This window comes from Coffea arabica, chromosome 10c, assembly GCF_036785885.1.
Source record: "Coffea arabica cultivar ET-39 chromosome 10c, Coffea Arabica ET-39 HiFi, whole genome shotgun sequence".
NCBI classification, from domain to species: Eukaryota; Viridiplantae; Streptophyta; class Magnoliopsida; order Gentianales; family Rubiaceae; genus Coffea; species Coffea arabica.
The window spans coordinates 44,549,966-44,622,054 of record NC_092329.1 but is presented as its reverse complement, the minus strand read 5'-3'; the positions used below and the strand labels follow the sequence as shown (position 1 = coordinate 44,622,054).

General features: G+C 35.5%; 3 protein-coding genes across 18 annotated transcripts in view; all 3 read right to left on the bottom strand.

The window, feature by feature from the left end:
• Positions 1 to 10,256: 10,256 nt before the first annotated feature.
• LOC113713609 (uncharacterized) lies at positions 10,257 to 12,225 on the bottom strand. The gene is made up of 2 exons (XM_027237367.2): positions 11,419 to 12,225; positions 10,257 to 10,916 (listed from the first exon to the last, which is right to left on the bottom strand). Exons 1-2 carry the CDS (start codon positions 12,128 to 12,130, stop codon positions 10,285 to 10,287), a joined length of 1,344 nt encoding a protein of 447 aa, XP_027093168.1. The 5' UTR covers positions 12,131 to 12,225; the 3' UTR covers positions 10,257 to 10,284.
• Positions 12,226 to 16,529: 4,304 nt separating this feature from the next.
• LOC113714767 (oxysterol-binding protein-related protein 1C) lies at positions 16,530 to 33,931 on the bottom strand. Of its 2 annotated transcripts, none has more exons than XM_027238827.2 (10): positions 32,825 to 33,931; positions 31,858 to 32,214; positions 27,938 to 28,031; positions 23,217 to 23,674; positions 22,141 to 22,296; positions 19,765 to 19,932; positions 19,543 to 19,683; positions 18,671 to 18,901; positions 18,112 to 18,225; positions 16,530 to 16,861 (listed from the first exon to the last, which is right to left on the bottom strand). In XM_027238827.2, the coding sequence occupies exons 1-10, from the start codon at positions 33,428 to 33,430 to the stop codon at positions 16,694 to 16,696; spliced, it is 2,493 nt and encodes an 830-aa protein (XP_027094628.1). In that variant the 5' UTR covers positions 33,431 to 33,931; the 3' UTR covers positions 16,530 to 16,693. The 2 variants fall into 2 exon arrangements, with proteins under 2 accessions (XP_027094628.1, XP_027094629.1); XM_027238828.2 differs by having other exon boundaries at positions 23,226 to 23,674; positions 32,825 to 33,930.
• Positions 33,932 to 67,432: 33,501 nt separating this feature from the next.
• The window catches only part of LOC113714579 (biotin--protein ligase 2), a 12,381-nt gene continuing 7,724 nt past the window's right edge, over positions 67,433 to 72,089 (bottom strand). For 5 of the 15 annotated variants that reach the window (XR_003453734.2, XR_003453740.2, XR_003453739.2 and 2 more), the window contains 4 exons: positions 71,689 to 71,761; positions 71,186 to 71,394; positions 70,207 to 70,283; positions 67,433 to 67,621 (listed from right to left, as the gene is read on the bottom strand). Coding sequence is in view for 3 of the 15 variants with exons in the window: in XM_027238489.2 (XP_027094290.1) it covers positions 67,579 to 67,621; positions 70,207 to 70,283; positions 71,689 to 71,761 (193 nt within the window). In the remaining 12 variants the exon portion in view is untranslated. Of the gene's footprint in view, positions 69,096 to 70,206; positions 70,304 to 70,464; positions 70,550 to 71,185; positions 71,395 to 71,688; positions 71,762 to 72,089 lie in introns of all 15 variants that reach the window. The other 10 variants (XM_027238489.2, XM_027238492.2, XR_011822403.1 and 7 more) reach the window with 9 other exon arrangements.

The following is a 72,089-nucleotide window of genomic DNA, read 5'->3' as shown; positions in this document are numbered from 1 at the left end:
ACGGACATTCACCATGAGCCGTTTCACTGCTTTTAGGTTTTGATTATATAATCACTTATTAGCTTAGCACCACAGCAACGAAAATTACAATGAAGTTTCTTTTGTATGAACAAACATTCACTAATCGGTAAAATACTTCACTTGTAACTAATAAGTAACGGATTTGGCTCATAAAAAGGGAATAAGTAAAGAACCGGTGTAGATCCTTTTTTTTTTTTTTTTAAATATTGCTTTCTTTCCAATTTTTTTATCAACATTAATAGCCAGTTGGTAGAGGGTCATGCAGCCCAAATAGACCCAGTGACCTTGACCCAGCATTGCAAGCAAAACAAGAAACACATGATCGGGTCCACAAAGATCAGAACCTCAACAAGTAAATGGGTCCGTCCGTCTGGGCCTGCTAAGGTCCCCTACATCCATGTTGCCCCTGTCACAACTTTATCCTCATGCAACGTAGCTTTCTTCAGCAATCATTAGAACACATTTCTCACTTCTTTTCATTTCAGGCATGGTTTCCTTTTACTACTTTTGATGCACAGAACTGAAAAGTACAATCATTCTAATAAATAGGTTAACATGCAATTTGCCGGTATAGTTTATCTCGTATTAATCCTTACTAAGCTAACAATTTGATTGAACTATACGTTCAATCTATGTGAAAACATCAGGTTAGAGGCCTAGATACCGTAATGGCTTAGCATTTTTTACCTGATCATAGGATGTTAATGATATTTGACAACATGATAATTATACTCTAAAACTCCGTGTAGACGATTTTGGTTAATTTTTCCTGCATTGAGAGTGTTAAATTTTACACTAACAGGTTTAGACGTACAATTATATAGCATGCACCTAGCTGGCTCGCAAATGGGGAAAAATTACTTGGCTAATATGAAAAATATGACTTTTTGTAATATGTGATAATCATAACGAAAAAAAAAAAAAAAAAAAAAGAGGATGTACCCATTGTATAATTCGAAGGTTATCATTCACCATTGAACTGTGTATATTTAGCATTAAAATTTAAATTTTTTCAAACAAGATAACACGAGGCTCATGAAGAACCCAAAAAAGATTAATTCAAGAGCTCGTGTTTCTCTTTAATGGTTGATCTTCAGTTGTCGTTGCTGGAACGTGATGCATATATTTAGAAAGCAAATTCCATAGGGATAGTTCTGGGAAAATTTTTATCTTTTCATTTTTTTTTTTTTTGTGTGTGTGTCTACTTCAGTTATTTAAAAGGCTACGTTGTGTTCCAATTGATAATAGAGGAATTAACGATTGAGATAAGATTTTCCAAAGGGCTACTTTGTCATTATATGGAGGTCTCTCCTTTTGAGTTATTTTATATTCTTTTGAATTTCTGAGAAGAAAAAGTTTAACCTTTCAACATATAACCAACCAACAAGTTGTTAATCAGAAAAAAAGTTAACCAATAACTACCTCTCCAATAAAAAATTATTATATGTATAGAATTAATCTTATATATTCTGACAATATATATACTATCACAGTTGGATGCTTGACAGCTACACATAATTTTAATTTAAATTTAAAATTCAGATTAATTGTCAAGTATCCAATAATAATAGTGTATATATATTGTCAGTATACGTGAGATTAATTCATATTTACAATTTAAACATACAAAGGGCTCTTAAAGTATTGCCACCTGTCAGGCCCAATCCATGAGCCTGACAAATGAGGTGTGGCAGAAAATAATAATTTTTTTTTTGTTAAAGTTCATTTTAAAATAAAAGATAAGTCCCCCCCCCCCCCCCCTCCCCCCCAAAAGCAAAAACAAAAAAGTGGTACACCCGTCAGGTGTGCCAAGACAACTAATTTGTTATTACACGCAAATGCGTTGTAATGGATGTCAAAATAGTTATTTTCAGCCCAGCCAGTATATCTCAGAGTATTAAATTCTTCATGACTTAATGACATGGTTGTAACTAGCTTACTAATAATTTGGTAAAAGAATTATCTGTTGATTGGAGGAAGTTTTCTTTACTTGTTAAGATAGTAGTTCTGCTGCTAAGTTTTTGACAAGACACCGATCCAATCAAAAGTAGATTATATTAGAGAGGAAAGGGTAGCCTATTTGCATAATTAGGTACTTTTTGTGTCATCGACTTCAATCTTAATCGACCTCATTTTGCATTACCCTAATAATACAAAAAAAATTCTATATCATACACAGTATATTAGGAGGTTTTGAATTCTGGACGTTTAATTTACAAGTTCTTCACCTTACCATGCGACCCAACTCTTCTTCCAAATAATCTATTGATTAATTATACCATTTTAACCTCTACTTGATTTAATTAATAGTACTTAACGGCTCAAGTATATACGGCAATCTATTCTGGTATATACAGAAATTTTAGACCTTCCAGGACTTTTCAAAGGAGAATTAAGTGTTGATACAATAGGATTACCCTCAATTAGATATTGTAAACATAGATTTTTTTTAATTATGTTTTTTCATGTACTTTATAAGTAAGGTTTATGTTTCCCTTTGTTTTATTTGATATTAATAAAATTTAGAAGTGACGTCCCTCCCCTATGTATAAGATTTGCCAAAAAAAAAAAATTTCTTAATTAATACCTAACAACATTCGCTCTCTCACACACAGAGAAAGGGTAAATATAATAACGCTCAACCAAGACTATATATTATATAATGCAGTTTAAGTTTGACAAAAAAAAAAAAAAAAAAAAAAACCAAGACTATATGATGATTTTCATCCTTGAACAACTTCAAAAGCATCCAGCCTTTACTGGGTACGGGTCAAAGAAAAAAAAAAAAGAATGTAAGAAAAAGGAAGAAATAGGCCTCTCCCTTGTTCATGAATGTCTATGTTAGATCCACCACCTATTCTTTCAGATAATTTGGTTTCGTCCATTGTTATGAGAATGATGCAAGATAAGCAATAATTGTATCTAAACATGTTCTTTTTCGTCTAGGTTTTTCAAATTGCCCAATTGGAGAATGGTGGGAATTAGAATGGAGGGATGGCAATTTAACCATTTAGTAAAATGTTTTTGTCGTTGTATCAACAGATAACTATCATAATTGGCAAAAAAGAAACAATTATAATCGGAAAATAGAAATTTAAAAATTTTTCCAGATTAACAATAATCACTTAAAAGGATTATAAACAGATTCAAAAAAAAAAAAAAAAGATTTTGCATGTGCTTTCGTACATGCTTTCTTATAGCCGTCATATATTCGTATGAATTTATTTCTTGCACCTTCTAGTAAATATTTCTGAAATACAGGCATTTTTATAGAAAAGAGGATTTTTGTTAATTAATAAGAAACTCTTGACCGCTAAAAAATTTCTTTTAATTATCCACTGCATTATTCACAAGTGCCATTGACAGAAGAAAGAAGAGAAATGTGGTGGATAAGTAAAAAGCAAATGCATATTGGAGGTTAATGAGTCATAACTAAGGTCAGGGGAAATTAGCCAAAAAGGGCACACAGAGAATTGTATTTGATAAAGAAGAATAAATTAGGTCTATTTATTAGAAACACAAAACATGCAAATTACATAAGCATAAGCTAATGACTTTGGCACTCCATATATATATATATATATATATATCACAGGGCTTCAAGTGGGGTTGCACTTGATGATGTGGCACTTCATTCCTATCTTTTTTTTTTATCAGTTGTCATCCCTATTCCTACTCCTACTCTAACTACAGGGAGGCTCAACTGAGCCTACGGAGAACCCATGGAGATAGAATCACCACCGGATTAGACAGGTGCGTAGTGCACCCGTCTGGATTTGAAGGGTCACCCCACCAAAGCCTTAAGGGCTTGGTGGTGGCCACCAGTCCAAGAGCCGGTGGTTGGCACTTCATTCTTATCTTTTTTTTTTTTTCTTTTTTTTTTTTTTTTAGTTCAAGGGAGATTCCAAATCTTACCATGAGAAAGGAACAGTGCCCGCAATTTAAATCTATTACTAGAGCATAATGTTAAAATTATAAACTCTAGCACCTTCGATTACCTAAATTTTGAAAATCTAGGCAAAGTTAAATAACCAATACTTAACTATTAAATTGAATAGATCGATCTGTTTTCTTTTCTGAAAAATTTTTTTTTTGAATGAATCGATCTAGGCCCCTAATTAATACAACGACTAGATTGCTATCTAGATTCCTTTCCTAGGAACAATTTATTAAACATTTTATCTAAAATCAAGAACGTTTTCAGAGTTTGCAAACTTCTATAATAAACAGAGGTGTGGTGACTTTAAGTTTCTCAGGTTTCAATACCAATGGACAAATAGTCCCATGCTATGTTGCCTTAACTTTAATCAAACGGGTCATAATGTCCAAATCATGAGCAATATATGCCGCCATTAGTTGCACTAAAACACGAGTGCAAACAAAAATGGAATCCACTTTATAAGATTGGAATGAAACCCAACACAGAGATCAAGAACTCATGCGCGACCATCAATCCAGGCTACAAAACAAAATCACAGAGCATAAAACGTACAGCACTTAGTAGGTTGAAAGCAATAGAAAGTCAGGAATTTTCTGAAGCCATGTACGGTTGAGTAAGTTGAAGAACGTCAGAGATGTAGATGCACTACGCTAAGGTGTAAAAAGTGCTATGTCGACATAATACATGTAAAATTGTTGAGGTTATTTGAGTTGGTCAAAGTTTGAATAACTTGTGAAATAGTATTTAGATTTAATCTTTCTTTTATTAACTATTAAGAGTTGTACATTGGATCTGCGTGGTACTGATTAAAAACATACGGTTTTATTAGAATTTAATGTAAAAATATCAATTATAAAAAGGAAACATGGTAATTGATACCGTTGAAAATTATCTAATTGACCAAATTGCAATTTTAGTGCCATATGTTTGGGAATTTCAGTCCTTAAAGTTTAGACAAAAGCAAATCTAGTCCTAAATATTTCAATTTTCAAGTAAATTTAATCCAATTGACTGGTTTTGACAAATTGTTAGCGGAATTCGATCACGTCAACAGCAGATGTTGGCAGCAAAATTTTTTTTGAAAATTAAAAAAAAAAAAAAAGAAAAGATGTTGGTGGCCATAATCTGTAACTAAGAGGCACTAATTAGTCGCATGCACAGTAATCATGTAGCTAGAGTAATGACAATTACTATGCACACGATTAATTAGTGCCCTTTAATTACTGTGCAGATGTTGAAACGTGTTGTTGACGTGGCTGAATTTCGCTAATAATTTGGCAAAACCATTCAATTGGACTAAATGTGCTTAAAATTAAAACATTTAGGACTAAATTTGCTTTTTCCAAACTTTAAGAACTAAAACTGCAGATGTCCCAAACATTTAGACTAAAACTGCAATTTTCTCTTATTTAATAACTAACATGAATCATAGGGATAAGGCTCAGATATATATATATATATATATATATATATATATTAAATTGGGCATGGGATACTGATAAGTTTTTAGATGAGCATTCTTTTTTCATTTTGGCCTGATTGATGAAAACTTTAAAAAGTGACATTTGTGCACTATAAATGAACTTTCTATTTTAATTATTTTCCTTCTAAAAAAGAAAAAAAAAAGGGCATAAGGTGACATCATATCAATAGAAAGAGGAAATTAAGTGTTACATAATTAAAGTGTTAACTGGAACAGGCATAGTTTATACCATATATAAGTTTCTCTTATTCCCTCCTTAAGAAGAATAGGACATGTCATGTAATTTTGTACTGTCTGTGAAAGGAAAGGTATGGATGAGCATGGAGAGGGGAAGCCAGAGAAAGGTACAAATTTTGTCCCTTGTTTATACTTTTGTTTTTTTCGTTCAGTCCTTGTTTTGCACTTCATATTGCTCACTAGAATTTATTATTGAAATGGTTACATGATATAAGTACAAGATTGACCGTCGAAATTGATTGGTTAATTGATAAAGAAAATATACACATAACCTAAATAAAAAAAAAAAAGAAAATGTACTCTAAAGTTTAAACTGATCCTTAAGGTTGGACCAGTGATAATAATCACATTTTTCCACTTTATATGTCTGCACTCACCAATTAACATTTCACTAAGTACTCCTAATCAATAAAAAAAAAAATGCAAATGGTGCCCTAGTTACTCTTGGACACATGCTTTCCAATTAAATGCTTCTCATTAAAAAGGACATATAGATTGCACCAAATCTTGAATTTCCTTTACTTACAACTATATTTAATAGGATTTTTGTAACAAATGTCTAACGAACATTTTTCACTACATCTAATATGCACCCAATGTAGCATATATATATATACACACACACACGCACACATTTATTGTATCATGTATTTAGACATTTTTTTAAAATTAACAATATTCTTACCAACAAATTAACTCGTAGGATCCCTCTTAATGAGTGCGGTGGACACTCGTTAGTCAAATCCTATTTACTAATAATCAAAGGCTGCACATGCATCATGTGCTATTGAAGTCTTGGTAGTGTGTTATTTCTCATCAAACTCACACTATATAGGAGATGGCAAGAAAAAAGAGTAGTTTTTAAGGTTTTTTTAGGAAGTCATTACTAAAACAAATTTTGGATAAATGTGTATGTAAAATAAAATTGTAGTTGAATAATGGTTTTGGAAGACTCCATCCAAATGCAGCACCTAGCATGTGCAATCTAGCTATCAATGTAGCACCACAATAGTTGTTCGATTTAGCCCAACCCTGTCTCAGAAGAAGGCCTCAACACCACATGGTTTGTTTGTTGACGACAATTATTGATTCTTTAGATTATTTCAGATTTTAATTTGGTTGGTTAATGAATGATACTTGTCTATTCTAGGGGGAGGGAGAAAGGACTCGACGTGAGTAGAAACACCATCGAAATTGATCAATGAAAAAACCGTCACATATTGTGATAAATTTTTGTGGGAGGCAAGGTTCGAACCCTTGACCTCCCGCACCACCAAGCCTAAGAAGGCTTGGGATGACCAGTTTGGTCCAGTGGCGGTTAATGAATGATACGGCTGGCCCAATCTTCAGCCAGTTGTACGAATTTAACAATAAAAGAGAGAGAGAGAGAGAGAGAAAGCCAAAAAAAAAAAAAAAAGTACAGTCCTTAATAAATTAATGTGTGTATTGGCAAAAAAATAAAGTATAATTTATTTTGAAAAGCGAGACCCTTAGGCCTCTATCCATGGCTCTTCATTTGAGGGATTTATTGTGGCTGAACCAATCTTTTACATAGGGTAGAACTAAAAAAGAAGCATAGTACACTTTTGCATGTAAATAATATAATTACACACATTTGTAGATGAAGACTCCTCTTCGAATTGAAACTTAAAAACAAAAAAATTGGGTTAATTGACATCCCATCAAAGTTTTTAAACTTATAGTTAGTGTCATCCCTTTTATTTTCTGATAGGTAATATCAAATTCTCCAATTTTCAGTAAAAGCAGAACAGAGGTTGAATATAACATTCGTAAATTATGCAGAGAGAGCTGCAATTGACATTTTTCCAAATAAAAAATAAAAAATAAAAAGGGGTTAATGGCAAAGAAGTGAAAAGTATGGGCAGTTTCAAATGCTGTGGGGGTAGCTGCATCTGTCATTGGCAAACCTCATCAGACAATTAGTGCAATAGATCCAAGCGGGGCAAGGGGCTACCTTTCAAATACAAGGTATGAATTGTGTGTTTTACTATTTTAAACCATTTTGTAAAATATGTAAATGCTATGAAAATATCTTGTGAATTCATACTTGACGTTATAATTGATGTACATCCTGTTAATTGGACCTGATATTTTTCAAAAATTTAAAATTTAGACCAAAATTAGCCATCAAAAGTTTGGGGCAACTGTACTCATTCACCCAGAAAAAAGGAATTACATAGGCAATATATACAAAAGATACGTACATATAATACACACATGTGCGTTTCAAGTAACTGATTTCTAGGGGGAAAACTATAAATTATTTGGTGTAAAAATCAATAGATTGAGGGTTAAATACTAAAAAGTCTCATGAGTTTAGTGAATATTCAATTTACCTCTTTGTGATTTAGAAATCTATAACTTAGCCCCTTGTGATTTGAAGAATTTTGAAATTTAGAGGGAAAATGTTAAAACTAACTATGTTTATGAATAACGCGCATCGCTTATGTGTTGTGATTGTAAAATGTTATGTATAACACTAAATTATGACTTGGTACGCCTATTATACTGCTCATACTAAAAACTCCCCTATGGTTTAGCAATGTTCAACTAACCCCTCTAGTTTCAGAACCTATAATGTAACCCGTCATTGTTAGTAAGTTTTTCAATTTACAATAGAAATCATCAAAACTAAACATGTGTTTGATAAGACTTTGTCAGGAAAAAAGTATTTGTAACACACAAATATGACTTGATTTGTGCATATATCCATTAACATTTAGAGGAAAAAAAAAAAAAGACAAAGTGTAGTCTATCATTGGTCAAAACTTGAAAAAGAGAAAGCGATAAATTTGGAGAGACATATGTTTGTTTGGATAACTCATGGATTGGCTAAAATTTTTCATTAGCATTATAAATATGTTTTCTAATCTCCTTTTTATATTATATAAATCTAAATGACAAAAAGCGCTATAGTGTTACTGCAAAAAAATTCAAATAACCTTTTTCTCCAAGCATTTTGATTTTGCTTGTTCCTTTTGCGTGTGTGTGAATTGGAAAAAGAAATAAAAAATTAAATTTTTAAAATTGATATTGTAAGTTAGTTTATAGTGATTTAACAATCTATTTTGTTATTATAGTGAAAGGAAAAACACACAAAATGTTTTCTAGGTCTCTGGGAAATATTCTTCAAGTAATTGAGGGGGGGGGGCTTGAATTGGGGATTTGAAATAGTAGTTCAGACTTTGTGGTTGTCAAAGGAAGTCTTTGGACAGGAGATTATTTGCCCAAATATATTTGCTTACATCACCATTACAATTTCTAATACACCTTTTTATCTTCCCAATTATCTTTTTATTTCACATATATCACACCATAAAAAGTGCTACAGTAAAAATATCTCAAATAATTTTCAAAAAATTAGTGTGAATTTCAAAAGATTATAAACTATGAGGCGCTAGATTGCATAGGTTTCTCAACCATAAAAATGCAAGTTGAACATTGACTAAATCACACAAAGGTCTTTGGTACTTAACCTGTTTATTGCATGGGTGCAATGGTGACATTTTGCTTGTCAATGTTAAATTTGACAATTTCAGTCACTATCTCAAAAAATTGCAAATTATGAGGGGTTAAATTGCAAGTTTTTGGGCCATAGGAAGTACAGTAACTTGAACATTTGCTAAAGCATATGGTGGCTTTTTTCTTTTTTTTTTATTTAACCCATAGATTAATTGATCGGCCTTTCTTTTTTGTCTTTTAGTGACGGGGTATGAAAATAATCAGTTCATCAACCAGAAAGGGAAACTTTACAAATTCGTCAAAATCTCTTCATTATGACCTGAAACATATTGAACCGTGTAACATCTGATAAAAGTGGACTTATGGCAGGTAAAATTTGTTAATAATGCATGTTAATTGTATGCTATAGCCTATGGGAATTCGTGTAGATATATATTACACTGCTGCATTTAAACACATTGAATATTTCATTCATGTACGCCAAATTTTATACGAGTACAAATATATTATATTATTATACATCAAATCTTATAACAAATTTATCTATGATACTTTTTTTTGTCGCAACGATAATATTTTTATAACCTAATCTATTCTATTCTACGAGAAGAGAGATTCTAAAGAAGCCTGTGTAAGTCTCTTATTCCTATAACATAATCTATCATATTCTACAGAAAGAGAAAGTCTACAGAACCCTGTGTAAGTGGCTAACAGAATCTATCCTATTTAACAGGAAGGAAGAGCCTATTATAGGTATGGAGATCTGATTAAACTAAAGGATATTCTGACACCTTCTTTGGATTTTTTTTCAAAGTAGATGGTGTTTAAACCCCAAACTTGCAGTCCAAAGAGGAATTTAATCCCTTTTTTATGGCCACTGAGCTAAGGTGCAGGGATTCTATTATTGGGCCCTTTTTGGTGGCCACTAAACCAATGCGCAAGGGTTCTACTGTACTTAACTGAACCAAACTCTAATCGTACTTGTCCAAACTGCTTTAAAAAGAAATTTATACAACGCCCTTATCAATTGCATTTTCACATTATACGATAAATCCTAGGTTAGAGTTGCATATTACAATTCCCACAAGAAAATTAGCAAAAACAACTAAATAAAAGCATACTAAAATCCTCTGTAAATTACAACAAAACAAGGCAATATAGCCTTAGGATTAAAAACATACAATTCATCTAAATTAGAATAAACTCCAGCAGCTCCAGCCACAGAATCATACTCCTCAAGACTTCCCTCCAAGTTCCTCTTTACTCTTCCAGCAATGACCCTACAAACCAGCATTGCTCTCTTGTCATCCTCTAGCACAACCCTTGCATTGTCATGGGCTTTTCCGCTTGTTGCAGTCGTCAGAATAGCTTTTCCGGTGACCTCTCCGGCCAAAGAAAATTCTCCGGTGACCTTAAAACCATTTTTAATTATACTACAGACATTACAGTTTGGGATTGAGTTGCACAGGTTTGATGAGCCATTTAGTCCTAGTGAGCACATAAAAGTGGTGCAATGGAACCTCAGGAGTTCATTGCCATCTGCAATGCAGCGTGGATGTTTTTTTGTGTGCTTAGTAGCCTTATCCTTGATGGAATCTCTATATTCTTCAAATCTGCTGACTGTTTTGGAAGTATTGTGCACTTTCAGAATCCTGTCTATTTTGCATACTGGGGTCTGTTTCTTTAGCCAGCTTGATTGAAATATGATCTCCACAATGTTCTTGCTTGTGTCTTCAGGTCCCAATTCAGACACTGTTGGATGTTAATTAGCCAAAATATGAGAAGAATGAAGTTAAAAAGCCTAATATCACCTCAATTTTTCGGCCGTCATTTCGCAATTTCCTTTTATAATTAGCGTCTCTCTTGACTTGCAAAAGAAATACCATAAAGTGCTATGTGCAGATGTTAGGAAATGTAGTGGAATTTGAACTTAGAGTGAAAATCAAGATAGGAATTTCAATGTTGAGTAAAGTAATGATAGACAATGTGTGGGGAAAAGAGAAAAAGAGTTGAGTCCTACAGTAATTCTGCCTTCCCTAAAGCTATTATTGTATTAAAAAATTGGAATTGTACAGTCAGCTTGAGACATGGGTCATGAATTACTAGGTGTTGAAATTAACAAATGCAAAAACTTAGGAAAAGTTTGACCAGAAATTGAGATAACAAATGCTACCACTTATTGTTATCATAATCACTGTCTCTGCTAATTAGTTGAGTAATGATGGTAGGATTAAAAAATTGAGTGGAAAATTACCTGCATGCCTCACAGCTTGATGAAGCTCCAAATTTTCAGCTTTCATGAAGATTTCACCAGATTCTGGACATGAACAAATTGTAGATCTTAAAGAAGGGTCTCTAGTCATCCCAAGAACAGGATCAACCACCATTCTACACTCATAGCAGCTGGAAAATTTCCTGAAAGGCATTCCTCTGAAAGATCCAGTAATTAAAGGAGAATTAGTAGTAGAAGCAGCAGACATTGAAGAAGAAGATGATGAAGCAGAAACCGCAGCCCCATTGAGATCATTGAGAGTAACTTTGATTGATCTGCAAGAAACATTTTCAGTGTTGAATGAGCCCCCCATTGATGATGAAGCCCTTTTCTTTAGATCCTCAGGTGACACAGGTTCAGGCCTATGCATGACTTTTGTATTGCTACATAGTGAGCCTGAACACTTTATTTTCTTGCACTTTTTGTGGCTTTCCTCCATATCTGGCACTTGTTTTTCCTGCTTCCCTTGTTCTTCCTTTTGCTGTTTCTTCTCTTCTGAATTCCTCTTCTGCTGCTGCTGCTCCGCCTTTTGTAGTTGCTGCTGCTGCATTTGTGCTTGGAGGTGTTTGCAGGTGAAGAGGCTTCTCACGACAGCCCATGAATGTGGTTTCTCTTTTTGCTCAGGACTTCTCTTCTGATTAATCTCCTTCTTGTTCTCTTTTGTTTGTTTCCTGGTATTTCTGCTTTTAGCCATTATTGAAAAGGAAGTGTAAAGATTGCGATATGGGCTGAAAACTAAGAAATTTGAGTATGATAAATCTTAGTTATATAACTTCGGCAATGAGAAAATATGATGGGAACCTAGAGGTGGAGTGTATTTAATTTGGAAACATAAATAGGTGAGAAGGTGGAGTAAAATGTGGTGTGGTGTCCCCTCTATCCCAGATCTATCCCGGACCCAGAGCTGTCTCTGTACATGGATCCTGGACTGGGTTTTTGTGGGCCTGACCCATTTTATAACTCGTAATATCTACATCAATGTCCACAATGAAATTATAGAAATATATATTTTGATTAATTTTTATATATACTCATAGTGTTTACAATATCATGAATAAATTCTATATATGATGAATTTGAATTTGAAATCAAAATTTTGTATATATGATATGCATTCAAACATAATAGTATACACATTATTATTGTATATAAAATTAGCCCTATATTCTTTTAATAAAATAATTCCAGCATGAAATTTGCATCAAAGATCCCATAAAAAAAATTAGAGATATCTACCGTAAATGTTCTTATTTAGGAAGTGGAATGTAATTGGGGAAAGCATTAAAATCTAGTCGAGATTGTAATCTGTAACTTTCCTATTTTGCCTTTTATGAAGTCTTCGGATCTTGTATTGGATTAAGTTTCACACATGTATAACTCGCTTTCTAGTTAGAAGTGTTGTTGTGAGATGCAACAAAAAGTAGAGACCACGTTATCTGTTTGAAATTGCTACCAATTGAAAATTCTCAAAATATTTGGATTGGTCATTTTTTCAAATACAATACTATAGTAATACACAAATAAAATAACTCAAAAAAATCTCATTCATACAATATATCAAATATTTCAAAAAATATTTATAGCAGAAGTTTTTTTTATATACGTTGCTACAGTAAAATTTTTTAAAAACACTCCAAAAAATAGCTAATCCAAACAGAGCATTAGATGAAGGGAGTATTTGAAAAACACCCTGCCTAATCCATATAGTAATACTACTAAAAAAGTAGTTTTTGGAGCGTATAGATAATATCATTCCAAAATTATCCTTTTATTGTGTTCCCTTAATTGTTTACGACAAACCAATTTGAAATCTCTCAATATTTGAAAATATACCAATTTACTTCTTTAATGGAAGATTATAAGTTTTTATTATCTACCTAGACAAAATAAGTTATCCTTGCATTCGCGTTAGTAAATAAAATCTTGCTTCCATAGCCAACAAGCATGTAAAGGAGTAGAATTCTTTGTTTCAATTTTTCTAATTGTACCTACCTCTTCTAGCAGCTATTAATAAAGAATAAGGGTGGCACTTTAAAAAAAAATTTTTTTTTATTAGGGTTGGGAGATCCTTTAACAAAATTTAGTTTATAATTAGACAAAAGATATTAAAAATTTAAACTTATGAATAATTTACAAAGCACATAAAAATCATTCATAATATTGTATAAATGAAACAACTTCTTTTAGCATCTTGAGAGCATTACAAATTAAATTTTTTAGCCATCTCAAATAATTTATATATACAATTTTAAACACTTTTCCTTTCTTAAATTTCCAAACCATGGATGTGGATAAAAGAATGAAAATGCTAAATAATTTCTTAAATTCACTCAAAATAGCTTAGATAAAAGGAAAGATTTCTTGATTTGGTAACCTAAAAGGCACATAATTAGGATGTCAAAAAAATAAAAGTGGACCCAACTTTAAAGTTTTAAAATAGGAAAAATCGTTCAAAACATCCCTTACATTTTGCAAAATAACTTTTTCCATCCCTCACTTTTAAAAGTGTAATTTTACGTCCTTTATAAATTCATATTGATCAAATTTGGTCCCTACCTAGTTTTCCGACTAGTTTTTAGTCAGAATCCACCACGTACCAAAGTAATCTACGCTTCCACCAAATTGCAACACTTTAGTAGAAAAAATCTACACTTCCACCAAAATAATCGACCCCCTATTAGAGTACCAAAATAATTGAACCCTAAAAATTACAAAAAAAAAATTCTTTTTCTAGTTTGAAAACATTTTAAATAAATTTTTCTTTTTTGTACTTTAAAAAAATTCTTTTTTGTAATAGTGAGGTAACCAATGTGCAATGCTTGAATGGATCTATGTTTTCTTTCTTAAAATGAGTATTTTAATAGTATATTTTGAATTGGTTTTAAAATGTTACAAAATTTGAAGATAAGGGAGCCAAGTGATATTTTTGAAATTTCAAGTGTGCTAGATGACATTGTTAGAAATCTCAAGAGAGGGTTAGATATCCCAATTTAGGGAATAATTACACAAACATACCCTAAGATAACTAACAAGTACTGTCAGATCCCTTGTGGTTTGAGAAATTTCATATGTTTCCCTTATTTGACATTTTAAAGTAACAATATGAAATTGATAGCCAAGCAAAAGTAATGCCTGCACAAAAGTGGTCTTTTTTTTTTTTTCTCAATTTGTTGAATTGGAATTAAGCAATTCTGATATTTTTAGAATCATTCAAGCAAAGGTTTCAAGAAATCAACTAACTTCCTTATTTTGAACGTAGGATGGTAGTTCTGATTTGATGTCTACAAAAAATATCATTCTTTAGTACATTAGATGGATAAACAAAATTGATCACCATGTAGATATTTATTCTCATCAAAACTAAGCAGAATGCATCTACCAGAAAGGGGAAAAAAGCAGCAAAGTGTCACCAATATCATTTTGGTGAAAGAGGATAGTCATTGCTACTAACAAAACCCATTCAATTTTTAACCTTAAAATAGAAATATAATTTGAGTTCCATATTGATTTCAAGAACTTCAATAACTATTTAGAACTATTAAATAGAAATGAATGCCAAAACGTAATGAAGATGATTAAATCATCAAGGAATTTGATATGTTTAACATTTAACCAACATTTTTTGTGGGAAGTTAAATTTGTTGGCCCAACAGCTCAAAAAATATGCATTCCTTCAAAATGATACAATTTAAAATCACCAAACCAAATTATTGTTTTTTTTTTTTTTAACTGGGAGGTCTTAAACCCAAAACCTAAAGGTGTTCAAATTTCAGGAAAATTTTGAAAAACCGACCAATCCAATATATATTGGATTCAGATTTTTCATAAAATCAAAATGTATCCAATTTTAATGTTTGGTAAAATACTTCAAGAACAGATATTTAAAATACACTACTGTACCCATTACCGGCAGAATTTCCAAAATTATATATATATATATATATATAGACACACACACACACATATTAGTTATATCCATACATATTACTAAATACTAATTAGTAACTAATAATTATTGAATTACTAACTAGTGAGTAGTAGCTACATATTACTACCAACAAACTTATTGATTAGTTTAACTATTACTATTGAGTACTAACTACTAATGACTTAATAATTAGTATTTGTTTCTTAAGACTAGTTCGAGTACTTGAGAATTTTAAGATTAGGACTATTAGCAAAGACCGCAAAAATAATTGAAATATTGTTTTGGTGCAATAAATTTGTTAGAAAAAAATTGAAGTATTTTAGCTTATTATTGGCATTTTGAATTTCGGACACCATCGAATTACCGATTCTCCACCTGAAATCCAATTACCAAACTAAAGCTTGGACTGTAATCAAATATTCATCTTGACAAATTGATTGTCAAATTCTCAAAAATTTTTTTTACCGAATTCTCCATTACAAGTCGATGGACAACCCTACATAGGACCTCCTAATTATAATTTCTCCCATCATATGAGAAAATATGAAACTCAAATTCATGATCCACACGATATTAGATCTTTTATAAACATCAACATCAATTACCAGACCATAGTCTCATCAGCAATGCAAGACAATTATTTCTCATGAAAAAACATTTAAAATTTTCCTGGAAATTTGAGAATTTCCCTGCTTATAACTTGTAACGCAAGACTGAATCATTCATGTAAAATCCAGAAGAAGAAGGGGGGGAAAAAATAACAACAACTACCCTTGCATAGACGTGGAGTTTGTCTCCCATTAATTTCCCATCCCGAAAAAATCTGATTTTCAGAAGCAGGTTAGCAAGTCGGTTACGTTTAGCACCACCACGGTTGATGCTCCTGCACGCATTAAGAGGAGTATGCGATAAATTTACCGGCACCATCACTTGTGCCCCACTTTCGGGTTGCTGTAGAAATGTCAAATTCCAAAACTGTTGTTCCATGTGTAAGTACTAAGTACATATGGCAGAACTTTGTGGAATCGTTTCACCAAGAAAATCAAAGCCATTCATATTTACACCACGAAAGATGGGGGAATAAAATTTTTTTTTTTTTAAAAAAAATCATATGCTGAGTCGCCAGGATATGAAGGAAAAGTTAGAAAAGGAATAAATGCTAAAGTAGAGACAAGTCGAAAGAACCTTTTATTCAGGAAGCACTTGATCTACACTAAATGGTTTGTCAATGACGTCCCTGGCCCCGGACAACAATCACCGGCAGCCTAAACCAATATTTCTGTCGTAAATGATGAAAGAAAAAAGGAATCGAAAATTTTTGAAACTTCCTCAGTCTAATATGTGGTCAGACGCAATGTGACCAAAAATATCACGGCATGAATCCCACTTCGCCTCTTCCCTTGCTTCCCAATACCCACCAATGTAGCGGTAAGTATCACATCCTTTGTCATAAGCAAACCACCGTGGTTTCCAACCCCTCTCTTGCATTTTACGGGCCTGTTGAGTATAGATAAGTATATTATTACCACATCAACACACAACCCCTGAAGCCAACATCTTCAACTATAATGAAGCTCGGTTCTTGGCACATCAGAAATAGCCCCGTTTAGATACCTAATTCAGGACAACCTCTAACTAGAAAGCAGTTCGAACATATACGACAATTAGTAAGTCATATGCTACACAAACTTATATTTCAGTTGAGCAACATCTTGTAATATATGACTTTCATTTAATCTCCCAAACACAAATATCAATCCACCGGAGAGCAATAAGAAGCACATAATCCAAATTTTCCTTGAAACGTTGCAAATAGTTGCAACATAGAAGCTCTGATACTCCAAAAACAAATAGTTGCAAGATCCCCATGTTCGTAACTTCAGTCATGCGAATAGCAAGAAAGAAATCGGAACAGCAAACTAATCTTTGAAAGTTCTAGAAAAATGTACCAAAGAGCTTAACTTAAAAGGCAATGCAAGCACAGAGAATTCAAAACCAGACCTTCATGGGAATCATGCAGAATCCAAAAACAGCAGATCTTTACAGAAATCATACAGAATTCAAACATGAGGTCGTGTGCGTGTACAGATCTGTTGGAGTGCATGGGAGAAATTCTGAAAACTAATTGCAAAACTAAAGGATATATTTTCTACATCCTACTTCACAATAGACAAATTTTCTAACAATCAATGAAAGATCCCATGCCACAATAATCCCAACCTATTTTAATGTAAGTCACACATATTTAGGTTGACTTTGTTGTCAGGCCATATTGATTTATCTAGTTATGTTTATCAATAAAAAAAATACCCTAATAATTTTCAAAAAGGGGAAGGAGAACCCGAAATCTACAATGCATGGTAAAGAAAATTCATGCAGACAGATAGGAGGAGGGGAGAGAAAGAGCTAGTGGGACCCGCAGCAGAATTGCGTGCTTTGTGCTCTCAACTTTCTACCTACTGGCATTCCAAAAATTCCAATTTGCCAAAATTCAAATAATAAGTACACCAACCATTCGCCTCCTTGATTCCAACAGCATTGTACCAATAATTGCTGGTAGGTCAAAATTCTACAAAGTGGAGTGTCAAAAGTCTACATATGCTCTCAAAATATACTTACAGGTGGGTCAAAATGTAAAAAATGCACCAACCACTAGCCCTTCTGTCTCCAAATTGTAAGCAAAATTAAGTGCTCCAGCCGCAAAATCATTATAAAATCTATTTTTGTTGCAAAGCCATTACAGTTACCTGTCTTTGTCGCTGCTCCAGTCGCAGCTTTTCTGCATTCGCCTGTTCGTACAGCCCATTTTCCAAGCACCTTTGATCAGGTCTCAACCTTGAATCGGTCGGTGGTAGCCTTTCCTGCAAATGACATTAAGTTGATTGACTGCATGCCAAAAAAAATGCAATGGCCCTCAGCAAATATGCAAAAGTAAACCATCTTTTTTCATGCCAATATGCAGATACATCAATTTGTGGGGGCAGGAATGAGATATTGATAGTAATATAGTAACACAGAAGAAATCAGAATGGATAAAGAGCCACTAAGAACCAAAAACTTAAAAACAATTGAAACATCATAATGACCCATCCACATGTTTAAACAAAAAAATCTGCACCAGAACCTGATCAAGAAATCATTCATAGTGGCAATAACAAATTTTGCTATTCAGAGTCAAAAAGAAGATACACCACAAGCATCCAGTAACTACATGAAAACTTTCCCCAGTATAAAATAGCATCGTTCCAATAGAATAATAAACACTCAAACCAAATGAAGAATAGAAGTGTGTCTCTTTAACTACACCTTCAGTCCCGGGGTAAGTTCGTTCAATGTCATGGCAAAACGGGTAAAATTATATCTTGTTTGGAACTTAGGAGGTTTGCTCCGCTTCCAAAGTAAATGTGCTTCTGACAGAGATTCAGCTCCTTTTCCTCTAGAAGAACACTCTCCATTCACATAATGCATGCTCTCATCCCACTTCCCAAAGAGGGTTGCAACTGTCTTTCCACTCCTATCCTGGACTATTCCTTGTACCTGCAAAAGGCTAAGCATCATTAATGCCATAACATTATAAAAGTGTAAGTCAAATACTCATCAAAAGAAGCCATACAAAGATTCTAAATGCACATTTTCTCTCTATCAACTTTCCTAGCTGTATGACACAATGTATGATGAACCTTCTTCCTATCAGATACTTCCAAAATGACTTGTAATTTTCAAGCGGCAGGCGAAGTAGACATTATTCCCATTCCAAATGCCAAAGACTAGGTAGACGCATGAATCTCTTCAACAGAACATGTTGACATGTCTTCTATTGGCATATGACAAAGCATGCAAGCCAAAAAACACAGGCATGATCCTTCTTTACAGATAGAAAAAAATCAATCCCACCTAGAGAAGGGTCCAGTAGACCTCAGAACAAAGTACTAAAAACCACCATATTCCTGTTTCCACAAGACAAAGGCAGCATGCACCACAAGAGGAAATGATACATTTTCCCCACATTATTATTTTTTTTAACAGTTTAAAGAGAGTCTCAAAATTATGAAAGGATATCATAACTTGAAAGAATTTCTTTCATCAATCGATTTTGCTCTTTGGTTAAAAGAACATGCAAAAATTAGATAAAATGTGTGACTTTCCTATGTTTTGAGAGAAACAGAGGGAGAGTGAACCTGATGAGGATTGCGGTCTATGATAGACTGCTCCTTGAATTTCAGTTTACATGAATAATCACGGTTTCCTTGAATTCGCATGGTACCATAGTGATCACAATATAATTTTCCCAAAATAAGATTGTAAATGGATGTTGTTACCTGTTACACAGAGAGATCCAGATATACATCAAACATGACAAACAAGTAAAATCATCACTAGTCATAACCCAGGAATTGCACCTTACTCCATTGAAATACTTCTCCATCATCAAATTCCAGAGTTAAAACACCAACAGGTTCTAGTTGTATAGAGCGACCCCAGAATTTGCTTTTCAAATTGCTATCACCATAAAACTTCCATCCAGTACCCTCGCAGTGACAAGCTACAATCATAGGATGATGACTGACCTGATTCAAATGAAACCCAACCTCATGATGATAGTACACTAGCAAACTTTTAAAAATCACAATGAAGGCAAAGAGTTAAGTATTTCTACCCAAACTACTACCAAAAGCTAGCAGAGTGGAAAATAGAGAAGAATTCAATGAATGTGCAATCCGATGAAACACATCAGGTAGCATTGTAGTACACAAGACAAACTTCCAAGCAGCAAACAAATACATTCCCATTTGGTATGCACTGTCAGTGCAACCTTATGTAACATAAGTAAGACCTTAAAGAGAACAAGATAAAATCATCTCATCACACACTGGATCCCGCTAAAACACCACATGCTTTAAGTATATAGATAACAGTCAATCATAGAGAAAATGAACAATGATCCCCAAAGTTTGGAATATGGATATTCTGATAAATACAAACTTTACCAGAGTCCCTTAAGCAGTACAAAGAAAGGTAATCCGAAATTCGAAAGAATTTCATAAATTCCTTAGAATGCTTAAAATATATTCAGACATTAATATCAATACATGTATAATTGCACATAATCAGTTTGACCAGAAAGACAAGTTAAAGGATGATATAAAAGATCCCCATTACTGAAACTATTGAATTATAAAATGAACAAGACTAAACACAATGCAGTAAAAAATTTAATGACCATAAATGCATCTGGCAGACTAAAAGTCAAAAGAGGGATCTGAAGTACTGAGTACAAGCAATACCAGCCAGCAAGGAATTAGTAAGAGAGCTGTAGTGCAGAGCTGAGGAAGATGATGAATGAACAGCACATACTATAAGATGATGAATGAAACTCACTGATTGTGACTAACCAACAATAGAGCCCACAAGAACTTAAGCATATATACATAATATATATACACACATACACAACGTGCTTGGTTTTCAGTGGTCTCCACAAACCTGCTCAATCATCCAGCTGGTCACCTTTTGGGCTCCCTTGTCCTTTAGGGCATGGGCTAGGCTATCTAGTGGTCTTTTTTTTTCTGGTAAAAAAGGCTAATCAAGGATGTCCTATGCTCTGACATCCTTGAGGAGATCCCTCATTCTCAGCATGCAATACACTTCCCCTTCGATATGCATTCCTAAGCAAAAGCTGTGAGAGCATAGGAGCTATATGACTACAAGTAAAGCAACATCTCCCTCAAAGTTTAATACAAAGTCTTCTCCATGAGCCCCTAAATACTGTACAGGGCTGGTGGGCCCCATGGAATAACAGATAGGCATGGTTATTGTTCAGATGGAGGACACCCTAGGGTGACAATTGGCCAATATGATGAGCCCCACAGCTTCACCTAGTCCACAAGAAGCCCTAGGTCAGCCTCCGGCCAACAGGTCAAACCCTTGGGGAACCCCCAGCTCCCACTAGCCCAAACAATCACCATTCCACAATGTGGCTAGGGAAGCACCCTTGCTGTCCTTGTCCTACAGGTGCATCCCACAATTACAAGACCTCCTTCCCAGATTGGTGGGTGGGTCTTGCATTGTGGCAGGGCTCAAAAGGTCAGTCTTCCACTAGGATAGTGGAACTTTCTCTGTACCTTCACTTCCTCCACTTATGTGGAGCCCCAAGGTCCCACTTTACTGGCATTTCTTGCAATGCAAAATGAGTCAGTGGGCTAAGGGGATAATGATCCTATCTCTGGCTAGGGCTGGCAAGCACTATAGATTATGAAGTACTACAACAGACTATGCCCCTTTAGCAGGAGCACTTCAACAGCCTGGTGATACTTCATCTTAAATGAAGCTTATGGTGGCCAAATCCATGGATTGTTTGTAAGCACTAAGATGCACACAACCAGCAGGGGTTAGGGATATGTATCGTCCTTTTAGGTTTCACATACCCTGTAAAAGAATGGTACTTCACTTTCCAGCAATCACCTCCATTTTTTTCATGATATGACTTAGTATTCCACACCATAAAGTTCCACATTTATACCTTGTAGTTGGTGCTGTAATGGTAATTATAGCAGGAAGCAATGCTACTACAGACAGCATGGGAGCTTTCTCAATACCACTATACGTTTTAATCAAGCCCTTCTCCCTAGAAGATACTGGAGCATATCCTTGTGTTACTTTAAGTATACCAGAGGGAGTCAGAGAAAATAAAACTGGAGTTTCCAGAAAGAAGAAAACAGGATAAATTACTGAAAATGGAAAAAAATTTGTACATTGCATTAAAGAATAGAATTCACCTTCTCTGAGAAAAACCGGAGCCCTTTGTCAGGATAATCAGCCTCATAAGTCTCCCCTAATAGTGGATTAAATGGTTTGCAACTTCTTCCTTCAGTACACGCATACCCAGATACTGCAAATGCTGCTACATTTAAAATCCTCATAAGGCTATTACCCTATCATGTCATATGTTGGTAACAAGTCAGAAACTAGAAGAACAATGGTAAGTGCATCTCCAAATATGTCGTGAAAAATATAAAGAGAATGCTTGTTATGCCCTATTGCAAACTCTGTCTTGATGCTATGTATTTAATTTGTAAAACACAGATTATACAACAGAGAACCTAAACATGAACCACATAAAAATGACAACAAAGGTTAAGAACAATAAAAGGCTGAATATAAATGAAATACGCTAGACGATTAACTAAACAACCATTCAGATCCAAGGCCTCAGTTACACAATCAAATAGTCCAGCATTAATAATATCCAAAAAAGTATTGTTACACGTACATAACCATGGTTACCGACATCTTCTCTAGCTAGTCAGACTTTCAAGATGACCCTCATAAGGCAACACACAAGAGGATCTGTTCATTACCACAAAAATTCCAATCAAGGACCTTTTCCATGCTTAATACTGTTGTTGGAAACTAGGAAATCATTCTATATGGCCACAAATGATCAAATTTTGGAACCAATATCTCCCAAGTTCTTCAAATATCCATCTCATTTTGCACTTGGGATTGCTAAACTCCTACATGCACTCCCCAGCAACGTGAACACATTAACATGCCTCACAATTAAGATGATTACAGTCTTCAACTGAAGTACCTTAGAGCTGTCATATCAGCTAGTTTGATGACAATTTGCAATTTACAAAATACTCCATTATATGTTAACTTTAGGCAAGCCAAAGCATATCTTGAAAAACACAGATCATACAGAAGAAAAAAAGTCCAAAAATTAATATGATGTACTCAACCAACAAGTCAAGCTCATATCGACTGAGATCAATGGAAACTGAAGGTATTGACTATCAAGCATGAGCACGGGAAGGAAATTTCAAACAGAAAGCACTAATTTTCCTCTTACTATGCATACCCTTTTCCCCCATTCATAAGCACGATCAATTAGATATGAATACTCCAAATCCTCAAAGCACTTTTGCAAAGAAGACAGAGGTTCATTGAAGTAGACAGGAAGACAAACTCTTGTGAGGTCCTTCCCAATGTTGTCTTTAATCATCGACCATAAGCTCACACTTTTCTCGGTTTCAACAGGATCAGGTAATTTTTTGCGACGCTTTATGTAGGGAAAGTTAGCACCAGCGGATTTAATAGCAGGATCGACACCATCATCAGATTCAAAAGCATAAAGTTCATCTTCACCAGATGAGAAAGATGATGTGCGAAAATCAGATCCATTGCTCTTGAAGGAACTTGAAGACAAGAAGTCCCTTGTGTCAAAGAAGGTGTTATCTTCTTCATCTGTATCCTCTTCTGCAGCATCAACTCTTTCAGTATCATCTTCAGATTCACTGGCACTGGCCTCTGGAAAAAAAGCATCATATACTTTTAGCAATTTATGGTTAATAATCCCACTAAGAATAAACTATTACCCTCCAATCTTGACACTGCTTTTAAGAAGTTATACATACAACAGGCCAAAGTAGGCTACAAGGCTATGGCCTTCATGCTGTGTAAGTTGAGAGACAGCGATAAAGTGAGTGTCGAGGAGGTAGTCATACAAGAACACAGAAACAAATTATCCATGTAACAGAAAAAACACATTTGCTAATGCAATTGGTAAATCTTCTGTCTATAAGCAAAAGAACAAATAATAGTCAAATATAAGATTGGCTCAGAATCACTAAAATGACGCTTAACCATACTATGCATACTGTAACAGAAAGAAAGCTGTCAAAACAGGGCTCGATTAAGCACATAAGGAGATTATCCTATCATTTAGTAAAGTTGATCCTAAGTAAAAAGAAAACCTATTATAAAAGAAAAGCCTGAATTCTATTACTTCGTATGTGATTTCAGAAATCTCTGTTCTAGAGAATTCTATTACTCGAACACCATTGATGTCCAATAGCTCTAAAAGTAACCGCTGAATTTGCTAGTACCTCGTCCTTTGAGTATAACAGAGCAAATGATGGTATAGCAATGAACATCAGGATGATTCCAGGAAATATGATCCAAAGAATCATGATAGTAGTTCCATGCACAATCCTATGCGAAATTGACTATGTTTTATACTACAAATGCCATAAAGTGCGAACCAAGATCTATGTTATGAAAACTAAAAGCAAAATGATGGACAAAAACACAGCGTGATGTGAGTCTTTTATTCCTTGGATAATACGTGTTGCTGTATCTTGAGATCCTAATTGCTATGGTTCAAGGTGCATCACAAGGAGCTATTGAAAGGAATAGCCTAGAACAATAATTTTTTTGTTTCATTCTTGGACTACTCTGCTTCCCCATTGCCCCTCCCAACATCCCCCCCCCCCCCCAAAAAAAAAAAGACACCTCCCTCACTGCATACTTCGCATATATTAAGTCGTCATTAATCTGCCTCTTAAAGGCAGAAAGAAAAAAGATTTGCAGGCAGAGAGGAGATCAAAACCCCAAAAAAGGCCTAATGAATCTATTCCTGCAACTTCCCCGGGAGAGGCTGATAAGAAGCAGCTAAGAATCAGCAGCTATTGAAGCCCCCATATGTTGAAGGACTACAGGTAGTGCTTCATCTTCTATCTTAATAGTAGCGGTCAATGGGAAGAAGAGTAGCTATAAAAGAAAAAGACCTAGGTCCTTTTGCCGATTCGCTAAACAAGAGATCAATTCACAAAGCAGGCTACTCAAATGTGATAATAGATTCTAAGTTCTGAGAAAGTATACTGAAAGCACATTCTCCTATTCAGGTTAGGGAAGGAGTTGTACTAGCTATGCCATCTAATTGAGAAAAGGAGATCAATTAAACCAAGCAAGTCTGGCAGGCATTGATTGAACCTCCATCCGGAGATTCAGCAGTACGAGCAAGTCGGAAGAAAGCAGACAGTCCACTGAACAGTTGGTTCTGTGTAAAGATGGTGAACAGCAATGGTACTCATTTTGAGACCATCTTAAAGACCTGCTAGCCACAACTTCATACCAACCTCAACATCCGACAGTTGCCAACAATCTACCCCATCCTGGAAAGGAGATCAGATAGCTAACTAACGCCACCTATTCCTCTCGCTTAAATGCTTTGTAAGTCAGTAGCAGGCATCCTACCCAGTTCTAATTGACTAAGATTATGCTCCTCCAAGGAGCAAGCTTGCTTTAACCAACTCCCTTTTTGATAAGAAGTCAGAAAACCCCAACCCAACACTCATTATATTCGAATGAAGGATGAATAGTGCCCAAACCTATTCGTATCAAAATGTGAGAATTTACTAAACAAGTAAACAAACCTTTTCTATCTTTTTTCTTTGTCAAAATTTTTCTATCCTACTAGTAGAGCACTAAAGAGGATGCCTTTTCTTGCTCATCACCAAAAAAGCATTCGGTTTGTTTTATGTAGCCTCAGCAGCATTCTTTGTTATCACGGGGGTCTAACACTTCAAGTGCTATCTGAATCTATTAAAGATCAGATATCTTGGAACTGGTAGATTTATTAATCAAATACCATGTCCTGCAATATTTTAACTTCAAAAGCAAAAGACAGCAAGCCATCAAATGATAGACAGAATGAACAAAGTTCCGTGGACATGAAAACTAAACAAATGCTGCAGCTGTATGAAGTTAGTAATAAAGCTAATGTCAGCCTCACCAGATGAAAGCTTTGCAATTTTTGAAAGGTTCCTTTCTACTTTTAAACAGGCTGTGAAGCAGCAGCTACAGAAATAAAGAAAAATGATTTCCGCACACCCTTAAAATCATTTGTTAATGGAAGATAGCTTCATGGTCATTTATAGGTCTGGGATTATAAACTTGGAAGTATTTACAAAGCCATTCGGATTATCACAGTGGGTATAATAAAATGGATGCACTACCTTAAGTGGACTCCACTTGGTAGCTTGTAAGCAAATGGAACTTCAACTTAATTTATGCATGTGTATTGAATCAAATCCCAAATGACACCTGAGAACTCTTTCCGTTTAAGAATCTTTACTTCTATCTTGTTACATTACCTTTTTCTCTTTCATATAAGTTATTTAAAATAGCTTTTTGACAACATATCTCTTAAAATTATTATATGCAGCCAAAAAAAAAGAATTCTTCAATTCAATGTTTTACTTATATGTTAAGCTACACCAGAAGCGGGCAACAGATCCATCGAAGGGCCTTTTCCCATATGTACAAGATGCCTTTCTCCAAAACAGAAGGCTTTCAGAAGTTATATCGAGGGAAAACAGGACCCACCCACCCCCCTCCACCACAGGGCTGCGGGATGGAGAAATCAAAAACATTAGTACTACAATATAAGACGATGAACCATAAGGGGGCAATCAGAGTATAAAATGCTTCATATAAAAGACTTCAGCTAACAAGAACCAGGAAAATGCACCATGCACCAATATCGTCCACCATGTTTAAAATAATTTGTATCACTCTATCTAAGAACCCTTATTTATCTAGAACATCCAAGAGGACAACAGTAGCAACTCCACAACTTGATGCTAATGTATCACTGTACTATATCAAACACTGACTGTTATGTTTCATCCAGTCTAGCATTTCCACAACCAAAAGCATGATACTCTAGGTAACACAACTTCAACTCACAGAACACTATTCCACCCCATCCAATGCACAAGTTCATGAGCTGATAACAAACGTTTCTATTCTCATTTCACTCTCCCTTATATTTTGTGTACCTACATCTGAAAACATTTTCAAGAAAACTCAGCTGCACTCCAGATCCAATCTCATAATAGTGATTTTAAATCGATCAACTTCTCGAAAAAATTAACATAGAAGCTCCAACTCCTAATTTACTATTTCTTTCATCATTTTATTATCACTTGTTACACTCTATATGAAGTTCTTAAATCATAAGAATCTATATAGAACAATGCCACATGATAACTATTTTAAGTGGTGAAAACCAGAGTCTGCATATGCCCTCCTCTACACAGCAGCAATAAGGTACACTTATCTAGAAAGTAATACACAGGTAAAATATTTACTCTTGAAATTAATAAAAGAAAATTGAAATTAGTTTCGACAGATAATTTACAAACTTGTCTGCATTGTATATTGGTGTAATTAAAATGCAAAAAAGGTATTCTTCTGAAAGTTCAAAATGTACAGCATGAGTGTTTTACCAAACAATTTGTTCCTGACTTAGATATAATTAATTCAGACACATGCATTCAACTCTTCCATTAGTTATTGCAATAATAAACATGTATCACATACTGGTCCAACAATGCAAGATCAGAAGCAAACATGCCCAAGATTAGCTACAGTATCAATCGTGTTTACTCTCATGTTTGTATTATCAACTATTTTAGAAGAGTAGACAAGGATGATTGCAAGCAATTCCTTACTGGAACTCAAGTCCACATTACTATTGCCTAGTAAAATGGTCTATTATAAAGAAACTCAATTATGACAATGTAAAGGAGAAATAAAGCACTTAATTAATCAGGCAAAACTAATAATAACTATTTATCTTCTTTTGTGAGTATTAAGAATTTAGCCAAGAGAGCTGGTAAAGAAAGAAAAAATTAAAATAAGGGAACCCACAAAAGTGCCTGACTACAAAATCATATAAGATCTGCGAAGCAATGCAATGAAAGATAAATCTGTGATTATGCTTACCACTATATTTGTCTTGCCTTGATCTGCTAAATGCCCCTTTCAATTGTCTTTGACTCTCATCGACTACTGTGTTTTCCAGATCAACCTTTTCTGTCTAAAACAACCAGAACAGGGGCACTATCTTAGGACAAGAACAGACAATCTCATACAATAAGGAAACTAAAGGCACAAGCTCCATATTGTTGGAAACATTGACATACTAGGACAACTGAATATTGAGTATACACAAGTCAAGCACATGAACCTAGGTTACTAAAAACAACCGAGGGAGTAAACAATCCATATTCAGATAAATCCCAATTTATAGCCTCACTAAACCAGAGATGAAAACCAAACTCCAACTAAAGATAAATCCATGTTCCTTAACATCAGTCTCAAAAGGCATCCACAGGAGACAAGTACATGGAGACTTGACGAAGCTTACCAACATATGTGTAGTACATCTACACTGCTTTCAACTAGGAAAAAGGGCTCCTACATGTAACAAAGCCAAGAGAAATTCTAAAGAACACAAACCTAAGACAAACCAGGAAAAGAAAACTTCTCATCAATTGTTGAGACCAAAGGATTTTTCATAGTTCAACTTTTATACATAAATTGCCCTACCATGCAGGACATACTTTAAGCCCTAATGAGAGACTAGACTAAACGCACTTTTCTTTTTCTTTTATTTCAGATGCCGAAGTGAGTACCATGCTATTTATACCATTAAGCCACCAAACTGCAGCTGTTTAAAAAGGTTACCACACATAATATATGCACAAATTTCCAAGAACACATTATGGTGTACAACACATGAAGTCATTGCATACGATTTCATAACCAATTCCAAGAATCCATTATATTGCAGAGTTGCAGTCAGATCCATTTCTTCTACCATGTGTGACCACTTCACCTTATTGAGCTTATGGCTCCTATAGTTCATTTAAGTGCCTCTTTCAAGAGCTCAAGGATGCATTTGCCAATTTAGTTGGATGCCCTTCCAGCTACACAACACTAAAGATAGAAATGATATACCAGATCACTTGTGAAAAGCTATACTTTATTGCCCAGACACAGTGGACAAATTGGACCTAAAGTCAAAACAACTATGTCAAGAGAACTCAAACAAGACTATCTATTGACATTCTTCAGTTAACACAAGAAGATTTTCATGGGTTTAGTTGCCTAGAACTCCTTCAGCGAAATTCCTTTCTGGTATCCAAAAGACATGTAACTTTCCAACTCCATCAGAATACCCAGGTCAGAAGATAAGACTGCAGGTTTCAAAAAATTTCAGCAGTAACAGAAATTTTGCTAATTAGTGCTTCAAGAGGCTGATTTGCAAGCGTCCAAAATTACTAAATCCAAAGAGACATGTACAATCAACTCCAGAATCAGTCGTAAAGTGAAGAATGGCACATCACCAGGTAAAAAGCTACAGAAAAACCATGAAAAGTGGACACACTTGGACCAACTGCTGACAATGAAAGTCAGTAAGCTAAAAAAATGTCACGAATTCTGCTGCTTGCACATGCTTGATTAATATTTCTACCACCATACTAGATTCCCAAACCTGCAGAGCCACAGTTACTTCACCACAAGCACCATGCGTAATGAGCAATTTTCAACTTCAGTGCTTCTGTATGTGCAGATTGAACCAAGGAAAAAAGAATGTCCACACAAACATCGTGAAGCCATAACCACTAGGACATGTTATTGCACTGCAGCAACACCATCACCATTGTCCAATCAATTACACCAGTATTACCATCTTTTTACAAGCACAAATAGATCATCTACTTTCAAGATTGCTAGAAGTGACTGAAAAATTTAGACTGCTTAGAATCATCTGTGTTGCAACCTAATTCAAGATTCTCGGTCCTAATAAATTGGGTGGACATGCATTGACGAATCAAATGTGTAGATGAGAGAAAAGAAAAGAGTAACCGGTAATTGGCAATTGCACAAAAGCATGTCGTAACCTGTGCCCTATCACTTTAGCAACAAAGGGGCAGGAAGCACATAAGAGTACAAGTCATTTCAGTATGTGTTAGAACCAAGACAGATATTAAAAAGACTGCACACCAGAATGTAGCAAATAAAACAGTTTATGTCATCTTGGAGATGCCACTCGTACATTAGAAGCACATAAAAGAAACAAAGCTTCATCCAGATAAAATTTTTTTAAGATAAAATTTTTTTATCACTCAATTCTAACACAACTGATTTTTCCCATGTTGGCTGCTGCCTGAATAATTTTATTTTGCAGGCACTTTGTAGAGAAATATAACCGAGTCGCGCTAATTCTGGGCAGCAACTCATCTATGTAGCACTTGCCAACCCTTTTTAAAAAGAAACGTTAGAAGGAACTCTAGGATTCTTTGGCATAAAGTGAAAATATGCATAGACATGGAAAGTGGCATCATAGCACCCAGGCATCTACTTCTCAATTAACTTTTTTGCATTTTTATCTTAAAAACATGCAGGTCACATAAATTAAGACTTATAAAATACCACTGCTGAAAAGTAAAAAGTACTCCCCTTCTCCAATTCTCTCCCTGTACTCTTTTCTTCAGAACTAGCCCAAGAGCTGTTCAGAACTAGCCTCATGAGACAAACTTTCTTTATTCTACCCGCGTTTTAACCCTTTTCAATTCCTGTGTTATTAATTCACCTTTCTTATTAATCAAAATTCTTTTAAGAATTGCTTTCCAGCATGACTTGATTGCTATTAAAGTAGTTTCCAAATGCAAAGCACATACACCACAAAAGTTCTGGATATCAAGCTTCATAGATAAAAGGGCTACCAACTATGCCAGCTACACTATAGGAGTTACTTGCATACACACAATAAATATTGCAGATCCTGTTGAAGAAGCGAAAACACAACTTCAAATAAACATTACCGAAAATCACTAGAGAACTTTATTTACATGACATTTCACATCTTTATCCATGAAAGAAACTTGTCCACACAAGAAAATGTCAAACCTATTTTGTGAAATATTGAAGCCACATTGAGATATAAAATTGCACCAATAGGTATGTAGAACAGCAGAGCAAATAATAATTTGCTTGAGGAAGTTAAGGATGCACTATTGACTTATCAGCACTAAAATGTATTGGCAAAACATATGCTACATTATGTTCTACTCCAGAAATTATGAAGACAGCATGCAACTGTTCAAAACTGCAGCAGTTGATTCTCAACATTCTACCAGGGACGGTACTATTGCAGATCAACCTAACAATCCCAGTATTCAATTGCAGCAACTGCAGCAACTCTGCCAAAACAGAACAGAAGGCTAAACCTACACCACAAGAAAAAAATTTCAGGGATAGCCCTCAAACTCAGTAGGATAAACTGGAACAGCGTTCCGAGATTTGCGATAATTAGTTCCCAAAGACTCGTCAAATAAGAAGAAAGTCATTATATATGAATCTTCCTAAAGGCTTCTGGCAATGTAAATCAGAGCTGATGAAATTACCCTCTTGCTTAAGAAAATAAAAGAGGCTAAATAGGTAGCATAACATCAACTTTAGACTCAATAACCACACGACATATAGCAACTGGCAGACAAAGCACAGATAATGGGATATAAACTACAGAAAAGGCAAATCATTCAGATGGCAATATAATTCCAAACAAAAAAAAAGAGCAATTTATTTCAGTCGTTTCAATCACTTCAAATGATTGTGTCAACATATACAAAAATGCCAGGACAAATCCGGGATCAAAACTGCCTATACAAAAGAACTGGGAAACTATACTACAAAGCTTAAAAAGGGGGAAATAAAGTTAGGAAAGAAAAGAGAGATCATCGAGCGGTTTGGGTGGATAAGAAGGCACTTTGGCCTCTAAAATCCTGCAAAGAAGAAACTGAAGCTGGACTCTGAAATTCATTAGGAAGACATTTTCTAGTAATCATAACTTGTACCTCTAACTGCCGCAGCGTATCAATGAGGAGCCAGTGCTTCTGCTTCAGAAGCATCAATTGATTCTGCAGAGAAGCAAACTCGTCTTTCATAATTTGTTCACTTTCCTCAATAGTATCCTTGCTTACGCCTGCTTCCAATAATCTTTGCCTCAACTTTTCTGTTGAAACAGCCACATTGTCGATAGAAGCCATTAATTCACTGTTGGACATTCTAGGGAACATGTCCTTCACAGCTTGCAATGCTTCCATCCATGCCATTCGATCTTCTCTAGTTTCAGCTCTCAAATGCAGCCTCTTTGTTCCAGTAAAAATAGAAAATCTTCTATCATCTGATCTGCTCTCTCGAATAGAGGAAACCTAGAGAAAACCTTTCATATTTAATTGAGACCAATATGGCCAAATCTAGATATCACCACTACAAGCCCTAAAAAAATATCAAATAGCAGCTACTTCAACATGAACCGACCCTAAGTCATATTCAATTTAAAACCAAAAAATAAACCCTTACAGAAAAAGTTAATCTGATACAAAGTTCAGCATAGTTCTCATTTGTAATAAACACACAAGACAAAAGCTTTGATCCTCATTCTTTATTACTCTGCATATTTTCCACAGAGAGTCCAGTCTATTCTTCCTGAACCCTTCCTTTTTTCTTTGTGAGTTTCGGGAATATCCCCATTCATAGGTCCAAAAAAATACAAATTTAAAAGAATGAGAGAGCAGAACTTTTACTTATCCCCATTAAATCCTCCAAGAAATCATTTTATTTTCATTATCTCATTATTCAACAGATATCAATAGCAATATCAAGCTGAGAGAGCCCAATTTACACAAAATTCTACATTTAAAAGTAAACTAGATTCAAAAACTATTATTAACTTCTCAAAAAAAGAACAATTTTCTTTTAATTATCCCATCAAAATTAAATCAATATCGATAGCAAATATCAAAAATCATGATCACAAACCTTGAGATGGACTTCACCAACAGGCTTGCGAGTCTTCTGTTGAGATGATGCCGACGATGATAATCCATTCCGCCTGGAGATCCTCTTAAACGACTCTTCCCCAATCAATCTAGCGCCTTTCTCGCTCTCTTGACTCACAACAATCTTATCAGGCCCATGGATCTTGTAATACGACAACACGCCATCTTGCAAAACAAACCACCGCGGCCGCCATCCTTTCCCGTAATTCACCCACTTGTACAAAATTCCCGAAATGCCATTTCCCACAATATCATTTATCTTCGCTGCACCGCTCGTGCTCCCACTCGCCGCCGCAGCTGCCGCAGTCAATTGAGCAATCTCCCTCCTCGACGGCGGTTGCGACGCCCTCGACAGCCGCGGCGGAGAAAAATATCGACTCGTAGTCTGATCATTATTATTCCTATTATCCCCGTTAATATTACTATTATTTACCTTGCTCTGTTTAATCCGATAATGATTATTATGATTATTATTATTATTATGATCCGAGGAAGAAGACGCCGGAGGAGGCGGCGGCGACGGTAGCGCCGGTGGCGGAGTCATCGGGTCTGGAATAGTAGAAGAAACGCAACAAAATGGATGCATAGAACAATCGGAAGAGGAAGGGGGGAAAAGGCAAAAAGAAAATTTACAAAACTAAATCAATAAAATTCTGAGAAATACTTTCTAGAGATGAAGATGAGAAATTCATTGGAATATGCCAGAACCCGGATTTTGCGGGAAATGGACAAAATTAATGGGAAAAAATTAAATTGACAAAAAATTGGGCGGTTAAACTTACAATTAGTGATAATGCTGATGATTAAGAATTTAATTTTTGGCTAAATGAGGAAAAATGCAATGAGGATGTGATCAGATGCAGAGATTAGAGGCGAAGATTAAGGTGAGGGGAAACGCGGATTCGGTGAAAAAAGATCAATTATTATTGCTATAATTGTTTAATTAGTAGGGGGAAAAAATTGGGAGAATTTTGGAGGAGTAATTGGGAGGAAAGTACATAGGAAAAAGGGGAAGGAAAGAAAGTTGACGGGGACAAAGGTTTCAAACACAATTAGGGGCGGTTACGGTCAAAGACTGGCAAGAAGAGTTGAGGCCGGCTTTGTGAGTTTTTGGCGTGCGGAGAAAATGACGTGTGGGAGGAGGAGGGAATAAAACGTGGCAGTCTAGGATAGTTATGTATGAGTGCTTATTTGAATTTTTTTTTTATCTTTTTGTTTAAAAAGTGGGTTGACCTCGATATCTAGATTTCAAATTGAAATTTAAAAGGGAAAGATGTTTAAAACGTCCTTCATATTTTGTTAAATAATTTGTTTAGTCTCTCACTTTTAAAAATATAAATTTACATTCCTTACAAGTTCATGTTAGTCAAATTTAGGGCCTGTTTGGAAGGTGAGTTTTTTGGGTGTTTGTATAAAACTTTACTGTAGATCACTGTAGAAGTTGTAGAAAAATTTTTGTAAGATAAAAAGTTTTTTTCCTTTTCATTTTCTTTCCTTCTTTTTCTTTTTTCTTTTTTTTTCTCTCTTTCTTTTTTCTTCTCCTTCCCCCTTCCCTCCGCTGTTCCCTCTCCCGAGTTCTCCATGGCAGCAACTTTCCTTCTGCTTTTTTTTTTTTTTTTTTTTTTGCTTTTTTTCTCTTCCATGGCAGCCACCTTCCTTCCCCACCATCCCTCTTCTCCTTCTCCCTCTCCCTCTCCCCTTCCTTTCCTTCCCCCGCTGCCCCTCCCCTTCCCCTCTCCTCCCCTTCCCAGCCACCCTCCCTCTCCCCCTTCGCGAAGCGTTCTGGTCGCACCTCTTCCCATCCCCTTCCTTCCCCCGCCGCCTCTCCCCTTCCCCTCTCCTCCCCTTCCCCGCCACCCTCCCTCTCCCTCCTGGTCTGGCCCCTCTCCTTCCCTTCCCCCGCCGCCCCTCCCCTTCCCCTTCCTTCCCCCGCCGCCCCTCCCTTCCCCTCTCCGCCCCTTCCCCGCCACCCTCCCTTTCCCCGCTGGTCTGGCCCCTTCCCTTCCCCTCTCCCCTTCCCCCGCTGCCTCTTCCCTTCCCCTCTCCTCCTTTGCGATCTGGTCGCGCGACCAGATCAGTCAAAGGGGGAGGGGGATGGGAGGGGGAGGGGGATGGGAGGGGGAGGGTGGCGGGGAAGGCAGACGCTAAGAGGAGAGGGGGAGGGAGAAAGAAAAAGGAAAAAATTTTCAGAAAGGCACCATAGATTGGTCAAAGGGGGAGGGGAGAGGAGGAGATGGGTTGAGATAGAGAGAAAAAAAAAGTTGAAGGCCGGAACTAGCGGCCGGAATAATGACCGGCGCCGGAAGTGGTGGTGGAGGTGGTGGCGGGCGGCGGAGGATGTGGTGGGTTGGGTGGGGGAGGAAAAAGAAGAAGAAAAAAGTTGAAAGGAAAGTTTTTTGTGTATTTTTTAAGTGTGTAGGTTAAAAATTTTGATAAGTTTTTTGGGGTTCCTGTAGCAAAAGTTATTAAAAAACTAGTATTATACAAACTTGGTAAAAACTTGAAGTGCCAAACAGGCCCTTAGTTTCTACCTAGGTTTTCAACTAGTTTTTGGAAGGAGAAGGGAATAAAACGTGGCAAGTTTGGATGGTTGTGGGGCTATGAGTGGTTGTTTCAATATTTTTTTTCCTTTTTGTTTGAAAAGTGGATTGATCTCGATATCTAGGTTTCAAATTGAGATCGGAATAAATTTGAAGGGAAAATACACTGTACTTTTTTTATGTGATATATGTAAGATAAAATAGTAATTGAAAAATGTATTTATGATACAAGTAAATAAATTTATGTAAATAATTTTCTATCCAAACACATGTACGATTTTGGTTCCCAAAATTTGGCATAGAAGCAATTTTAATTTTTAAAATTTAAACCAAAGTAAATTTGATTTTAATAGATACATGAATATTACACCCTAAAATTAAGATTTCCTATTAGTTTTTTCCTTCTAGTTCTTTAAAGCTAATATTGAGTATTAAAATTCCTTAAAATGCAATCACTAATTTGATTCTCTCTCTTTTTTTTTTTTTTTTTGCACTATTGAGTCTTCCATTCTTTATGCATGGCAACATGTTGGATTTTTTAAATTTTTTCAAATGGGAGGTTTCAAATTCAGGACCTCCTATTTAATATTCCTTTTACCTTACCACCCAACCCAACCTTCCCACAATATATTGGACTTAAATTGCAACCATAAACAGTACTGCATATAATTAAATTTCACCGATTCAAGACTATTATTGGACCTAATAGGTTTAAAAGAATAATTTAAAACCAATTATGTTGTGTCTACTATACAATAAAGTTACATAAGATGACCTTTGTTTTATATTTTATCCTCATGTTAATTATTTAATTTTCTTTTGAATTTACCTCGTTATAAAGAGCAAATCGCGCGAAATGTCACTAAACTATTGCAATGTGTCGATTTTGGTCACTAAACTTTTTTATTAGTCAAACATGTCACTAAACTAATAAATCTATACCATTTAGCTCACTCCATCTATTTATGCCGTTAGGAGAGACGGAAAGTAATTTTTGAGGGGTAATTTCATCTGCATAGCTTTTTGTGGCAATAAAGCGATAAGAGTAGGGTGAGTAGGGTTTAGAATGTTAGCAAAATTTTTGACAAAAAAAACAATTGATGAGAAAAGTTGCCACATTAATCCAGCAAAATCAAAGTAATGAGTGAGGAGAATCAAAGAACCAACCAACGACAAACATTAGCAGTGTAGCATAGGTGATCGATGGCAACGAAGTGGGTAAAAAGACAAAGGGATGAGTTCATTGATCCGTACACACTATTTGATAAGAAATCTTACAATCCCATGCTTGTAGATTTGGATAATGTTTGATTAATCGTGTTGTATGTGTTATGAGTATAATGAAGTATTTTGCCAAAGTGTTTATTGGGTTTAGGGTTTGCTGATCTGATCGGATTGTTTGGAAAGGACATAAGAACAAGTGAATTCCCCTTTTGTCGTCGTAGATGGTTGCAAGGGGTCCTACAACAACCCTCTGTTTGATAATTTACTCATTAAAAAAACTTTTGTGGCAGTTGTCTGATTCGGGTTAATTAACAATTGGGGGTTAAGTATTTTTATAGGAAGAACAACGTGTATGACAATAAAAAATGGTGAGTAACAAGAATCATGTTGTTTGCCTTTGTTGTTGTTACAATTCCTGATAAACCTACATTTTCCATTAAACTCCACCATGGTGCTAAAATTGAGGGAAACAAATACAAGAGTTATGTGGATGGACAGATTGATTATTTCAATTTTTGCCATGCTAATTTTATGTCGATTCATGAAATAAATCAAAAGGTTGAAAAGTGTGGGCATAATGATACTATGTTATATTATTATATTGATCCTAGAGGGGATGTGAACCATGGACTGATGGAACTTCAAATCGATGAAGACATTAGATAATTCTGTGGTTAGGTTTATGAGTACAAGTTGATGGAAGTTGTAGACACCAAATTTTTAGGGTATTTTTGTTTACTATTATTTTTATTTTTCTATGTTAGTTTTATTTACTTTTAGTTTTTTATTTTTATTTTTTAAGTCATTTTAGCATAGAATTTATCAAAAAAAAAAAGAAGAAAAATCATTCACAAAAAATATGCTTTATTTCTTTTAGATTTGAGTTTACTATTATTTACTCAAAAAAAAATATATATATATATAAATCTTAGCTTTGTTGTCTTTTATTCCTAGTTTCGTTCATTTTTATCCGATTTTATTTAAATTGTTGTTTTTCTTTACTTAATATTATTTTCATTTTTATTAAATTATTATTTAAAAAAAAAGGGAAAAGGAAGCCGCACATGCGGCAGCATGAAAAAAATATCATTTTCACTACCTATTTTTTCCACGGGGAGATTTTTCTGGTTCTTTCTTTTCTCCTAATGGATCGAATGGCTCAAGTTTTTGGTAGAAACCAACCCTTCATCCTCACATTTGAGGTGAGGGTTTAGGGGTTATGGGTTCCTATAAAAGGAATAGCCGCAGCCAAGAAGAGGAGGGGCGTCAAGGGTAGAATCCAAGTTGACGGCTGGTGGAGTGAGGAAACAAGAGAGGGCTAAGAGAAAAGAAAGACGGAGAGGAAAGAGTCAGTGAGAGAGAACAATGGCGGAAGAAAAAGAGGGGACAGCTGATGAAGGAAGATTGAAAGGCGGCTGAGTTTGATAGATAGAGGGGACTTGAGAGAATAGAAGGAAAGGAGAAAAGCCGAGAGGAACCAAGAGAAGGATCTGGTGGACGGCTAGGAGAGAGTTTCTTGGCGACGGAGGGCCAGAAAGACCAGAGAAAGCAGGAAGAAAGATCCAGAAAAAGAAAAAGCAAGCTATGGAAGAGGCAAAAACGCGAAAGATTAAGGTAGAGTGAGGGCTGGAATAAAGAGGAGGAACCAGATTGAAGCTTCAAGTTGCGGCCCGTCAGTCTCCGAAAAATCTCGCAGCTTTCCACCAGTAGTTTGTTTGCGTTTGAATCTGCTCATCTTACCAGAGGTAATCTCCGAACTCTCTTCTGTCATACAAGTTCGGGCTTTAGGACAGATTTTCTTTTTGTTTTACTCTCGGCATTTCGTGTTCATTTCTTTGCTGTTTTATCTCCGTTTTGTTATTATCTTGCGTTAGAGTGTAGCACTTAATCTGTTTGACGTTGGGGGTTGTATGAGGATTTGTTTTGATTCGAAAGATTGTTGCTTTGGTGGATTTTGTTAGTCACGTATGCCCAGAATGCCATGTTTGTAAAGTTGCAGAAATTTTTCCAGATTTTCGCACACTCTTTCCCTCGTATTTTTTATGTTTGAACATAAGACTTTGTGGTTGAAAAAATAAAACGATTACTGGATGACCTCGTTTGTTTCGATCCAAGTTTGTTGGTTTGGCCATTAGTTATATTTGGATGGCATTCAAGAACCCACCAGAAAATTTGAACCCAACATTCAAAGAAGTAGCAAAAGATGTTTTTTTTCTGTCTAGGTGAATCTGTTGGGAATGAGGGATTTTGAATCTGTGATCTTGTATAATTGCATGATTTTTGTTGGGTTGAGGTTTCTAATGGGGTTGGCCGATGGATCTGAAATTCCACCAAAGTTCATTGTTGTTTGTTTTTGTAGAATGAATTTCTGAAGTTACAGAATATGGTTGGTCCGTTTGAGTTGCATAATATTGTTTGTGGCTTACAGTAGTGTCTACCAATCCTTTTTCTTCGTTTGCTGGGGTTTTAGTTTGTTTAGGGTTCTTGGCTTGCTTGTTACTTGATTGGTATGGCTCGTCTATGTTTACTGCAAATTGCACTCTTTTCTTTGATGCATTTCTAGTCCAGTTGCTTCGATTGAACCTCCTAGGATAGATGATCATGTTAACAACAATGGGATGAGGTCCTAGCACTTGTGTTTGTTTGTCCAATTAGTGAGTTGGTTTTGAGTTTCTCACACCTAAATACATACAGGCTGGAGTAGATAGAAAGTTGCGTTCGCTTTCCTGTTTTTACTGTTTCTTCTTTGCATGTTTTTTCCAAAATTTTGCATGATAATCTTTCTAAGTTTTTCTGCTTGTGTGGATGGTGGTAATTATGTAGTTGGTTGCTTAGTCTAAAATTGTGATGTTGGGTTGAAAAATATCTAATCAAAGTTGTGATTTAAAAATCTGAGTTTGAAAGAAAATGCAGCAGGTCTTGTTGCCGAAATCTTATGCTTATATGTTGCATGAAACTTGCATGAAATTCTTTTAAGGATTACTTTGTTAAGAAGTGTTTTAGACATATTTCAATTAGAGTTAGCTCAAAAGTTTTGTTTGTCGAAGGATTATGGATGAAGGCGTGGCTGGAAATTGTAAAGGATCACTTTTGGCATGTTGAAAACTCTTTTGTTGTGGCAGAAGCTTGCTCCATAGCTTTTGCAAGAATTTTACATGAAAAATCTTTCAAGAATTGCACTTTGGCCCCTCAAGTCTTCATTTGTTCCACTGTGGCCCAAATAATTGGAAAAATCAATCAAAATTGATCCCTCAAACTTTCTTTTTCCTTTCAATTGGATCCTAATTTTGTGAATATGGACTGTTTTAGTTATTTAAATGCTTTTAGTGGTTCAATTTCATATTTATGTGTGGTTATTTGGGATGCCTTGACCTTTTCTTTTATCTTTGGAGGGTAAATAAATCATTTCACTTCATTATGGCCCCAACTCAAGGGAGGTACACTCTATTCCTTATTGCTCACTTTATTTGACCCTATGTGCCTACGTGACTTTACATGTTAAACTGCATGTCCTCTTGAATGTTTTTATTTATTTATTTGCTTTATTGGCTTTAGTTTTTGTATATTTATTTTACCTCGATTTCAATAATTTGAAAGGCACTTGAATGCCAAGTTGTAATAGTTAGGGGTTTATTTATTTATTTATTTATTTTTATTCTTTCCCTTTTAGATTGTAGTAGGGCCTCCCAAGTGTAATAGTTTGGACTTTATTCACGTTATTTGTTTTGAGTGTGCTTGTGCATGCCTATGTGTTATATGTTTAATTGCTTTCCCTAGACCTTTGCATCTAGATAAGCATGCTTATGTGCTACGTGCTATGTGAAACTATGTGCTTTGCATGTCTATTTGTTTTAGTATTATATCTGATCATGTGGGTAAATGCACATCACCGTGGCTAGCCCAATGCTGGTCATGGTCTTCCCCTCGAGCTCTCACAAGTTCAATACTTGTAAATGAACGTTAGTAAAGGGTTAGTCCAACGCTAGACCCAATAGGGCCGTCCCTCTTTTCCGCTAGTGTCATAGCTGCATGCCTTCACTACATTTCATTCATTTTTCCTTTTAGTATTTCTCATTTTACATGCTCCCCTAACCTTTTCCCTACATATTTGGGGCTGCATTCTCATTTTAGACTAGCTCATTTGCTTGCATAGGTTAGAGAGTTACCCCTTGGATATGGGATATGGACGAGTTTGGCTTCTCTAGCCTTAGCACGCTCGTATTCTCTTTATTAAAGGGAACATTGAGTCACGAACATTAGTCCCCTGTACCCGACATGATGCATTCCTTTAGGTCACGTATATTTGTATAGTTATTTTTATTTTCCTTTTTATTTGTTTTTTCTTTTCTTAGAGTCTCATATTTTTGCATTATTTGTAACCTCTCCAAAGAGTCTGCATTGGGGCATCACAATTAATATAATTGGCACCAATTAAGTTTTGAAGAGAAATTTTGACCATCTGATACCCTCTTGGATCTAGGGTTTGCATTCATATAGTACATCCAAATGTGATAAATCTTTACGTTAAAATAAGAAAATCTTTGACTAAATCGCGTAACTAGCCTTGGTTAGGTTGAAAGGGTGCCTTGGATTCTTATCCTTGCCTTCTCTTTCTTCAAATGTGACTCCCGAATCTTTTTCTCTAATTTTCGTAGACTTGGAGACGTTTAAAATGGGTTTTCTACTTTTTTCTTCCTTTAAAAATTCATTTTTTAGGTGACTTGGTACACCTTAACTCTATACCAGGTGGCAACTCCATTTTTCATTCAAAAAAACCCTTTTTAAACTATATTTTGGGTCAAATCGTCGCATTTTCAAGTCTCATTTAGACCCATATTTTTTTCATTTTTTTTAAAATCAAAAATTTATTTTCCAATCAAAAATTGAATCAAAAGCCATTTTTCTAAACTCGTCTTTTATTTTTCTTATTAAAAATGGGGCGCGACAGTTGGCGACTCCACTGGGGACTTAGAGAGTCCGAACAAATTTGATTTAGTCAACCGTTTTTTTCTTTTAACCTTTTCATATATCGCATTTAGATGTTTAAGGTTGCATTTTTTCTTTTTTAGAATTTTTGCATTTCGCGCGTATCAACTCACTCCCTTACCTATTTGCGTACGATTAATTTGATGGATGGATGGCTTATTTATGTGATCCCACGCCTTGCATTGCATTTTGGGTGGGGGATATTACCCTAGAGTCTCGCATTGGTTCTCGATCCCTCCCCTCCAAACGGAGCACTAGTATACGTGCATACGCTTTATTTTTTTACCCCTAATTTATTTTTCTTTTAGTGGTTTATCACGCCATTCCACCCTATTAGGATTAGGCGACCCACTTGGACGTGTGATCATGACATGACGTGTGCGTAGCATGATCCGAGGGGTCACTCAATCTTCCGCTTTAAACTTTGGGTTAATAGCCTTTAACTTTTAGTCGAAGGTTGAGGATTTTTGATAGATTCACTCAGACATGCAGCCGTAACACGACGTATGAGTAGCAATGTCTGAAAAATCGCTCGAGCCACCGACAAGGTACCTTGGGAGTGATGACCTTTGGTTTCCAAATCTGAAGGTCCGGGGACCTGAGCTTATCAAGTCTAGATGCATTAGTGAACCCAAACCTCATGCATCCATAATAGTTCACCTAGGACAGAGTCTGTCTCACCCTATTAGGGACATCATTTACGAGGGGAGGGATCCAACCCTCAATTACTTTTATTACTTTACCTCTTTGTATTGCTTTGCTACAAATGTGTTATATGTATTTATCTGATTGAACTAACTTTTCTTGATTTTTTGTCTCCATTGCGTTCATAAACCCTAAAAAAATAAAAGTCCTGGCATGGTACTCTCTAGGAGCCTACCTTATTTGATGTGGCACATTTAAATTCAATGCTTCGCATTTGTAGCATGAATACATGTCATTTTAAGCTCACCCCGACATACAAAAGGGGTCCCTTTAGGTCGCGTTTTCATTTGTATACTACATGTTTACGCGCTTTAATAAACTGGTATCATGCATCCACCTTAGAAGGGAATACCATTTAGGGAATCTCATGTTAGGAACAAACCGCCCTATGTCTCGGATATATAATCCAATGAGGCTTGCACGTTTATATCTCCTGTACTGTCCGAAGGGGTAGTGCACGAGGTAAGATAGAATCCGATCTTTTCAAAGACGGCAAAGCAATTTTTGCACATTGGAATATGGGCATCTAACAATCATTTTTTGGCCATTTTAAACAAAATTGGTAAGAAATTCCCTTGCGTAAATGACATTAACTTGAAGAAATTCACAAATGATTCCTCACTGTTGAGACGATAAATGGATTGAGGCCAAATTTTGATTTTAGAAGGCTCATAGACTAATACATTGCGATGATTTTTTGAAACTACCAATGGGTAGATAATTGAATCGATTTTCAAATAAACCATCAATTTCATCCAATCCATTTTATCAATTCATTCAATTTTAGAACAATCTAATCATTTTTTTTTCATTAACTCCATTTCACTCATTTGGCCTATTTACCCATTTTTAGGACAATTCGGTCGATTTTGAATAAATCATCAATTTCATCCTATCCATTTGACCCGCTTATTCCCCTTTTAGGGTTTAAGTCTAAGGTTCACTGAATAAATTAGTCGAAACATTGTAATCCTTTTAAGAGTAGACTTTTTTTCACATATCATTTTGTGTGTCGATCAAAACAAGCAATCCATTCGGATTTTGTCCTCATTTTTTGGACAGATATCCCTTTTTCACTCCAATTGGACAAATTCTTTCAAATTATTTTTCACTTAAATAAGTTGATCGGATCCATCAGGTATTGTATAGTGCCTGTTCTGGAGGATTGTATTCTCATTCTAGGCCTACCCTTGGCACAAAAAGGGTTCCTCCATAGGACATGCATCCGAATTACTTTAATTTTTACTAACTCATGTTTTTTTTCTCTTTCTTTTTCTTTCTTTTAATAGCAGTTAAGCTAGAAAAGAAGTCTAAATAGGGATTTTTCTTAAATTTTCAGGTGTTTTTCAAATATAGCTACACAAAAAGCCCTATCATTACACGATCTCGCAGTCAGGCTTTGAGAAACTGTGTAAACATGAGTACACATCCGAAATCATCCGACAGGCCTGTAACAGCCCCGTTAGCTGATTTGGCAAACCTAGGAGCTCAACTGAGTGAAGTTTTGAATAAATTCAATGAGTTGAATATGGAAATGACCACACAACGGCATATGATCGACCAGTTGGTTGCTGGTAGTGGTAGCGGTGGTCAGCCTGAGCCTTTACCTGCTAACCAACCTGAACCGCAACCAATACTTTTACCCTATACTCAAACCCCCTTTACCCCGCATTTTGCAAATTCGCGTGAAGAAACTTTTATCTATCCCACTCATGGCCTACCCTATACCCATGCACCCGCTATCCAAACCAATCCTCCTCACCCTCAAATTCTCCAAAATTACCCACACATTAGTCTGAATATGCCACTCAAAACTCAGGGACCACATTATTACTCCATCGCTGAGCCATTCAACATGAATACCGCCACCGAAGGGAAAGCAAAAGCTGGGGAGTCGTCCGCGTCGATGGATAAGAATTTGCTAAAGCAATTGGATCGGTTTGAGAAGTTCATAAGGAAAAACCAAGGTTTAAACAAACAAGGAGGTCTGGACTACAACGAGCTGTGCCTATTTTCGGATATGCAATTGCCCATGGGTTTCAAAACGCCCAAGTTTAGTAAGTATGACGGAACGGGCAACGCCAAGACGCATCTCCGAATGTTTGCCAACAAGTTGGGCAAGCCAATAGATGACGAGAATCTACCAGTTCGTTTGTTTCCTGAAAGCTTAGAAGGCGATGCACTGGACAGGTATTCCAATTTGAAACCCGAGAATATGAGGACATGGTTGGACTTATCAACCGCTTTTGTAAGGCAATACGAATACAATTGCGAGCTGGCTCCAACGAGGACCACATTGAAGGGAACCAAGAGGAAACCATCCGAGAACCACAAGACATATGCGAAAAGATGGAGGAAATTGGCCGCCAAGGTGGAGCCTCCTATGATTGAAGATGAGATTGTTCGTACGTTCATCAAAGCTCATGACCCGCCCTACTTTGAGGAGATTTTTCGCATGATCGGGTGTTCATTTGCAGCAATTATCAATAAGTTGGAGGAATATGACGAATACGTCAAAGCAGGGAAAATTGTCAATGTATCAGCTTTAAAATCACAGTTGGACGCCCTGCAAGGTCAGAGTAATAACAAAAGGGAGCCTCAACTAAAGAAAAAGGAGGAAACTACTTTTGTGTGGGGCCAAGGACCGTTTTCAAGACCCAGATCCCAACGTTACCACACATATTCATCTCGCTACCTAAACCCACGCCCTGTTTACCATACTACTACCAATCACCCTCGATCTCAGCCAAACTATGCAAGCCCACCTACAATACCCTTCCCAATATTTCAAAACAATCCTCAAATTCAACCTCGTCTACCTTATAATCCCAGACCTGCTCCACCAAACCAACAGACTTACAACCCTCCTCAAACCAATAAAATACAAAAACTTGGTCGATCTCGAACTTTTACCAACTTAGGCCGACCCATTGACCAATTGTACGAACAACTCAAGGCCGCCGGTGAAATCGATGACATACCTCCTCCAAACTACTCTCGTCGAGGTCTCTCTTCTGGGTACGACCCTCAAGCCGCGTGTGCCTACCATTCTGGAGCGCCCGGTCACTCGACCAGTAACTGTTGGGTACTAAAACATAAGATCCAGGACATGATCGAAGCAGGAGATATAGTGTTAAGGAAAAGGGAAGAACAAGGACCGAACATAAGTACGAATCCCTTTCCTGAACACAAGGACACCTTTGAGGCATTTACCCCTAATGAAGAAATTTGAAAATTCTGTAAATAGCTGAATTAGTGAGGTTCCTCTTGAAGGGAAGTTTCGATAAATTTGGGGAGTTGTTTTGGTTAAAACCAATGAAAATCGTTCATACATGTGTCTTTTGTTTAACTATATTTTTTGTAAATAGTTTTCAATCAAGTGACTGCTAAAGACACGTTTCATGATATTAAGTTTGGTTTTTGTCTGGAAAATCAATAAAATGTACAGTTTTATATATTGTGACTTACACATTCTTTTCAAATGGCCCAGAATAAAACCGTCTGACCCTTTGGATATCACTATTCAGAAATTTGATGGCAGCGATCTCACGAATGTGAATTTGAATTTCAAAATGAGAGGAGTGGGGAAGAGACATTCGAAAATGTTTCAAAGAATCCCGAATGGAATAAAAGAAGTTCAAGTCGAATCAGGATCAAGATTAGGAATAAGAAGCAGTTAAACAGAGTCCATCATGGTCAATATGATCAAAAGGATTGGTCCGTGATTACCATTAAAGGGTCAAATCATGACCATTCAGACAAGAAGGCAAAGCATTAAGGTGGTTTTCGTCAGTACAAAATGAAGCCAAAAGAAAAGTTTGCCGCGAATTGGTAAGGTGCTCTTATTATCAAAAAGGTATCACCTGATGGAGCACTTGTTCCCTCAGCCAATCAATTTGGAGATGTGTAAGAAATTTTCATCTGATAAATGGAAGTTTCCTTTTAGGGTTAATGTGAAGAATGGAATGAAAGTTAGGCATTCTTCCTTTCCAATCAAACATTCTATCCCTAGTTGTCCCTTTGAGCCTTCAGAATAAATTATTTCGTTTGGCAACCCCTGAGAATAGCAAACCCCACACTGGGGTAAGTTTGAACCGAAAGAAAGGGAAATAAAAGAAAAGGAAAAGAGTGAACCTCAATTAAAAAATAAACTTGGGCAAATTTTGAAAATTTCAATGAAATGGCAGAAGGCCGAAAAAAAAAGGAAGAAAAGAAAAATAAAAGAAAAAAGAGCCTCAATTAAGAATAAATTGGAGCAAGTTTTGGTTTAACCCTAAAATAGGGTTAGCGCAACAATGCATTCTCAGATCATTTAAACCATTCATAAAATCTGCCTTCAAACCTTAACCTTTTCTTATCACCCTGCCAGACCCCATTATAAAAGCCAAAAGTCCTGACTTCCATTTTTTGCACCACCTCTTTAAGGAAATTTTCTTAATCAAATGACAGATGATGTCAATACGCCTTCACTAATTTTGCAAGGGAAGGATTGTCGCACTGATGCCATCATTTCTTAAAGCACATTTTTGAATTGATAAAGGCTATTGGTAGGCATTGTTCATCAAGTGAAAAATCGAAAGGGCACCTTTAGAAAAAGGGGAAAAAGAAGAAAAAAAAAGGGAAGAAAAATAAAAAGGTGAGGATAGCCTTAGTGAGAACCCGAAAGGGCACTAGGGTAGGATTTTATAAGGAGAAGTAAGCTTGGATTTGAAAGGCTGATGACTCAGTTCGTTAAAATTTTTATTCACCTTGTGGTTCGGTTGCCGACATTGAATTTTGGAAGGATGATATCCACAGAGTCAACGGTGATAATTTGTTTGAGATTAAAGGGTTTTGGTTTATCCAATATAAATTGTTAAGTTTACAGATTCATTTAAATTAATTTTTGTTTTCAAATTACGGAGATTTTCATCATTGATTGTGTAAATATAATATTCTTTCATTTGTTTCATGGTCTCATTTATTTTTGGATTTATCCAATGGCAATCCCTGTGATTTATTGGAATTACCTGGATACCAAGTGTCTTATTAGCATTAGAAGTCAAGAAGATGGAATGTGATTCGACGAGCGAAGTTGGATCAATAATTTATCAAATGGCAACCCCTATGATTGACTAGATACCAAGGGTCTTGTTAGCGTTAGAAGTTGAGGAAACTTGACACAGTTCACGGAGTAAAGTGAACATGTTTACACATTTCTTGAAAAGTAAGATTGATCGGATGGTGGTGGCATTATCTATCATTACTATTATTTTTACTTTTTGTAGGTCCAATGGTCCAATAACAACACACTGGGGCAATTTTTATATGACTGTGGAGTATCATCCAAGAATTGAAGGGTTCGGACCAAAGAAAATGTGAATCAAAGTCTTAAGGAGGAGAAACCCTGTCATAATGCAAATCAAATGATCGGTTGCACAATAAGTGGTGGAGACTGAGGCAAAATTATTTCTTGAAAAGTTTCTCCCAAACGAAAAGAAAAAAATGGAAAAAAAAATCAAAAATTAGGTTTAACTTCTTATTTCTTGAAGAAATCAATTTCAATCTCAAATTTTAATTTCTTGTTGGTGAGTCTCAGCGTCCACGGCGCACCCTTCTACCTCCTTTCTTGACAACCACATTTAATTCACTGACTTCAACCAACGTTAGCATCGAGTCTATCTCACTAACGTGTGCGTTTTTATTCCACCACCGTTAGCATCGAGTCTATCTCACTAACGTATGTGTTGTTTTTAGTCTATCTCCGTTAGCATTAGGTTCATCCCACTAATGTGCCTTTTTATTTCTGATTTTTTCGACAGGCTCGGGTTTAATCCCACTGACCGATGGTCAAGACATTTCATTTACATTGCCACTAGCTGTGGGTCAGTCCCACTAGTGAGCATTTTCATTTGCACTGCCACTAGCCGTTGGTTAGTCTCACTAGTATGCATTTTATTTTTTTATTGCCACTAAACATGGGCAAGTCCCACTAGTGTGCATTTCGTTTAAATTTCCTGTTCGAGTTAGTCTCGATTTTAAATTTTCTGTTCAGGTCAGTCCCGTTTTGAATTTTCTGTTTCGGGTCAGTCCCGATTTTAGATTTTCTTTTCGAGTCAGTCCCGGTTTTAACTTTCCTGTCTCGCGTCAGTCCCGATTTTAAATTTGCAGGTTCGGGTCAGTCCTGTTTAAATTTTTCGTTTGGATCAGTCCTATTTTAAATTTCTGATTCGGGTCAGTCCCGTTTTTAATTTTCTTGTCTAGGTCAGTCCCATTTTAAATTTTTTTTAAAAGGGGTCAGTCCTCATTTCAAAAATGTCAGTTGCTCGAGTAGTTTGCAGCCGAATAACACAGGTGAGTATTTGGTGTCTATTTTTTTGTTACAAGTTTTTTCAAAACTCAAACAAAGTGAGGCAAACTATAGACATCAAATTTTTATGGTATTTTTGTTTACTATTATTTTTATTTTTCTATGTTAGTTTTATTTACTTTTAGTTTTTTATTTTTATTTTTTAAGTCATTTTAGTGTAGAATTTATCAAAAAAAAAAAAGAAGAAAAATCATTCACAAAAAATATGCTTTATTCTTTTAGATTTGAGTTTACTATTATTTACTCAAAAAAATATATATATAAAAAAATCTTAATTTTGTTGTCTTTTATTCCTAGTTTCGTTCATTTTTATCCGATTTTATTTAAATTGTTGTTTTTCTTTACTTAATATTAATTTCATTTTTATTAAATTATTATTTCAAAAAAATAGGGAAAAGGAAACCGCACATGTGGCAGCATGAAAAAAATATCATTTTCACTACCTATTTTTTCCACGGGGAGATTTTTCTGGTTCTTTCTTTTTGCCCAATGGATTGGATGGCTCAAGTTTTTGGTAGAAACCAACCCTTCATCCTCACCTTTGAGGTGAGGGTTTAGGGGTTATGGGTTCCTATAAAAGGAATAGCTGCAGCCAAGAAGATGAGGGGGGTCAAAGATAGAATCCAAGTTGACGGCTGGTGGAGTGAGGAAACAAGAGAGGGCTAAGAGAAAAGAAAGACGGAGAGGAAAGAGTCAGTGAGAGAGAACAATGGCGGAAGAAAAAGAGGGGACGGCTGATGAAGGAAGATTGAAAGGCGGCTGAGTTTGATAGATAGAGGGGACTTGAGAGAATAGAAGGAAAGGAGAAAAGCCGAGAGGAACCAAGAGAAGGATCTAGTGGACGGCTAGGAGAGAGTTTCTTGGCGACGGAGGGCCAGAAAGACCAGAGAAAGCAGGAAGAAAGATCCAGAAAAAGAAAAAGCAAGCTACGGAAGAGGCAAAAACGGGAAAGATTAAGGTAGAGTGAGGGCTGGAATAAAGAGGAGGAACCAGATTGAAGCTTCAAGTTGCGGCCCATCAGTCTCCGAAAAATCTCGCAGCTTTCCACCAGTAGTTTGTTTGCGTTTGAATCTGCTCATCTTACCAGAGGTAATCTCCGAACTCTCTTCTGTCATACAAGTTCGGGCTTTAGAACAGATTTTCTTTTTGTTTTACTCTCGGCATTTCGTGTTCGTTTCTTTGCTGTTTTATCTCCGTTTCGTTATTATCTTGCATTAGAGTGTAGCACTTGATCTGTTTGACGTTGGGGGTTGTATGAGGGTTTGTTTTGATTCGAAAGATTGTTGCTTTGGTGGATTTTGTTAGTCACGTATGCCCAGAATGCCATGTTTGTAAAGTTGCAGAAATTTTTCCAGATTTTCGCACACTTTTTCCCTCGTATTTTTTTATGTTTGAACATAAGACTTTGTGGTTGAAAAAATAAAACGATTACTGGATGACCTCGTTTGTTTCGATCCAAGTTTGTTGGTTTGGCCATTAGTTATATTTGGATAGCATTCAAGAACCCACCAGAAAATTTGAACCCAACATTCAAAGAAGTAGCAAAAGATGTTTTTTTTTCTGTCTAGGTGAATCTGTTGGGAATGAGGGATTTTGAATCTGTGATCTTGTATAATTGCATGATTTTTGTTGGGTTGAGGTTTCTAATGAGGTTGGCCGATGGATTTGAAATTCCACCAAAGTTCATTGTTGTTTGTTTTTGTAGAATGAATTTCTGAAGTTACAGAATATGGTTGGTCCGTTTGAGTTGCATAATATTGTTTGTGGCTTACAGTAGTGTCTACCAATCCTTTTCCTTCGTTTGCTGGGGTTTTAGTTTGTTTAGGGTTCTTGGCTTGCTTACTACTTGATTGGTATGGCTCGTCTATGTTTACTGCAAATTGCACTCTTTTCTTTGATGCATTTCTAGTCCAGTTGCTTCGATTGAGCCTCCTAGGATAGATGATCATGTTAACAACAATGGGATGAGGTCCTAGCACTTGTGTTTGTTTGTCCAATTAGTGAGTTGGTTTTGAGTTTCTCACACCTAAATACATACAGGCTGGAGTAGATAGAAAGTTGCGTTCACTTTCCTGTTTTTACTGTTTATTCTTTGCATGTTTTTTCCAGAATTTTGCATGATAATCTTTCTAAGTTTTTCTGCTTGTGTGGGTGGTGGTGATTATGTAGTTGGTTGCTTAGTCTAAAATTGTGATGTTAGGTTGAAAAATATCTAATCAAAGTTGTGATTTAAAAATCTAAGTTTGAAAGAAAATGCAGCAGGTCTTGTTGCCGAAATCTTATGCTCATATGTTGCATGAAACTTGCATGAAATTCTTTTAAGGATTGCTTTGTTAAGAAGTGTTTTAGACATATTTCAATTAGATTTAGCTCAAAAGTTTTGTTTGTCGAAGGATTATGGATGAAGCCGTGGTTGGAAATTGTAAAGGATCACTTTTGGCATGTTGAAAGCTCTTTTGTTGTAGCAGAAGCTTGCTCCGTAGCTTTTGCGAGAATTTTGCATGAAAAATCTTTCAAGAATTGCACTTTGGCCCCTCAAGTCTCCATTTGTTCCACTGTGACCCAAATAATTGGAAAAATTAATCAAAATTGATCCCTCAAACTTTCTTTTTTCCTTTCAATTGGATCCTAATTTTGTGAATATGGACTGTTTTAGTTATTTAAATGCTTTTAGTGGTTCAATTTCAAATTTATGTGTGGTTATTTGGGATGCCTTGACCTTTTCTTTTATTTTTGGAGGGTAAATAAGTCATTGCACTTCATTAGGACCCCAACTCAAGGGAGGTACACTCTATTCCTTATTACTCACTTTATTTGACCCTATGTGCCTACGTGACTTTAAATGTTAAACTGCATGTCCTCTTGAATGTTTTTATTTATTTATTTGCTTTAGTTTTTGTATATTTATTCTAGCTCGATTTCAATAATTTGAAAGGCACTTGAATGCCGAGTTGTAATAGTTAGGGGTTTATTTATTTATTTATTTATTTTTATTCTTTCCCTTTTAGATTGTAGTAGGGCCTCCCAAGTGTAATAGTTAGGGCTTTATTCGCGTTATTTGTTTTGAGTATGCTTGTGCATGCCTATGTGCTATGTGTTTAATTACTTTCCATAGGCCTTTGCATCTAGATAAGCATGCTTATGTGCTACGTGTTACGTGAAACTATGTATTTTGCATGTCTGTTTGCTTTAGTATTATATCTGATCATGTGGATGAATGCACGTCACCGTGGCTAGTCCAATGCTAGTCATGGTCTTCCCCTCGAGCTCTTACAAGTCCAATGCTTGTAAATGAGCGTTAGTAAAGGGTTAGTCCAACGCTAGACCCAATAGGGCCGTCTTTCTTTTCTGCTAGTGTCATATCTGCATGCCTTCACTACATTTCATTCATTTTTCCTTTTAGTATTTCTCATTTTGCATGCTCCCCTAACCTTTTCCCTACATATTTAGGGCTGCATTCTTATTTTAAACTAGCTCATTTGCTTGCATAGGTTAGAGAGTTATCCCTTGGATATGAGATATGAACGAGTTTGGCTTCTCTAGCCTTAGCACGCTCGTATTCCCTCTATTAAAGGGAACATTGAGTCACGAACATTAGTCCCCTGCACCCGACATGATGCATTCCTTTAGGTCACGTATATTTGTATAGTTATTTTTATTTTCCTTTTTATTTGCTTTTTCTTTTCTTAGAGTCTCATATTTTTGCATTATTCGTAACCTCTACACAGAGTCTGCATTGGACATCACAATTAATGTGATTGGCACCAATTAAGTTTTGAAGAGAAATTTTGATCCCCCGATACCCTCTTAGGTTTAGGATTTGCATTCATATAGTACATCCAAATGTGATAAATTTTTACGTTAAAATAAGAAAATCTTTGATTAAATCGTGCAACTAACCTTGGTTAGGTTGAAATGGTGCCTTGGATTCTTATCCTTGCCTTCCCTTTCTTCAAATGTGACTCCCGAATCTTTTTCTGATTTTCGTAGACTTGGAGACGTTTAAAAAGGGTTTTCTACTTTTTTTTCTTCTTTTAAAGATTTATTTTTTAGGTGACTTGGTACACCTTAACTCTATACCAAGTGGCGACTCCATTTTTCATTCAAAAAAACCCTTTTTAAACTATATTTTGGGTCAAATCGTCGCATTTTCAAGTTCTATTTAGACCCATGTTTTTTTTCATTTTTTTTTAAAATCAAAAATTTATTTTCCAATCAAAAATTGAATCAAAAGCCATTTTTCTAAACTCATCTTTTATTTTTCTTATTAAAAATGGGACGCGACAGAAGTATACTGTCATCATATAACAGTTAAGAAAATATATGAGTTGCATTAGAAAAAGCAACAAAAGGAGTCCTCAAAGACAAAAAGTTCAGTTGTAATGGAGGAGATCTTGGATGATGGTAAAGTCCTTACACAATAGATAGCAGCACCTCGTAGACGAAAAAAAGAAGCTAAAGCTGGTAAATTAGTTATTACTTTGGAGTGAAAGCATGATCATGCTGAAGATGAAGATTCACGCCAAGAATTAGTTCGGAGATGTGACCAAGTCAACAACAATAGTAAGACAAGTACTTGTGCTAGTAGTAGTGCTAGTAATGAAGCTAATAGAGATAACCAAACTATTGGGGGAGGTGACCAATCTATTCGTGATTCAGCGTATGATGATTTGCATTAGTATGAGCCACAAATACAGAGCCAAGTTGATAATGACCCAATTCCATCAAGTCAAAATAGAAGGGATCATGGCAGTTCTAGTAATAGAAGAAAAAGAGATAGCAAGAAATCTCATACCTCGGAGACCCTTTTCTGGTTCTGCTAAAAAAGCGAGAAATGAAGCTGCAGCAACTCAATGTGCATCAAATGGAGGTGCAGCATTTTAAGGTGAAACAAATGAAGATGCAACAACTCAAAATAGAAAGGAGCACAACCCACTCTTAGATGATCAGGTTGAAGTGGAATTAAATAGTGACCCGGATTCGGAAGATGAAGATGTTCTAGTGAGATACACTAGTTTCAATGCTACTAGGGATGGAATAGATCCCTATTTTCATGTTGGGCAAAATTTTGGAACCAAAAAATAGTACAGAGATGCTGTCAGAAAATATGCAATTATGAGTGGAAAACCTGTATACATGTATACCGGCAACAAAACAAGAATGAGAGCTAAATGTGCAGATCCATGCAAGTGGTATATTTATGCTAGCCACATACCTACTTTGGGTACCCAAAACTTTGTAGTTAAGCAAATTTATGATATCCACACCAATTGTAGCCATGCCTGGAGAAACAAAGACATGACATCCAATTGGATAGCCAACAAGTTTGAAAAGTTTATTAGATCTAATATGAACATGCCTATTAGGCAATTGCTACAAAATTTGATGAGCAATATAGCTGCGAGATCACAAGAAACAAAAGTTACAAAATACTTGCAATGATTGAGACTACTATCAAAGGGTTTCTCAGCCTGTATGCTGATGTTAGGAGATACGTAGTAGAACTTCAGAAAACACACCCCAACACTGATGCAATCCTAGGATCAACTTGAGCTTAATAATGATTTAAGCCAAAGGAAGAGTACAAGCTTAATTCTCGAAGCAATCTATGTTTAATGCTTTAGACGTTTGTTTAATTAATTTTCCAGAATTGTTAGTTGTTAATTTGGGTTGGTTTAAGTGTTAGCCGAGTCAATATTTAGACGGAAATAAAGCAGTTAAGGTCTTGTGACCTTAAGTCTAGTCGATTAGAGTTTTAAGGGAAGTAGTCATTTGTTTTCAAATTTAATTAGGAATCTTGTGTCTTGTAGAAGGTTATAAATACGTTCAGCCTTGAATATTTCTAGCATCTATATGAATAAGAGTGATATTTTCCAACCAACTATTGGTGTGAAGAGAGAGAGTTCTCTCTTGGCTTCTTAGAAGCAACCCCTTGAATACTTTAGAGTTTCTTGAGTGTTCAAGTTTTGACTTATCAATTCAAGATCACGTTGAATTGTGGTGCCTTCTATCTCATAAATTTGGTTCTTTAATTCGGGTCGTTACGGGTTGAGATGATATCAATATGTTCATGACTTCTAAAATTAATTAGGGTCAAGTTTTCCGCTGCCAAACCATAGGTATTAATCGTCTAGGTCCGGGGCTTGTGAAATACAGGTTTTGTCTCTGACGGGCTTCGTACCAAACAGCACCATAGACATTAAGTATTCCCCAAGATCTGATCCTCAAAATAATCCCAAGTTCATGAGATTCTATTACTGTATAAGACCATTGAAAAAAGGAACTGTCACACTAAGGGAGCATATCCTGACTAGTTATTGACTACTATTGGACCATATCCGAATAATGTTTAGTGGCCATTAGCCTGGATAGTTCTTGAAATGGAGGCTTGGGAGCAATGGCATTGGTTTTTGAGTTTACTGATTCATGATCTAGAAATACCTTATTCCAGTAGTGAATACACTTTTGTTTTAGACCATAAGGTTAGGAGTGTTGTACTTTATCATTATAGTATGTATTTTAAAGTAATATTTTTCTAGGTAACTAAAATTAGAACTCTTTTGTAGGGTCTTGATAGTGCATTGCTTGAGCTATTACTAAAATTTGGCCATAGAATTTGTGTACAACATATGTCTAGAAACTTCAAGAAAAAGCACTCTAGTGAAGCGCTTAAAGAGAAATTTTGGACCATTGCAACAGCATCAACAGTGGAGTTCTAAGAGGCAGTAGTGGAAGAGTTGAGAGCATATGACCAGCAAGGTCACGCATGGGTCAAGAGAGCTATACCACCTCATTACTAGTGTAAAGCTTTTTTTTTTCCCACTTCATGTGAAGTCTGACATGCTAGTTAATAATTTATGAGAGATGTTTAATTCTCATATATTGAATGCTAGAGAATTGCTAGTGATTGAGATAGTTGAGTGAATTAGACCGTTTATAATGGAGAGGATATCAAATAGGGTGCTGTATTGGATGAGAAAAGGTAGTGGTCCTGCAGGGCTAGCAATAAAAGGCTTTGATTGAGGAAAGGAAAAAGTTTTCTAGCAAATGGAAGCCAATATCAAATGGTAAAGTGGGGTATCAAGTTAAGGGACTTAGGAGGGAACAATCTGTTGTGTACTTAGGAGACCGAACATGTACATGCAGGTTGTAGGAAACAAGTGGGCTCTCCTGCTGCCATACAATTTGTGCCATCCTAAAAATTGGTAGGGACCCAAATGACTATGCTAATCAGTCTTATAGTAGATATTTATTCTTTCAAATACATGAGAATGTTATGTATCCAATGGAAAGTCTCTATGGCCCCAGAGTGATACTTCCATATTAGATCATCCACTTGCATGTGTCCAACCTAATTGGCCCAAAAAAAGCAAGAAGAAAAGATAGGGCCTGTTTGGAAGTATAGTTTTTTAGCAAGTTTGTATAAAACTAGTTTTTTAACAACTTTTGCTACAGGAACATCAAAAAACTTATCAAAATTTTTTACCTACACACTTCAAAATTCTAATACACAAAAAATTTCCATTCAACTTTTCTTTTTTTTCCTCCCTCACCTAACCCACCACGCCAGCCACTATCTCCACCATCTCTCTCAGCGCCGGCCACCAATTCTGGCGCCGATCACCTCAAAAGTGTTTTTTTTTCTATCCCTCTCCCTCACCCCCTCTCCTTCCCTCTCCTCTTCCCCTCTCTCTCCCCCTCCAACTAGTTGCAATCTGGTCGCGCGACAAGATCGCAAAGGGAGAGGGGGAGAAGGTCCGGACAAGTCAGGAACACGTAGTTAGAGACGGCTAAGCCAAGAGCGGCATCGCCGACGAACTCAAGCCGCTGGTAAGATGCCGAATCAGTGTAAGAAGAATGAGTCAAAGCTTCTCCTAGAAGCATCTTGTTCTTAAACTTGTAATTCAGGGGTTCCTCCACCGCCCTTACTGATGCTGCCATGTCTGTAACGGTCTCCGTCATGTCCTTGTTGTCGTCTGATGACGTCTGGAAGGTGTAGGCATATGTCACAGCATACTTTTTAGATGATTTCATGGCAGGTTAAACAAAATTCATGGGATATTCCATAGAGGAAAAACTTGGGCTATGGGTCAAAGGTGGTGTGCTTCGAAATTCGCCGCTTGGATTTGTTTGATTGTCGGAAGGCGTTTTGGGGATATCAGGGAAAGCAAATGGTGCCCCGGTGGGGGCGAACATTATAGGTAGGATGGTGGGCAGAGAGGGTGGTGGGGGAGGGAGAGGGAGGGGGGAGAGGAGAAAAGGAAAAAAAAAAAAAAGAAAGTTTGTATGTGTTTGCAGAGTCGGGAGAGGGAACAAGGGAGGGGGAAGAAGCGGAAAGGGAGGAAGGAAAAGAAAAAAAAAGAAAAAAAGAAAAAGGAAAAGAAAAAAAAGTTACTTCATCTTATAAAGTTTTTCTACAACTTCTACAGTGATCTACAGGAAAATTTTATACAAACACCCAAAAAACTCACCTTCCAAACAGGCCCGAAGTTCTGAAAATAGAAGTGGTCATGTTGGAAGGACAATGTGCAAAAATTAAGAAAGCATGTGATCATGCATTGTAAAAGATGTGGTCAAGCAAGCTACAATGTTGCTACCTACAAAAATGTTCTAGATAATGGAGGTGAAGGCTGCAGTCAACTTGCTCCAGCTCCTAAACGTGCTAGAAAGTCTTGTAAAAGTACCAAAAATGTGTCAAGTATAGCATCAATTCATTTTGCTCTTAAGGAAGTTGAAAGAGACCCTACAAGTGGTGCCAATTCTCAGCAACATGCAGTTGAAGAGCAAGGCCAATTTTATTTCCAACATGCTATGGAGCCATCAAAATTGCAGAAACAACTAACTCATAATGTTGATAATGTTGATGCCACCAATAGTACAAAAAAGCAGAAGATTAGGAAGACTAAGACACCTGTGGGTGTTCAATTTATTTTCAATTTTGTCTTTAATTTTACTATGGCAAATAGCTACAATAACTATGTTCCAATGTATACAGGTGAGGAGAGTTAGGCCTGTCAATAATGCCGACCAGTCCATTACAAGAGCCCACAAACAGTCTCTCCATTCAAAAAGGAAACTATTTGAAATAGACAAGATAAGGATCAACACCAATTATGAGTACTTGGGCAAACAACCTCCTTTCAAGATTGGTAGATGGGTTGGGAGCAACAGAAATGGATCAGAATCAGATTAAAGGACTTATGAATATTTTTTAGAGTTGTTTGGATGTATACAATCTTTTGTTTGGATGTGTTCTATGTCAAGGACAATTATAGACTATTTACATGTGAAACAAGGATAACGTTGTTGGGAGTTTTCATTATGGTATTTATGTGATGGCAATAACAATTATAACTCTTTTGTAAGGCAATTGTTTGGAAATGTGCAAATTCAATCTCATTTTGCTGGGTCCACTAGTCTTCTGTTATATTTGGCTTTATACAGATGCATTGGTGAGCCACTTTTCTTTTGAATACATATGCTGAAATTAATTCTTCACTCTTTTATTTATAAACTACAATCTCAAATATCCAAAGTGTAAACAACACCAACCAAAATGAGGTGTATATAACAATAGCCCCACCTTAACAAAAACGAGCTATCTGTTAAACCATTTGATAGCATTGGTTTAGGATTTGAAATACAACAATACCCTAGTGGCCATCAATTAGCAGCCTTCCAAACTTGTGTCCCTTGCTAGGCCCCCAAATCCACATTGATGCACTAAGAATTCTCCAGGTTACAATAAAAAGAACAATGAGCTTTTTTTCCTATTCTTTCTTCCAAGCTTCTCCTTCAAATTTTTTACATGAACCTTCATTTTCTCAGATTTGTTTTGCCACTTGAGAACTTACTCCCGCAAAGCTTCATTCTCAGTTTCTAGCCTATTTATTCTCCTTAAAAGATCGGGTATGACTTGTTTGGAACGCTCACACATTTCATCATTATACCAATTCCAATAACCACAACCATTAACTTACAAAAAAAATATCCAAGTTCTTTCTAGCTAATAAATATCCAAAAATTTACACATTAACCTAATTTAACAAATCTCCTACATCTTCACACACTTACCTCGCCATGAACACATTCAACATATCTCCTTGCCGAGTTCCTCAGTGCCTGAAGTTTCAAATTGGTTTTAGTACCACAAGAGTAGGCTGGAGTTGTTTCCTTGCTTCTTCCTCTCATGAAATTTCAACACATTCCCAGCAAATTGCAATTGCTAATATTGCCCTTTCTACTCCATATTTGAGGACAAATCTATTAGAGGATAAGGGTTTGTACTTTCTAGAGGATAAGGGTCTAGCACGTTTAAGGGCAATTTATGTTCGAGAGCTCCAGCGAAAAGGCTGTACAGACAAAATTGCCCATGAAAAAGTTACTTTCCGTCTTTCATGACGGCATAAGTACATGAAATGATCTAAACGGTACAGATTTACTACTTCATTGATATCTTTGGCTAATAAAAAGTTTAGTGACCAAAAGCAGTACATTGCAATAGTTTAGTGACTTTTCGCGCAATTTGCTCTATAATAAAGTGTGAGTAGGAGTTTGATATTAACAAAAGAAAAAGTCATTATTTGTTATTTCAAAAATACCCTTCCAACATTTATCATTATCTACTTATATCTTATTTTAAAAATCTCCCACTCCTACTCTCCTACATAACTAACATTACATTAAACTAATCCACCAATGAAAATTGCATCACCTTCCAAAAATCTCTCCAACCAATTTTTTACTTTTTTCTAAAATATGTACATACATAGTGTGTGTCCCGCCCACTAGCTATTTGTGGTTGTGATAGAAAAGTTAACTCCATACCCTTTGCTAGCAAGTTCTAAAGTAATTATACAATCATAATTCAGCCATTTCTATGTTCTTTATCTTCCTTTTATTAGTCAACCTTTTTGGTTTGTTTCTTTTTTTTCTTTCACTTTTTTTCTTACATTTTTGTAATGATATTACATGCTCATAATAATTTTTTTTTAATGAGATTACATGCCCATAATGCTTATTTTTAGAGTATCTCCAACACAATACTCTTAACTAGAGTAAACTAACTTGCCAATTCGAACTTAAATAAGAATGCCTTTGGAAGGTCAATTTGAGATTAGAAGTTTTAAGCAAACATTTACAAATGGGCATTATTAACAAACTCTAACTATCATAGAATTTTATAAAGGAAAAATTGGTCAAAATATCCTTCACATTTCGTCAAATGAATTTTTTTATTCTACACTTTTAAAATGTTAATTGTACCTTACAAATTCAAGTTAGCAAAATTTTGTCCTAATCTTAATTTTTGACTACTTTTTAGTTTGAAAATACCATGTGAACCCCATGTACTCATTTTTTATGTACAAAAAGTTCAAATCTCACTTTTTAGTGACAAAGATGAATATAAATTATTTCAGATCCCACTCTTTAGGAGAAAAATAAATATAATTCAAGTTAAATCCTGTTTTTAGGGGGAAAAATGACTATAAATTAGGTCATTTGTTTAACTACAAATGAGATTTAACCTTTTTACCCCCTCTTCCCTACAAAAAAGATCATGTGTGGGTTATGTGATGGATTCAGGGTAAAAGTGGTAAAAAAACTTAGGTTGGGACTAAATTTTATCGACTTGATTTTGTAAAAGATGTAAAGTTATTATTTTAAAAATTAAGGATGAAAAAATTCATTTGACAAAATGTGAGAAATGTTTTAACTGATTTTCCCTTTTTATAAAATTTACACCCAAACTCAATTTTTTTCATAAATCATGATTTTGCCTTTGAGTTTGGCCTAAAGTGTGTGAAAATGATGAAACGAGTTGTGAACAATGACTGGAGGGGGAAAGGTAAGGTTGAAAGGTGGAAGGAATGTAGCAAGAGAGACAGGAGAGGGATAGGTGGGATTGCAAGGTTAGTGAAGTATAGTAAAGCGAGGGGAAGAGTAGCGGGAAGAGTGCGGTCACGAGGTAAGAGAGGTAGCAAATTGAGAAATGAGAAGAAAGGTGATAATGTGTATGTTCAGTTTCTTTTTTTCTTTTTTAAATGTTTCTTTATATTTTTTTTATCTTTTATTTTTTTAGCTTTACTTTGGATATCTCTTGAATCTTTATTATTGACTGACGAAATAGTTATTAAAACATATTATCTAACAAAATCATGAGAATCTAATTATTTATTGGGTTTTTTCTAATGAGTGCCCTAAACATTAGGGGTGGGCGCGGGTTGGGTACCCGCCCCATTCATCATTTGGCTGACCCGACCCGTACCTTGCGGGTCAACTATTTTCTGACCCTTACCCGCCCCGCATATCAACGGGTATCCTATAATCGGATATCCGCTGAGATAGGGTCGGGTCAGCGGGTACCTGCCCCACCCCGTTTATCATTTAATTTTAAAAGAAATGATTTATACCAATTTAATTTTATATTTTACACATTCATCTAAGATTTAATAAATTTTTTTTTCTAAAAAAAGGTTTCCCACCAAAAAACAGGCATGTAAAGAGAATATAAGATAAAGGAAAAAAATTAAAAAAATTCAAAATTAATAAAAGTTTGAAATAAGTAGCACAATTTTTAATATATATGTTCCACATTAATTTAATTTTTTTCTATAAAATATAAGATCATGGCCTCTACAAATGAATCTTGTAAGTAAACTATAGTCTCTCATATTTGTAATGCAATTTGTTTAATAAAATTACTTATTTAGTTTTAACTTATTATTTTATAGTGTGTGTATAAAAATAAAAATAAAATAAAAAATATATATGCGGGGCGGATCAGGTACCCGCGAGTTTTTAATTATGTGACCCTAACCCGCCCCGCATCTTAGCGGGTACCCGACTCTCTTTTGACTCGATCAAATAATTAAAATCAGATATCCTAATTTTCGGATCGGATCGAATATGACGGATTTTCGAGTTAGCGGATAATTTTGCCCACCCCTACTAAACATAGCTAACATTCACCTAACCTATCATGTATGTACATATACCAACAATTATTACCCTCTTTTGAATTTGTATACTTTGCCTATTTAATCTTACCTACCCGTCCATGTATTCATCTACTTTCTCTAATTAATCTTATATTTCTAAAAATATGACACCTGAAATATGTCTTAGCGGTGCCCTAGACAAACCCTTACTTATTTGATATGTAGTTTAGTATATTGAATTCTCAAGTTGATAAATGATAAGTAATTGCAAAAATATACAATAACTAAACACAACTTTCTAAGCAATTTTACAATTTTCTCAAGTTGATAAATTAGACCATTGCCTATCTTTCATGGTCGAGAATTTTTTTTCCTCTGTTTTTATTTAAAATAACACATATTGATAAAAATTTGACACCATTTTAACTTTTAGATTTTTTTTACCAAATAATATTACTATTTTGATTTGAATTATGAATCCGTGCATCACAATGGATAGAATGCTGGTAATGTCTTTCCGATGACATTTATTCCAAATGGTTTCCTTATCTTTGTAATAATGTAATATTTATCTTTATGCCCATAATTATGAATCGCAAGCTCTATTCCTATGCATTGCATTTGAGATTTTTCTTTTAGTGTAAATGAGGAATTTTGAATCCGAAATCTTTTATTTACACTTCCTTCTCTTATACTATTCAACCCATCTCTCCCCTTGCATTTGAGATCTATTATCAATTTAGTCCCTAACCTTTTTTTATTATCGATTTAGTACTTATACATTATTTATATCCAATTTAATCCCTAAACTTATATTTTGATTCCAATCAAGGAGCTTAGCGGCGGCGCCACCGCATAATTTCCATCAGCTTCCCAATCGAGCAACTCAAAAGGGGTATTTTAGGAACTTCCATTCTAGAGCCTTAACCAAAATTAAAAAAAAGGTTCAATCCTCCTTGAAAAGCTTCAGCAAATCCTTCCCACCTTTTGCAGGCTAGGCCACCTCATTCACATCCACCACTCCGGCAACAACCTCCGCGCCGCGCCAAACAACTGCTTCGGCAACTTCACCGCCCCATCCAACATCCTCGACGCAACATCCGTACGTTTCACCAGCGGCAGCTTTCCTTGCGACTCCAGAAACAACCTCAACTCTTCACTCCTCCGAATGGCCGGATGCTTGGCCAACCTCCTCAAATACTTTTCCAATGCCGCTCTCCTCTGCTCCACAAATTCCTGCGTCTCCAAACCAACACCACCACGTCTCCTTCTTCCACCACCACCGCCACCACCTTCCCGACACCCAACCCAACATCCCCTCCTTCACCATCACTCCCCTCCCAACCTCCACTGCCGCACTCTCCCACAACCGCAACCTCTCTACCTCCCTCTTCCCACTCTACCCCCCTCCTCCATCTTCCTCTCCCTCTCCAGCACTTCCACCCATCTCCTCCATGTCAAATTTGGTCGCAACAAGGTCGCTATTGAATCTGATCCAAATTTCGGTCTTCAATTTCAGCAATGGCGATTTTCAATTTTCATCCATGGCCGATTTTCAGATGATTAAGGAGGCAATTATTGCGATAAAAGAGAGAGCTAGACCTGGTCCCTACCCGATTGTCCGCAAATTTCATAAAAAGCAGCAGAAGTTGCTGGCAAATTTCAAGTAGCTTTTGTCGGTTTAGTTGAAAAAGGCATTTGGCATCTTGTAAGGTCATTTTTTGAGTACTAAAAGTAAAAGAAAGAGGCATTTGAAAAAGAAAGAGGCTGTGAGTACTAAAAGTGAGATAAACTGCTTGTAAGAAGAAGTCGAAGAAAGCATTGTTTTGAGTAATCTACATTAACAGGTCATTTTTGTTTTCATTTTGGGTTTTGGGTGGGTATTTTTCATAAGACTGGTTTCGGCTAATTTTGGTTAAGGCTGCAGAATGGAAGTTCCTAAAATACCCCTTTTGGGTTGAGCTGATGGAAATTATGCGGTGGCGCCACCGCTAAGCTCCTTGATTGGAGTCGAAATATAAGTTTAAGAATTAAATTGGCTATAAATAATGTATAGGTACTAAATCGATAATAAAAAAAAGGTTAGGGACTAAATTGGCGATTTTCCCAAAAAAAAATATTTCAAAATTTTTATCATAAAGACAATAATAAGAAATATTAAAATTATTTTATATATGGTTTTTACTTTAGATCTTTATTTCATAATATATTTTCTAGAATTGATCATAGACCTCAGTCCTCTTGTCTTTACTTCTTTCTCCGAGTCCACGTTCATCTTTTACTCCACCCTTAACCTTTTATTTTCTTGTTTTCTTTCAACTTAAATTTTTTTGCAAGATAAACTACGACCAACGACTTATTTTTATTTCTTATGAGGTCTCCATAATTTATTTTCTTTTGGTTTCCTTACAAGATTGAATTTATGAATGGCTAAAATTCTCTGATAAGAAGTTCTTTCATAATTTGAACGTGGTCGAAAATATGAATTTATGGATGTCCAAAACTCTCACATGCTATGACTCTTTATTGATATTCTCAATTAGCATCACAAATTAAAGTTGATTAAATTTTTTAAGAGGGAACATATGTATGGAAAAACTCTCCCATCCAAAATTTTTGCATAATCTACACATGGCCAAAACTTTCCCTTGCTGTTATTTATTATAAATGCTCTTACGAACCGTTTGGTTGGTGGGTTTTCTACTCTTCCATGGGTATAGAATGTGCTTTATACCCATAGATGATGTTTGATATACTTCTATGGGTGTGGTTCAATCACAATCAAAAACCCAAAAGTAGGTAATGGTCATTTCTGACTAATTTGGGGGGAATGAACCCCATTGACGAATTTAATGCCAAATGACATAAGAAAAATACCAAAAAGAAAGAAAATACGGCCATCTGTCCATGGTGACTAGGGTTACAAACAAATCGAGCCGTTCATGAGTCGCTCGCGAACAGTTCAAGTCGAATTCAATCAACATCAAGTTCAAGCTAAGTCAAACTCAAACTGTAGTTCAAACATATTAACCTCATTAGCTCACGAGTCGATTCGACTATATATATATATATATATTTATTTATTTATTTATTTTATTTTACTAATAAAATTACATATATATCCCTAATATTTTATTATTTGTTAAAAAAATTATTATTTTATTTATTTTTTTAAAAAATAATTATTTTTTATTTTTTTAAACTCGAGCTCAACCTGTTACATTGAGAACTCATCAAACTCGAATTCGAACTTGATAAAACAAAGTCGAGACTCAATTCGGCTCGATTAAGTCCAAAGTCGATTCAACTCTACTCGTTTGCATCCTTAGTGACACCAATCTTTCTTTCTTCTTGTACTCTTTTCCCTTTTGTGTTTTTGTAAGCATACTCATGCTCCTTCCCTTCCTTACTCTCTCCTCGAATCTTTTTCTTTCTTTTTTCTCTTGATGGTTAGCAGGTGGCGGTGGTATTGGGCCATTGTTGCTTGGGTGAAGCTTTTTTTTTTTTTTTTGGCAATTATTGTGACTTTGACAAACTTTTTTTTTATGAAACCTTAACGCCCTTAATTTTGTGATTTGCAGGCAAAACATAGCATCACCTTGTGTTTTTTTTTTTTTTTTGTGTCTTCAAGGTTTTAAGTTTGACTCCATGTGTTATTGGACAATGTGATGTCAAATTAATTTTAAGGGATAATTTCAGATACCTCCCCTAAGGTTTTTGACAGTCTCACTCTCCTCCCTTGTGGTTTCAAAAATATCACAAACCTCCCCTGTCAGAATTTAGATCCCATTTCTTACATCATCATGGCCAAAAAGACTTAAATACCCTCACAAGTCAGCTAATATTTTGTGATTATCAGGATAAATACATTCCAACTCATGTTATTACTTTTTTCTACGCTATATCTAATCTCCCTTTTACACGTATACATAGTTAAATAACTAACATCTAACATGATGTAAATTTTTTTAACACCTAACCATTCCAAATTTATGCGTACCATTACACTACCTTTTATAGATATACACAATCAAGTAACTAACATCTAACATAAAGTATATATTTGTAAATTGATTGTACCTCATAGATCATCCCGTGTAAGGTGTTTATATGCAAATTAGTATTAGTCATATAGATAAAATTACATACCCACTGCAGCTTGTAAGGAGATGCACAAGTGGGTCAAAACACCAATAACCATTCCAAATGTATACATACCATTGCACTTTGCATATTGCTACGATGACTAATTGCAATATGCATGTGAACAAATAACTGCATGTTCAACAATTTCTATGCATCGTACTTGGTCGATAATACGGTGTACATTATTTCAACCAGATTGTACATTCACTAAGTATTTATATGATGCTACTTATTGAAGTAAACTACCTCTCTACTAAATATTTAATGCACTCTCATAAGTACTAATGGTTGATTTAATATGCAATTGGAACAAATAACCATCTAGTAAAAGCTTTTGATATAAATATTATTGATGAATAACATATTGTATTTGAAATTATCCCTTTTTTTCTAATTTATTTTTGGTTTTTATTAGTTTTCATTATTTCACTAATATAACTTGTACACTTACCTCAGGGGCATTTAAGGAAACAAAATTCCCTCTCTTTCCTGAAAACACTTTTTTATGTTCACTTTTGACATCATGGGCTGATTTTGTTACAAAATCCTAAACCTCAGGGGAGGTTTGTGATATTTTTGAAATCACAGGGGAGGAGAGTGAGACTGTCAGAAACCTCAGGGGAGGTTTCTGAAATTATGCCTAATTTTAAATTTAACTTCTCCAAAATAAGATGATTGTTTTGATAGTCATTTGGCATATAAATTTTTTGAATTGGTTGATGTGGTGGACTTGCCACATTGGTGGTGATGGTGGTTAGGGCTTAGCATTGGAACTTAGGAAGAAGAAGGGAAAATGGAAAAAAAATATTTAAAAAAAATTGAAAACCCATTCCTTCTGATTAGACAGCTAATTATTTTTTCAAATATATTTACTTACATTATCATTACAATTTCCAATACATCTTTTTATCTTCTCAATTATCTTTTTATCTCACATACATCACATTACAAAAATTACTACAGTAAAAATATCTCAAATAACTTACAACCCAAACAAACCTAGGTTTTGGCAATACTCATTGCCATTGAAGAATTTTTTATGGCTATTGCTATTGCTATTCCGTAGCGTATGCCAATCGGGTAGTTAGTTATCAGGGGTTAAAGTTGACACATTTTCAGCTTACTTTCTTAAGCATCCATTCAAACCTTTGTGATTCACAATTTGGATACACTCTTTATTTTATTATTCACTTTAGCACCACTGCCCATCTTAATTTCCCCACCATTAGTTGATGAAAATCATTTATTCTTCTAGCCATTCTGATGCTTTCGTATTTATATTTGCAGCCATAACCAAAACTTTAAAAAAAAAAAAAAAGTCCAGGAGATCTTGACCAATTTTGGGAAACATTAAACCCAAAAGCCGAAAGGGAGAGGAAAAATTCATGTATGATAATATAGGGACTACGCCCCTGGCAATAAAGGCACCAAATATGTGCATATAATTGATAATTGGACTAAATCATGGCGCTTTGTGAATTAGTATATTCTGAGAGATAACCAAGAGTATAACACTGTTGCTCGCCTCTCTTAAAAGTCCCACAGAAGTCATGCATCTAAAGTCTAAACAAGAATTCAAAGAAGTGAAAAATAATTATTCTTTGAAAAATAATTAAGTTTGACCATATCATTTTTCCCAAAATTAAAAAAGAAAAAAAAAAGAGATAAAGATTGACCATATCACATCCAGAAAGTACTTAACAAACAAGAACCAATTAATTGGCTAAGTATCAATATGTCCATCTCATGAGTAAAGAGACACAGGATAATTATTAATTAACTACATGTGTATATCATTAGGAAATGATTCTTTTCCACCAGCAAAAGCATTAACCTATCTTCTTCATGCAAGTTTTCTTCTGATAAGTCCCTTGAAGAAGTCCAGACTGCAGCAGAAGCAACAAAATAAACTGGTTAAGCCCAGATACAAAGAAAGTCATGTGCTAATAGGTAAAGGGCACTGCCCTTCACATGCCCCAAGAATTGCAGGTAGCAAGAATGATCACACGATATCGTAGTAATTAGTTTTATTACGATGCCCTCCAACCCTTTCTAGAGAGAAGGAAGAAGGGAATCAAAGATAAGATTTTGACTAACTGTCACCCTTGTTGATTATTATTATTATTTTTTTGTCAATTGTTACTTTATCTATAGTACATCCTACACAATCCTAATCTAACGGAGAGACCCAACTAGGTCTAGGGGAGCCTGTGCGGACTGCACCACCACCGGACCAGACAGGTGCATCCGTCTGAATTTTTTAGGAAACCACTCCAAGCCTTAAATGGCTTAGTGGTTGGGCTGGTGGTTCATCATTGTTGATTAATGACTTCCCCAAGTATATTCACAACCTTGAAGGAGAATCGAGAGACAGCTAACAATATTTTGTAATGCATTTTATTTAAATCAAGAAAATGGTTTACCAAACACATTTTAATAGCAAGATCTACTTTTGTATGCTAGAAAAAGCACATGCCTTGCACGATATGTTTAAGTTTAGCACATACTTGTATTTACCTATCTAATATGAACCGAAAATGTTTTAGATGTGTTGAACATAGAAATATCTTTAAAGATGCTGCTGCACTTCCATGTGCTCAACTACATAAAAGCTTGGCAATCTTTATTTTTTTTTAGAGAGAATAAGGAGATATTGACTATCTACATAGCTAATTGACATCTTTGTCCAACATTACGAGTTATTTTATTCACCAATCAAGGGTATAATAGGTAAATCCAATAAGTAAGAAACACTACAAGGCACTTTTAGATGTAGCGTAGAATTGACCATAGTATTTGACCTGAAAATCCCCAAAATAATGTAAGATCTAAGCAGATTACTCATACTAAAGAAAGCTCCAAGTAGCTCAAGACACAGTAAACAAAGTTGTGAATAGATTATTTAGGCTAAAGATCTACACCAAAAGAAACAAAATAGGAACACAGGCAACAACCATCAACAAGCCTTTGTCATTGAATGGCAACTTATTTAAACAGTCAGAGCATATGTCTTGAAATTCTAGTTGCAAAAAATCCTAGCAATGTTGAGAATACTTAGTTAAAACTATGGTAAAGCTTTAAGATTTAAAGCATTTGCCAGTCCAATTATAGATCTTAGGACAATTGTGCAGACTATTCTTCATCCTAGTCTGTGAAATCTTCATAAATATTACCGGTTCAGTAAAACGTTCAATTCACATTTTCTGTGTACTAAGAATGATTTCATCAAATGTTCATATATATATATATATATATATATATATACACCCTACTTGGGCAAATCCACCAGAAAATCTTGCTACTTTTAATATACTGTTCCTCTTCTGTCAATTCCTGATATGCCGAGCTCAACATAACCACCTGCCATAAAATTTCCCTCAGGTCTGGAGCAGATTTATACAGATTTCTAGGAACAGCATTATGCCAATCATATTGGAAGTAGAGACGATACTTTCTCTACAGCATTCCTTACCATTCAACCACCAAAAGAGAAAGAAACAGTTGGTCACATGACAGAAAAATATCAAATAGTAAGGTACGCCACATGGTACACCAACAGCAATCACATTCCACCAAATAAGTAAGATGGGTTCCCCATGTCTAGCACCTGCCAGACAAGGACCTACCTTGATGGAATGTGATTTAATAGTGGTACATGAAGACCTAATGGTCCTCAATCATCTAGTTTTGATAAACCTCAAGGGTTAGTATTTCCAGTTTGATAAACCTCAAGGGTTAGTTAAATCCTCTCTATCCAGGATGGTAACTCATCAAAAACTGGTTTCACCTGTATTAGTAGACCGAAGTTGAACTGCTGTCATTTTAATCACATAGAAGAAAGATGAAAAATGGTATCTTCATACCAATTTCCAGACATGTGGATATTTGCTTTAACTAGACCAAAAAACTTAACTTTAAGCATGAACATCTTTATGCAAATAGAAATCAGTGATTGGTAACTCAAGCATTCTGTTTCAAATGGGCATGATCTGATAAAGTTTGTATCTGGATAAAGTTTGTATGCTATATCCATAAAAAATCACCAATTTTTTTTCCATCTTGTTGATGACCGCCTGTGTATTTTATTTTACATATTTTATTATACGTGACTGTACCTCAATTTAGTATATTCTTAGGAAAAGATGATACAATGCATATGTGATTGGTAACTCAAGCATTCTGTTTCAAATGGGCATGATCTGATAAAGTTTGTATCTGGATAAAGTTTGTATTCTATATCCATAAAAAATCACCAATTTTTTTTCCATCTTGTTGATGACCGCCTGTGTATTTTATTTTACATATTTTATTATACGTGACTGTACCTCAATTTAGTATATTCTTAGGAAAAGATGATACAATGCATATGTGATTGATAAAGGATTTCATTCTAAGTTTGCAAAGAAAATTCAGGAGCAAATGATAGAAAATTTAATAGAGTATTGATCAGGCTATAGAAACTATACAACACCTATTGCCATCAGGGTGAAGCTCGCATGTTTGACCATCTTCAGAAATAGCTAACAAATATCCAGATGATGTCAAACCCTGAAAAACAAAAAAGTACTCTGCAATTCTGATCATTTACAATGAGACATCATTTCAAATCAGAAAATAGTACTAATGAACTTGGTGAGAGAGGATAGCATGACAACCACTCTTTCTGATATATAATGTAAATTAGATACTCATATTTGACGACACAAAGCAAAAGTAGTAAAGCTTGAACCTGCCAACACAATATCCTATACAACATCAAGGCACTGAGCAGCAAAGTCATAAAGGGTATCATCACTCCAGTTCCCATTGCTTCCCTACCATTAATCACACTTTGTCCATGTAATTCTCATATGTATCCACCAAGTAGGCTTATACGTATGTGAATCACTATTCTCATTTTTAGTGATTCAAGAACAGAATTGAAGAAAAATGTCATGAAACACAACTGTATACGATTCTACTCCCTACTGACAGCCAAGAGAGAACAACGATGCATTTCACCGCAACAGCATGCAACTAAAGCCAAAAAATGCATGTTAGTATTGTCATCAAGTGGCAATGAGGAATATAGAAGGCTATTGGAAAACCTCCATCTGTCCTCTTACCCCTAACACAGTTTTTTTAATATATCACTAAAAATGCAATCCAAAATCCAGCAAGAGTATCCGACGGAAATGATAGAGATAAGACTTTTTTCTTGGCAAAATTTATTTGAGGTTATGATGCAGTCTAAATCAGGTTTAAGGTGTCAAAACCTTCAATGTTCTCATACTGAAGGCTAACTTTCAAGAGGGAACTATTATAAAAGAACAATTTTCAATCCAATCCATGAACCAGAACTTTTTTTCATCTTTATTTATTTATTTATTGATTTTTATCCTATGATTGAAAATGCTACTGCTTTGCACTTAGTCTATAGTTTTAATACATGGTAGTTTTTGATCACCTACCTTTAAAATATAAGTTGTAATGCATCAGAATCTTGGAAAGATTCCAAGTTGAAGGTCCATAAACAATCTTAATGCACTATTCTTGCCGATTTACGATCTTCATGAACAATTGAAGGCCCATAACTGCCCATTTTCAAGGATGTCAGCCGGATATTATTGCCCACCAGCACCATAATTTGTCCGTAAACCACTTTCCCCAGGTTGAATCTCTATGCAAATTCAAATCAGCAAATCTTAGAACATACTTATTATTCACATTCTATCAATTTCAGGCCCGGTTGCCTGTGAAAAGCTTTTCTTGTATTCACTATTTAGGCTAGAAAATTGTAACTTAGATTTCCGAAGACTTCAATGAATTATTCATCAAAAAACTATATAAAAATCAAGGAAAAAAACCAAGAGCTTAACAGATTTTTGGTCAGATTCAAGAAATAGATTAGATATTTCTAGGCTCATCATGTATACTTAAACACTCATATCAATGATTGATTATAGAAGCTAACCTGAATTGTGACAACGTTTTCCACAACTTGGTCCTGATTATCATTTTTGTCCTGTACTATAACTCTTTGCCCACTGCACAGAAGCAGCATAATAGAAACAAGAGTTTAACAGTATATCAGATTCTACCTCTCATTTTCTACCTGTATATGGTGCACGAAAACTAAGTTGTCAAACATATATCCGTAAATAGCATGCATACGATAAATACAAAAAATGGCATATTGCCCACAAAACTTGGAAACATTTTCCGTCAAAATTAGAAAAGCAAGTAAAGCCTTTTATTTTGGACATCCTCCCTTCCCTCCATACCTGAAAAACGCTGCTTTGGAACCACAACCCATGCATTTTGCAATGAAGGAAATTTGTCCATAACAATATAATAAATGAAGTACAAAAATAA

Bases quoted from the DNA above. Each gene is read 5' to 3' on its own strand.
- LOC113713609 (XM_027237367.2), bottom strand. From the start codon at position 12,130: ATGGCTAAAAGCAGAAATACCAGGAAACAAACAAAAGAGAACAAGAAG. The intron at 10,917-11,418 runs GTAATTTTCCAC...AACATCCAACAG, and splicing joins TCAAGCTGTGAGGCATGCAG to TGTCTGAATTGGGACCTGAA.
- LOC113714767 (XM_027238827.2), bottom strand. From the start codon at position 33,430: ATGCATCCATTTTGTTGCGTTTCTTCTACTATTCCAGACCCGATGACT. The intron at 23,675-27,937 runs GTAAGCATAATC...CTTTTTTTCCAG, and splicing joins AAGGCAAGACAAATATAGTG to AGGCCAGTGCCAGTGAATCT. The intron at 16,862-18,111 runs GTAACTGTAATG...TATACTCAACAG, and splicing joins TGGAGCAGCGACAAAGACAG to GCCCGTAAAATGCAAGAGAG.